This window comes from Bidens hawaiensis, unplaced genomic scaffold (assembly GCF_021521415.1).
Source record: "Bidens hawaiensis isolate Kalapana, Puna unplaced genomic scaffold, B.hawaiensis_p1.1 tig00051645_1, whole genome shotgun sequence".
NCBI lineage: Eukaryota > Viridiplantae > Streptophyta > Magnoliopsida > Asterales > Asteraceae > Bidens > Bidens hawaiensis.
Genome location: NW_027499283.1, coordinates 7,699 through 79,787, shown reverse-complemented (window position 1 = coordinate 79,787; position 72,089 = coordinate 7,699). Strand labels below are relative to the sequence as shown.

General features: G+C 37.2%; 2 protein-coding genes across 2 annotated transcripts; both read left to right on the top strand.

Moving 5' to 3' along the window:
* Positions 1-15,146: 15,146 nt before the first annotated feature.
* Positions 15,147-17,605, top strand: LOC143599248 (GDSL esterase/lipase At1g71691-like). Its single transcript, XM_077077243.1, has 5 exons — positions 15,147-15,851; positions 15,970-16,097; positions 16,482-16,721; positions 16,828-17,077; positions 17,240-17,605. Exons 1-5 carry the CDS (start codon positions 15,521-15,523, stop codon positions 17,458-17,460), a joined length of 1,170 nt encoding a protein of 389 aa, XP_076933358.1. The 5' UTR covers positions 15,147-15,520; the 3' UTR covers positions 17,461-17,605.
* A 25,243-nt stretch (positions 17,606-42,848) lies between these two features.
* On the top strand, positions 42,849-45,753 carry LOC143599247 (uncharacterized). Its single transcript, XM_077077242.1, has 3 exons — positions 42,849-43,164; positions 43,364-45,006; positions 45,097-45,753. Exons 1-3 carry the CDS (start codon positions 42,849-42,851, stop codon positions 45,538-45,540), a joined length of 2,403 nt encoding a protein of 800 aa, XP_076933357.1. The 3' UTR covers positions 45,541-45,753.
* The last annotated feature ends 26,336 nt before the right edge of the window (positions 45,754-72,089 follow it).

Sequence of the window (72,089 nt, the reverse complement as noted above, 5' to 3'; positions counted from 1 at the left end):
CCAAGCAAAACTAAGCCAAACCAAGACGCTCGATTTAAAACCAAACCAAGTTCAAGCATAAACATATCGCTCGTTTTTTTAAATTCAAGCCGCTCGGTTCGGCTCGGTTTCAAACCAAACCAAGTATGAGCATGCCTGCGTTCGATTCGGTTTGGTTCGTGAACAGCCCTAATAGTAACTGAGTTATTAGGCTATGTGTAGTGGAGGTGCTACAAAATGGGACGACTTGCGCCATATGACGCCCAATTAGCAAATAATGAGTTTTTGTTTTAGGAGTGTAATGGTGTTGTGGCCCCCCATGTATGTATGTATGTGGTATGTATATATATATATATACTAGTAGGTGCCCGCGCGATGCGGTGGCGACAATTCACAATAGGGTAATTCTACCACTTTCCCTATACAAGGATGAGCCGAAAATTTGAAAGCACAAGCTTGGATCGGCTTGAAACCGAGCTGAAAAATCGACTTTAGGCTCAAGTTCAACCTAATACGCATTATATAACGAGTTTAACCGAGCACGAAATAAGTTTAACAAAATACATAACAAGTTCAAGTCAAGTTTAAAGTAACACATAACATGTAAAAATTGATTACAATGTAATTTCATTAGCATCCGTACAAATTCAACAATGAGTGATACCCTATTAGTGAAAAAAAAACACTTGTTAGTACAAGATAGGCATGCATGAGAAGTTTAAGATTGCTAGAAGCATGACAAAATCACCAATTCTTGGTTTATTAAGAATGCGAGTTTACTAAATGTATATAAAAATAAAATATATTCTGGTAATATAATCTAAGCCAAACCAAGCCGAGCTCACAAGCCAAATCGAACCAGTTTGGCTCGTTTAGAACCAAGGCAAGCTAAGCAAGCTTTCTAACAAACCGAGCCATATTGTTTAAAATTTATATATATTCAAAACGAATAACATGTCACCTTGTTATTGAAGTTCCAACGACCTCCATGATTAGTCAAGCCTCTTCCATTTCCAAACTTTTAGCTTCAATGAATACAATGAAAATTAAAAAACACTAAAATCAGGTAAACAAATTTGATTCGGGCCGAAGACTGAAATCATATCACACTTTTATTTCAAGTAGGTTTAAATTCAGTATTTCAGTGTATTTAGTATTTTAGGAATACAAATTAATGTTTGCTGTCTATCACGGGCCACATATTGTTGTAGTTTACGGTTCAGAACTGTAGGAGATCAGTTGTTGGTTCGTTTAGGCACAATACAACCTTTAATCAAGTGAAAGAGCTTTGGATTAGTTTTCATGTATGAGGCAGTTTTGGAAACATTTAGTCATAACGCAGATCGATTAATTAAGTTTTCAAAGATAAAACATAATTAGTAAACTACAACTTTTATAATTTATATGTAGTGCGAGGAAGTTCACTTCTTTACATAGTGCGCTATAGCGACCACCCCGCTATAGCCGCTATTGACAACTACGCCCACTTACCCATAAATTAGTAAATGTTGCACCTTTATATAGGAATGAAACTTTGTTTAAATTACTTTTAGCAAGATATAAGAAAGTCTCTTTAATCAGCTTAATGTACCTGCTTTGATGTGATTTTAACCACAATGACAAACCTCTTTAACTCTTTGTCCACCGCAAGCAACACAAACATTACACAAGTTAAAAGTAAAAAAAAAATGACTGTATGTACAAGTTTTAATAATTGTGTGAGCAATAAGCAATGAGATAAAACACATACCACACGTTTAGAACCCTTCTTAGCAGTACCTTCTGCCTTCATGTTACCAAAATTCTCTAGCTGAACCATAGCTCTCGTCAATAGCCTACTTCTACATTTTGTTTCTATAAACTCAAATACTTTTATAAACTAAAATACTTTCATAGGTATCCTATTTTTTATTTCATTTTATTTAAAAATAAAATAAGTTCCTAGTAATAGATTTAAAATATAAATAAATGTAAAACCTTAATTCAAAAGTTGCGTCACGCTGGACGACTTAAAACCAAATGTAACTGTTAAAATTAAGTTTGCAGAATAAAAGTGTTTTCATTAATGCATGCTCCTAAACCGCGCGCCCGCCTCGGCTACCTGAGAATAACATACTAAAAGTGTCAACACAAGGTTGGTGAGTTCACAAGTAAAATAAGATAAATCGTTTAGCGTTTTGCGTAACCTCGTTACGACGTTTAAATGTTGCGTAACCCCGTTACGACGTTTGAGTGTGTTACCACGTTACAGCGTTTGAGTGTGTAACTACGTTACAGCGTTTAAGTGTGTAACCACGTTACAGCGTTTAAGTGTGTAACCACGTTACAGCGTTTAAGTGTTTTGCATTACCAGATAGTGTTATGTCAAATTATATATCGATAGGTAGCTAATCTATACAACAAGTATCGCTAAGTGGTTCGCGACCGAAGCTGACTGTTTATCAAGTGCCCGTCACCAGGTCCTCCAGACCATGGTAAGTGTTAGCCAAAATTTACACCCACTCAACCTCCAGTTGAGCTTAGCGTCGGGTGGGGTTTGTCAAACCCAGTAGTACTACCCAAAAGTGACTCGCTATTCCAAATATTAACCGGTCCGATGTGTGGGACTTCAAATGTTACGTATGCCGCTTAGCCTTTACAAGTGATATATAATTTATAACAAAATCTTTCATATGCGTTTATCTCAGAAAATATGTTTATCGGAGTATGTTATCTCCCCCAAGTGAAAAACGTTTGAAAACAGTTTAAGAGTGGGGTAAGTGAACTCACTGTTTGCGAAGAATATCCGATCTAGATCACCGAGTGATGCGCGTCGTAGAAAACTCTCTAGCGTTCTAAAATAACAAAGAGATTTTCTAAGTATCGGAATGTTTAACGAGTCTCTAGACTCGGCACATAATACCTATGCACGTAACATGTTTCGTGTTTCGTTTGTGAATCGTGTGTGACTTAAACAAGTAAAATTGTGATACGATACATGAGTGAGCAATTACTTTCGTGTCACGTATTAATAACATACTTATTAGCAATTATTCCCGTAGGGGCATTTTGGTCAACAAACAAAGACTAACTAACCATTATTCCCCATAAGGGCAATTTGGTCAATTCATGGCAATCAACTAGCAACTATTCCCCGCAAGGGTATTTTGGTCAAAATACAACAATTATATAAAAACTATCATATTTCATGCATTCCTATACAACTCAGCAGCTAGTTTCGTTATGACAGAATTTCTACTTGAAAGATTGCACTAGTTTACCGATTATAACGTCTCAATTAATTTACCAAAAATTACCACAGGAGCATACATATCTTAGGTTTCCAGAACATCTTTTATCTTATTTTTATTCCATATAGATTGTTCATAATGATCAAAACATTACAGCTAACTTATATCAGTCAGATTCATGCACATCAGAATGTTATTTGCAATTCCCGTTAAACGAAAAATCCAATAAATGCAAGACCACTTGGGTTTGGTTCCTAACTCAGTGAGTCAACCTCCAGAAGTGGAACCAACCCAATTGGTCTCGTAGTTCATGAGATATAACATTTACAACATAACCTAACAGCAGGTCTAACAGCTCAGCTTTGCATCACGTTTTTGTAAAATCATAAAAGTATACTTCCACTTATCCAAAAATTACGAATTTATACTTCATAGAAACTAGACTCAACCTAGTTTACTGCAGTACCCACAATCTCAATCAATTTTCACGTTTACACTTCGTTACAGTCAGTTAAACATCGTATATACGTTCTGTCCAGAATCTGTTCACATCAAAACTCATCATAATAACAATCTATGAACTATCATGCATCCATATAACCCTCTAGACACTATAACTACTATCCATGCATATCAATTACACCATACATACAAGATTAGGGTTTGTGTTTTAATTCAAATCAAGAACAACAATCAATCATGTATCAATATCAATCTAGTTATCAATCTATTATCCAACTAACAAGAATCATAACAATCACATACATACAAGATCGGCCGATTTAGGGTTTTCACACAACCCATCAAACATCAAAATTAAACAACAAAGAGGTAAGAGATGATCAAGTATACCTTCCTAGCACCTAGTTCTTGGATTAATCTCTTGATTTGATGTGTATATGTGTGTGATGGTGGACGGCAGCCGTGGGTCAAGAGAGGGAGAGAGAGCCGATCGGTGGTGTTGTAGGTTTAGAATAATAGGTTAGGGTTTGTTTATTAGTGATATATTTATAAACAAACAAGTTACACTCTAGTCCTTCTACTTTCAAGTGTTGTTTTTCTAGAACATTCTATCCTAACTTGCACATAATCATGACAATAATATAACACATAATCCTAACACATAGTTATCACATCATTAGTGTTTTAGTGTGCTTCGTTTATTCCTCAATCGTTTGCGTTTCGGTGCAAATCCCGAAAGACTACTACACATGTAGTAAGTGTTAAGCGTCATTTAAACCCTAGTTTAAATGTAATGAAGTATGCGTTATAGATTCAACGATCTTAAAGTTTGAATTAACGGAGTTGAGTTAACGAGGTTAACCTGAAATTGACGATTGTCACATCATTCCCATGTTAAAGAATTTTCGTCCCGAAAATTTGAGTCAAGTCGTGATGAGAGCCTGAAAAAGTAAGAAAGATTTTCAGTTTGTCATATCATCCCCTAGTAGAAAGAAATTTCGTCCCGAAATTTAGTTCATACCTCCGGTGATGTTTGACGGTTTGCCGGGTTTCGCGGTTTTCGGTGTTTGGTTAGCCCTTCAAAAAGGTGAGGATACTATTTCATCATGTGATCCTCGCGTTCCCATGTGAACTCCGGGCCACGTCTCGAGTTCCAACGAACCTTAACAATTGGAATTTTGCTGTGTTTGAGCGTTTTGGTTTCCCAATCCAAAACCTCGACTGGTTCCTCAATGAACCGTAACTGTTCATCAACTTGTAGTTCCTCCAAAGGGACTACTTGGGTTTCATCAGATAGGCATTTCTTCAAATTTGATACGTGGAATACATCGTGTACGCCACTGAGTTCTGTTGGTAGGTCCAGTCGGTACGCCACCGGACCAATGCGCTCAGTTATCCGGTACGGACCAACATATCGTGGGTTGAGTTTGTTTCGCTTACCAAAGCGAACCACACCTTTCCAGGGTGAGACTTTGAGTAACACTCGATCGTTTACTTGAAATTCGAGAGGTTTTCGGCGCTTGTCGGCGTAACTCTTTTGGCGATCTCGTGCTGCTGCCATGCGATTTCGGATTTGAACAATCTTTTCCGAGGTTTCGAGTACCAGTTCCGGACCAGTGATTTGGCTATCACCCACCTCTGCCCAGCAGAGTGGTGATCGACACTTCCGTCCGTACAGCGCTTCAAACGGCGCTACCTTAATACTTGCGTGGTAGCTGTTATTATACGAAAACTCTACCAAGGGTAAGTGGGGTTCCCAACTTTTTCCGAAATCTAAAACGCATGCACGCAACATATCCTCCAGGGTCTGAATAGTCCGTTCACTTTGCCCATCCGTCTGAGGATGGTATGCTGTACTCATATCGAGACGGGTGCTCAGTGCGCTTTGCAGCGACTTCCAAAAGTGCGAGGTGAAACGAGAATCTCGGTCGGAAATGATCGAGACAGGCACTCCGTGTCTAGACACCACTTCTTTCATGTATACGCGAGTCAGTCTTTCCATTTTGACCGTTTCCTTAATTGCTAGGAAGTGTGCCGATTTAGTCAACCGGTCAACGATCACCCAGATGGTATCGCATCCCGTCGGTGTCTTAGGCAAACCCGTAATAAAATCCATTGAGATGTGCTCCCATTTCCACATTGGGAGTTCCGGTTGTTGCAGTAGACCAGATGGTTTCTGGTATTCTATCTTGACTCTGGCACAAGTCAAGCATTTGCTCACGTAGGTGGCAATGTCGGCTTTCATGTTCGGCCACCAGTAAAGTGCCTTTAAATCATGATACATTTTGTCTGAGCCAGGGTGGATAGAATATCGGGACTTGTGAGCTTCGTCCATCACTAGAGTTCTCAACTCTCCGTATCGTGGAACCCAAATCCAGTTCTCAAAATATCGGACCCCGTCCGATCTGGTGTCAAGTTGCTTGTACATGCCCCGCATGAGTTCCGATGGGAGATTTTCATCTTTCAAAGCTTCAAGTTGCGCACCGCGAATCTGATCGGGTAAGCTGGCATGAATCGTGAGTTGCAATGCTCTCACCCGTCTGGGTTTATCTGTTTCTTTTCTGCTGAGGGTGTCGGCCACCACATTGGCCTTGCCAGGGTGGTACTTGATGGCAGAATCGTAATCTTTAAGCAACTCGACCCAACGACGCTGTCGCATGTTCAGCTCCTTCTGATCGTAGATATGTTGGAGACTCTTGTGGTCGGTGTAAATGGTAAACTTGGTACCGTACAAGTAATGCCTCCATATCTTAAGAGCAAACACCACAGCTCCGAGTTCCAAATCATGGGTCGTGTAGTTCTTCTCGTGAACCCGTAGTTGTCGAGAGGCGTAGGCTATAACCTTCTCGAGTTGCATCAGCACACAACCGAAACCTTGTATAGATGCGTCACAGTGTACCTCAAAATTTTCCGTTCCCTCGGGGAGGGCTAAAATAGGGGCGCTACAAAGCTTGGTTTTCAACAGTTGAAAAGCGGATTCTTGCGCGTCACCCCAGTTGTACTTAGTGCCCTTGTGGGTCAAAGCGGTGAGGGGTTGAGCAATTTTTGAAAATCCCTCGATGAAACGCCGGTAGTAGCCGGCCAGTCCTAGGAATTGTCGCACCTCAGTCGGAGTCTTAGGTGCTTCCCAGTTTTTGATGGCCTCTACCTTACCGGGATCGACATGGATACCATTCTCGTTGATCACATGTCCTAAAAAGTGAACCTCGCGAAGCCAAAATTCACATTTCGAGAGTTTAGCATACAGTTGTTCCTTCTTCAATAGTTCCAGAATTATCCTTAAGTGCTCTTCGTGGTCAGTCTCGTTCTTGGAATAGACGAGAATATCATCGATGAAAACAATCACGAACTTGTCGAGGTACGCCTTGCATACTCGATTCATGAGATCCATAAATACGGCTGGTGCGTTGGTTAGGCCAAAAGGCATAACCGAAAACTCGTAGTGACCATACCGTGTTCTGAAAGCCGTTTTTGAAATATCTTCTTCGCGCACTCTCAGCTGGTGATAACCGGATCGTAGATCGATCTTCGAGTAGTAACTCGATCCCTGAAGCTGGTCAAACAAATCATCAATTCGGGGTAAAGGATAACGGTTCTTGACCGTCATCTTGTTCAACTCCCGGTAGTCGATGCACATTCGGAAAGTCCCGTCTTTCTTTCGGACAAACAAGACAGGGGCTCCCCATGGCGATGAGCTAGGTCGGATAAAACCTTTATCCAACAAATCTTGCAACTGGGTGGACAACTCCTGAAGTTCCGCCGGTGCGAGCCGATACGGGGCTCGTGCTATGGGTGCTGCACCGGTTGTCAACTCGATCTGAAATTCGACTTGACGAATAGGAGGGAGTCCAGGTAAATCCTCCGGGAAAACTTTCGGGAAGTCTCGCACAACCGGTATGTCTTCAATTCGTTTCTCCTCCGCGGGTTTCTCAACAATCTGCGCCAAAATTGCCGGATGACCCTTTCGTAAATACTTCTGTGCCTTCATAAGGGTAATGACGCTGGTGGTCATGCCGCTTCTCTCGCCTCGGACCGAAATGATCTCGCCAGAAGGGGTGGTAATATGTACTATCTTATCATGGCATATAATCTCCGCTCGGTTCTCGGATAACCAGTCCATGCCGACAACGACATCGAAACTACTAAGCGTAAAAGGAATAAGGTCGATGTCAAAGACATGACCTGACAGTTTCAACTTACATCCCGCAAGTATATGAGTTGTTATTACAGTTTTACCGTTAGCTAATTCAACAGGAAACTTAGCGTCTAACGGGGTTGGAGTAAGGTTTAAAAGTTGGCTAAAGGCCTTTGACACAAAACTCCTATCAGCTCCAGTGTCAAACAAAACAGAAGCAAAACAATCGTTTACAGGGAACTTACCAGACACCACATGCGGATCTCTGCGGGCTTGACCTGATCCAATCACAAACGCTCTTCCTTTGCCATTTCCTCCACCATTACTGCCACTTCCATTGCCCCCATTGTTGTCATTATGTTTCAGCTTGGGGCAATCCTTCCGGAAATGACCTTCCTGTCCACATTCAAAACATCCCTTAGTCGTCATCGGTGGCTTAGGAGCACCCTTCGCCGCAAGGTCTCCTCTACATTCCTTCGCTTGATGACCTATCTTTCCGCATCTTTGACACTTGACACGGTCACATTGACCAACATGATGATAGTTGCACCTGTTGCACTTTGGATATTTCCCAACATATCCGCTCGAAACCTGCCCGCTACCGTTGTTGTTGTTGTTGTGATTCTGAGTGTTGAAACTCCGAGTAAATTCGGGCTTACGGTAGTGGTGTTGCGGTGGGAGGTTTGAGGATGAAGATCTGGTGTTGTCAAACTTTCTCTTCCCGCTGTTCGGGTTGCTGTTGCTGTTACTGTTGCTGACGTGGTCATTACTCGGGTTGTCACGGGCTTTAACAGTCGAACCCCTCGGTGGTAACGCACCCTGGGTCACAGCCTGATCCGTCAGTTTGTGAGCCAAACGGATCGCTTGTTGGATCGTGGCTGGTCTGGAAGACGTCACCATACCCTGAATCTGTGGTGCTAACCCATCAATGTACATCTCTATTCTCTTGCTCGGCGGATCCACCATCCGCGGACACATCACTGCCAACTCGTGCGAACGAGTAGTGTAGCTTTCAATCTCTGAACCCACCATTTTCAACGACCAAAACTCCGACTCTAACTTCGAAATTTCTTCCCTCGGACAGTACTCCTCTCGCATCATGTTTTTGAACTCCTCCCAGTTCATCGCGTTAGCCAGTTCCAATCCAAGGATCTGGACGTTCGAATTCCACCAAGTGAGGGCGGAATCCTCAAGTGTCCCAGCAGCGAATTTGACCCTACTGGCAGGGGGACAATTACACATCTCAAAGGCCGACTCGGCCTTCTCAGCCCAACGCAGGAAACCTATAGCTCCCTCAGTGCCCTTAAACGTACTGGGCTTGCAGTCTAAGTAGTTCTTGAAGGTACATGCTCCATTCGGACCTCCTGTTTGATTTTGAACGTGTGCAGCTAAAGCGGCAGCAACATGGTCATTCAGCAGGGTTTGGAGTTCAGCTGCAGTCATGCTGATGTTACCTCGTCCTCGTCCAGCGTTTCTTCCAGCCATTTCCTAGAATCATAGTATAAAACGTGAATTTTTCTTTCATATACAACACACCATACATGTAATAAAAGATAGGTAAGAAAAAAAAAAAAAACAACATCACATCACAACCACTTATTAGTCTAATTAAAAATTCATGATTAAAACCATTGTATTCGCTACAAAGTATTTCCAATCAATCCTTAAAATTATAGAAAAATAATAGTTCGGATGGAGACAACCCCTCCATCTAAGTGTCATCCTCACTAGATGTCGTCATCTGAGGACACCTCTGAATGTGCCTCCTCCTCAGCTGGTTTCTCCTCCGGTTCTTCTTCAGGTTCCTCCTCGGGCTCCTCTTCGGGATCTTCCTCGGGATCCTCCTCAGGCTCCTCTTCGGGATCTTTTTCAGGTTCTACATCAGGCTCTGCCTCGGGCTCTGCCTCAGGTTCTGCTACGTTCTGGGCAAGTTGCATTTGTAGGATATCGCAACGTTCTAAGGCTATTTCGGTTCGGGTCCTTGCTTCTTGGAGTTGCTCTTGCAAGTCTATCATCTCGGCTTGCATCTTCATCATAACCTTGGTTTGTTGCTCACTAGTCTCTTGCATTTCTTTCATTGCCGCTGCCATGCGGGCAATCTCCTCCTGAGTCTCGGTTCCATCTTTAAACAGTCTGTAAACGTTCTCTCTCGTGTAGCGCATGTAACCCACATCACGCTCCAAACAAGAAACGACAGCTGCGAGAACTCGCTCTACAGGTTCGGTTATGGGTGGTAGGGTGTTGGGATAAGCAGGATGGTTCGGGTGAGGCAACGGGGGAACTTGTTCGCGATAGACCATACGTCTGATCATGTTAGGGTACCAATCCCAGCTAACGTCGTTTTCGTAAAGGCCTCCGGATAGGCGGTACCTCTTCGGTGCGGGAGCTTCGAGTTCCGGGACTACGCGGGGTGGCGAGGCGGTAGGTAACTGAGGTTCCTTCCCGTGAGCATGCGTCATCGAATCGGATGATGATGAGGGTGGCGTCGACATTCCTACAGGTAAGCCGTGTATGCGCGCGCGTATGAGTGAAAATAGGTAAAGAGATAAGATTTCAAGACTACACAACCTATGCAGTGCGTATTATTATAACTAATGGGTCGTCGCGGTTATAGTCTAGTATGCATGCAGCTTCTAGTTCGCTATAACCAATGGCTCTGATACCAATCTGTCACACCCTCAAAATCCACTAACGGAGTTTTACCGTCAGAGGGTGTGAACTGGCAGGATCGGAATCATTAGTTATAACCAAACCAAAGAAAAACGTTTAAATGAAAGTAAGTGCGGAAGCGTAAAACCTTAATTCAAAAGTTGCGTCACGCAGGACGACTTAAAACCAAATGTAACTGTTAAAATTAAGTTTGCAGAATAAAAGTGTTTTCATTAATGTATGCTCCTAAACCGCGCGCCCCGCCTCGGCTACCTGAGAATAACATACTAAAAGTGTCAACACAAGGTTGGTGAGTTCACAAGTAAAATAAGATAAATCGTTTAGCGTTTTGCGTAACCTCGTTACGACGTTTAAATGTTGCGTAACCCCGTTACGACGTTTGAGTGTGTTACCACGTTACAGCGTTTGAGTGTGTAACTACGTTACAGCGTTTAAGTGTGTAACCACGTTACAACGTTTAAGTGTGTAACCACGTTACAGCGTTTAAGTGTTTTGCATTACCAGATAGTGTTATGTCAAATTATATATCGATAGGTAGCTAATCTATACAACAAGTATCGCTAAGTGGTTCGCGACCGAAGCTGACTGTTTATCAAGTGCCCGTCACCAGGTCCTCCAGACCATGGTAAGTGTTAGCCAAAATTTACACCCACTCAACCTCCAGTTGAGCTTAGCGTCGGGTGGGGTTTGTCAAACCCAGTAGTACTACCCAAAAGTGACTCGCTATTCCAAATATTAACCGGTCCGATGTGTGGGACTTCAAATGTTACGTATGCCGCTTAGCCTTTACAAGTGATATATAATTTATAACAAAATCTTTCATATGCGTTTATCTCAGAAAATATGTTTATCGGAGTATGTTATCTCCCCCAAGTGAAAAACGTTTGAAAACAGTTTAAGAGTGGGGTAAGTGAACTCACTGTTTGCGAAGAATATCCGATCTAGATCACCGAGTGATGCGCGTCGTAGAAAACTCTCTAGCGTTCTAAAATAACAAAGAGATTTTCTAAGTATCGGAATGTTTAACGAGTCTCTAGACTCGGCACATAATACCTATGCACGTAACATGTTTCGTGTTTCGTTTGTGAATCGTGTGTGACTTAAACAAGTAAAATTGTGATACGATACATGAGTGAGCAATTACTTTCGTGTCACGTATTAATAACATACTTATTAGCAATTATTCCCGTAGGGGCATTTTGGTCAACAAACAAAGACTAACTAACCATTATTCCCCATAAGGGCAATTTGGTCAATTCATGGCAATCAACTAGCAACTATTCCCCGCAAGGGTATTTTGGTCAAAATACAACAATTATATAAAAACTATCATATTTCATGCATTCCTATACAACTCAGCAGCTAGTTTCGTTATGACAGAATTTCTACTTGAAAGATTGCACTAGTTTACCGATTATAACGTCTCAATTAATTTACCAAAAATTACCACAGGAGCATACATATCTTAGGTTTCCAGAACATCTTTTATCTTATTTTTATTCCATATAGATTGTTCATAATGATCAAAACATTACAGCTAACTTATATCAGTCAGATTCATGCACATCAGAATGTTATTTGCAATTCCCGTTAAACGAAAAATCCAATAAATGCAAGACCACTTGGGTTTGGTTCCTAACTCAGTGAGTCAACCTCCAGAAGTGGAACCAACCCAATTGGTCTCGTAGTTCATGAGATATAACATTTACAACATAACCTAACAGCAGGTCTAACAGCTCAGCTTTGCATCACGTTTTTGTAAAATCATAAAAGTATACTTCCACTTATCCAAAAATTACGAATTTATACTTCATAGAAACTAGACTCAACCTAGTTTACTGCAGTACCCACAATCTCAATCAATTTTCACGTTTACACTTCGTTACAGTCAGTTAAACATCGTATATACGTTCTGTCCAGAATCTGTTCACATCAAAACTCATCATAATAACAATCTATGAACTATCATGCATCCATATAACCCTCTAGACACTATAACTACTATCCATGCATATCAATTACACCATACATACAAGATTAGGGTTTGTGTTTTAATTCAAATCAAGAACAACAATCAATCATGTATCAATATCAATCTAGTTATCAATCTATTATCCAACTAACAAGAATCATAACAATCACATACATACAAGATCGGCCGATTTAGGGTTTTCACACAACCCATCAAACATCAAAATTAAACAACAAAGAGGTAAGAGATGATCAAGTATACCTTCCTAGCACCTAGTTCTTGGATTAATCTCTTGATTTGATGTGTATATGTGTGTGATGGTGGACGGCAGCCGTGGGTCAAGAGAGGGAGAGAGAGCCGATCGGTGGTGTTGTAGGTTTAGAATAATAGGTTAGGGTTTGTTTATTAGTGATATATTTATAAACAAACAAGTTACACTCTAGTCCTTCTACTTTCAAGTGTTGTTTTTCTAGAATATTCTATCCTAACTTGCACATAATCATGACAATAATATAACACATAATCCTAACACATAGTTATCACATCATTAGTGTTTTAGTGTGCTTCGTTTATTCCTCAATCGTTTGCGTTTCGGTGCAAATCCCGAAAGACTACTACACATGTAGTAAGTGTTAAGCGTCATTTAAACCCTAGTTTAAATGTAATGAAGTATGCGTTATAGATTCAACGATCTTAAAGTTTGAATTAACGGAGTTGAGTTAACGAGGTTAACCTGAAATTGACGATTGTCACATTAAGGGCAGGTGAAAGACTATTAACTTCATCCTGATGTCAATGAGAAGCTTCCAAACAGTTGTGAACTTGGGTTTGTATCTGTCCCATTTAAGAGCACGATCACTGCAAAAAAGTCAACCAACTACGGTCTTGATTTCAAACCCAAACAACATAATCAAGACATATGTTACATCAGAGCTGTAAAAGAACACGTTAACGTTGCTTCCGATTGGGTTCAAGGGTTTGAACATGCATTTAGTAAATGAAGATTCTGATGAAGAGTTTTCAGTTGAAGCCTTGCTTTCATTATCCGAACCATCGAACCGGCCCGAACCTCAAACGACCCCGAATTTTTTATACCCGACTCTATGAAATTGAATTATATAAAAGTTGTGCACCACCTGAAAAAAATTCTTGGATCCGCCACTGATTAAAGTGCATTTAGTCTCCAAATTGTTGACCTGATGCCATTGAACTGACTGTTGTTTGAAGTAGACGACAATACACGTATAAACAAGACGCTTCGTGGTAAGGCTCATCTTCTCATTACCATGTTCATTATGGTACTAATAAATATTTAACTCTTCTTATATGTTAGTTGCACCCCGAAATAAACACCTTTGGACATATAAAAGACTTCTGTTGCAACTCCTCTGGTAGTTGGACTGCTTATGTGAGTTCTTAATTTGATCAATTTTAACCGGGTAATAGAATTCCGTGTTAAACAATGCTATACCCATATGTTTAGTTCAAAAAAATTATGGTTCTTCTTACAAAAGGTGTTTCTAGTCAAGTTAACGAGGGTTGATAATTGACAACAAGTTATGCCACTACCCCTCTTTGAAAACTACATTGATAATTTAGTGATCTCATTAACCAAAATTGAGTTACATATGAAATGATAGAGTTACACAAGTGGTTAAATATAAACGGATAACAATGGGTTAAAATAGCGGTAATGATATTATATCAAATCAATTAAGTTTAACGTGTAGTGTAATAGTCTTGGATACGTTTATGTATGTAGCAAGGTTACCGGTGGCTGTTGACGCTAGGTAATTATGTTTACCTAAGTCAGAGATTTGAATTAAATGCCTCATGCAATTGCCCTGGGAATCATAACGTACCAATCCAATTGCATGCGGTCAACATGCAATTTCCCTTTTCATTTACACCTTCACCCTCACTCCCATCCTAATCTCTTTCTTTGGACCTTAATTTGATCAACCGCAAAACAACATCAAAATACATAGTTTATTGGTTTGCTCCTCACAAGTGCATAAGTCGAGATGACCAAAGGGTTTTCGAAGACTCATATTTGACAATGTAAAGACCGACAGAGAACTATATATGGTTGTCTTTTGACAATATGAATTTTTCGTAAACCAAATACGTTGAAAACATATTTCTCACAATTTCTAACACGATTCGAAACATGACAAACAATTTCCGGTTTTTAGGTTTGTCATATATAATTTGTTTAATAAAGTAGTTATTTTCAGGTTTATTTGAATAGGATGACCTTTCAACATGTTTAATAAAACAAGTCGAGCTGCTAATTAAATTTTTTAATCCAATATTTCAACAACATACCAACCCGATTAACACATGTCCAACTTGATTGCTACCTATGTTTGACATGTTTGGATAAATGAGCTAAACGGACCATTTCGGGTTGCACGTTTTTAACCATACATGTACGAGTTGGGGTTAGCTTCAAAATAATAAAAATATGGGCCGTGGAAACACAATTAGCACCCTAATAATAAAACCTACATTGCTAACAACTCAAAACAGTGTTTTACTTAAAGGAAAATTGGGTCTTCTTTTGAGTATTTTCTTAGGTTTTTGTTAACTTATTTCCCTCAAAATGTTGATATATCTATATATCATTGATAATATTAGAATATACCTCCATTTGAATTATAAATACTTTTTTCTTTATAAAATGGGATGCACCAATGTTTTAGCATACTATAATCATCTATGTATTTAAGAGGTCAGAATATAGATTCTAAAAGTTACAAAAACTTGTTGGTAATTAACATCCTGTCGAATGGTACACTAGACAAGTTGTACTTACTAGAACATGAACATGATCAAGAAGCCATACATATACGTAGCTAGGGTGGTAGATAGATAAGTAAAGAAAGGTACACTTCAATTGCCATACTTATTACCGCCATTCAAATTTACAGGTGAACACATTTACTATCCTCCAACCACCGCTCAGTACCCTTCCCCAATTTATTTACTTCTCCTGTCACCTTTTTGTCAATCCCAATTTCACTTCCTCTTTCTCACAACTCACTAAGAAAACCAACAACTAATTTCAATATGATCATCATCAGGTTGTTTTCTTGCTTGTTATGGCTCTTAGTACTCTATGGATTCCTGTTTAGTGCTGTTGTTCATGCACAAGATTATGACAATGATGGTGGTGCTGGTGGTGGTAATGTTTTTGATGCACCCGCGCCTGAGGCGGTCGCAGCAGAGACGAAGGAGATGGTACCGGCGATGTTCGTGTTCGGAGACTCGCTTATCGACAATGGGAATAATAATGACTTGGCTTCTTTAGCCAAAGCTAATTATTTTCCTTATGGGATTGATTTTAATGGAGGTCCAACTGGTAGATTCTCTAATGGTTACACCATGGTTGATGAAATTGGTATAGATCTTTGAATCCCTCTATGTATATATACAATATATGTATGTATGCATGCATGTGTGTGTGAGTGATTCTTCAAGTAAAGATCTATAAGATGTTTGTTTATATTTGAATGCAGCTGAGTTACTGGGACTGCCTTTGTTACCAGCCTACTCCCAAGCATCAAGTTCAGCAGATCAGCTGCTGCATGGTGTTAATTTTGCTTCTGCTGCTGCTGGAATTCTTGATAATACTGGTGGAAACTTTGTAAGTTTTCATATTTCTAGTAGTTTGTGTAGGCGATAAACAAGAAGATGATATGTTAATGTTGCACTGTCTATAGGGTTATGAGGTTCAAGATCTGTATCATTTTATATGTTTACAAACTACCTTTTGTTCATAACTAATGTTAATTTCAAAAACTTTATATATGTCACATTAATATGTGTAGCTTTTATAAATTGTTGTACAAATTTTATTTAGATATATTTATCTCTGGTGTAAATATATTGTAATTCACTAGCTTTCTTGTATTTATTGTCCATTGTAATATTATATAAAGTGATCAGTAATACATGATTCACATGTGTGGTAAATTTTTATAAACCTTAGATGGTACCAGCATGATATTGTTCTTTTTCTCTTGTGTAGGTGGGTCGAATTCCGTTTAATCAACAGATAAATAACTTCAAAAATAGTTTGGATCAAATAAGAGACGCATTGGGTGCAGCCGATCTTGGTCAAGCGCTCTCTCGGTGCATTTTCTTTGTGGGAATGGGTAGCAATGACTACCTAAACAACTATCTCATGCCAAATTACCCGACTCGCAACCAATACGATGGTAACCAATACGCTGATCTCTTGTCCCAAGAATACACTAATCAGCTAAAAGTATGTCAATAATAATTGCCTTCATAAACATTTTTAATATTTGTTGTTTTGTGATTTTGGTGTTGGTGTTATGTAACTAATTGACGCGTGTTGTTGTGTTGAATAGCAACTTTACAATCTTGGAGCCCGTAAGTTTGTTCTAGCTGGGATCGGGCTGATGGGTTGTATACCAAGCATCTTAGCACAAAGTTCAACAGGAAGTTGCTCGGATGAAGTGAACCAACTTGTTCTACCTTTCAATGCAAACATGAAGACCATGATCAATAACCTAAGCACTAGTCTTCCTGATTCAAAATTTGTTTTCATCGATGTTCATAACATGTTCCAAGATATACTCACAAACGCTGGATCTTATGGTACTAATACTATACAATCACATAAGTAAACTAAACTATCACAAACAAACGTACCCAGGAAAATCTCACTCAGAGAAAAGCTCCAACTAAGATCCCGACTCTAAAATCTTTTTTTTTTCTAAAACGAAGAAGTTATTTAAAAATCTTGATTGTGTTTTGTAGGTTTTAGCGTGGTGAACCGGGGGTGTTGCGGAATAGGGAGGAATAGAGGGCAGATAACATGTTTACCCTTTCAAACGCCTTGCCCTAACAGGAACGAGTACGTGTTTTGGGATGCATTCCATCCAACAGCAGCAGTGAATGTGCTAATGGGAAAGAAGGCTTTCAATGGCGGTACTGATGTTGTTTATCCCATGAACATTCAGCAACTAGCAAACATTTGATGTTCAGCAATATGCACACTCATATCTATCTATCTATCCACCTAGCTATGAAGAAATTTGTGTTTCTTTGTTGTTTTTTGTCAGATGGATGACCTTTAAATGTGTTTGTATTTCTTTGTTTTCAGTTGAAGTTTTTAATATTTTATAGAGATATTGTCTTTTTAAACCCCCATAATTATTATATCATTACACAAAATTAAAACAACCGATTATAGTACCCCCTTAACTTTGCTATCCACATTTAACTTGACTTTGTTTGACCCGAGCGTTGACTGCAGCATGTTTTTACGACACATGAAACTGTTTTAGTTTTGCAAGTGACATGATACGATGGTTTGAGATGAAGTGAGAATCACATAGATAAAAGACAATACTCTTTAAAGAAGAGACGTTTGATAGATTTCTGAATCGGGAAATCCTAGTTTTGGAAACTAAAATTGACAGGATGGAAAGGCATCCAAATTGAATGAGTGTTGATTAACATGTTTCACGCGTTTTGATGACTTAGATGTAATGAGTAAATTCCACTAAAACTGAAAAAATCTTGTAAAATCAGTGCTTCACAGTTCACATCATAAAATTTGATTTGAAGAGTCGAGAAACTGTGAATTTTTCGTCCTTATTTTAGAGCCATGTAACTTCATACGTCAAAAGTTATGCATATTAAAAGTTTAGCCATTTTATAATATAACACCTTGTTTTGTATGGTTGCTCAAAATATGAAGGAAATTAGCAAGAGAGTCAATATTCACCAAAAATATTTTAAAGTAGACACTGATTTTTGAGCTAAGCCTTAACGACTTTAAAACTGCTTCAATGACCTTAGAAGTGTTGCGCAACTGTAACCAAGATTGTCACAACTCACTGTTGGAATTATGGGCGGTTCGGGTAAGCCAACTTGGCCGACCAGGTTGTGACCCGTAAGAGTTACACCTTGGGCATCGAACAATAAATCCGCTTAACTTGTTTAACCGGTAATAACGAACTATGGTATTTATTATTTATACTAAATATAAATAATAAATATATATTAGTTTATTAGATAAACTAATTACGGGCTTTTAAACGCGAAACAGATCGAGCCGGGCTCAAGGCCCGTTAATAGTTTTACGTTTATAGTTTTACAAGTATTATATATAATTATGATATTATAATTATATATAAATAACCTAAAACAAATGAAAGGGTGATACGTGAACCCTACTGCCGCCACAATCATTATTTTAGAATTGCAATTATATATTGCAATGATTAAAAAGGCAATCCATAATCTTGGTTTTGGTGTTACGTTGAACACGGGTCGCCGCTATTACTGTTTCAACTCGCTGCCGTCGCTGCCACCGTGCACCGCCGCCACCGCAACCTATCTCGTTTGGTTCGTCACCTAGCATCGTTCGTTGAACCTTGGTGTCTCAACCGGTTAATCATTAACCGAGGTATTATTTATCTCATTGGTAGTTAACAATATATCGTATATTATTACTCGTACTCGTATCGTATGTAACCGGATCCTGTACGGTTCCGTTAAAATGGCGATTACTCGCTTTTATATTCCGCTGCGTATTCATTATTAATATGATTAATAATTATGAAATCTATTTATAAGTAAAACCGGGTTTAAAAGTTAAACCGTTGACTAATCACCACTGGAACCCAACAGTGGTATCAGAGCCTTGGTTACAACATACGAGTCGAATCCGGTCTTTTCACCGGATCTTCATCATAAACTTCAAGCTAGTTGAAGTTTTTGATCTAGATATGTTTTTTGAGCAATCTTGGTTTGGTCAATTTTTATTTATTTTATTTGACCAAAATATTGCTCAATTTTATATTTTATTGAATATGTAAATCTGGCCCGACCTTATTTGTTTGGTTGAATGGTTTTTGGTTTGGGTCATATGATGGTTCAAAAGTTGTATTTTTTTTCGGTTTTATTTTATGGTTTTTAGCCACTTTGATGGTTCAAAATTGTAATAGACAGGGTTTAGTTTTTCATTACTTGTATTAGTGAATATTGTAATGAAGAAGACCCGAAGGAAAACCGAGGACGAGCTGGTGGAGTTCTTGAAGTCAGTGGGAGTTAGCAAAGATGACCGGATGCACCAGGAGTCCATCCTTGTGGTTGTTTGTGTTGTGACCCCTTGACCCGATTGGTCTTGCTAATAGGCTCTAGCAAGACCAATCACTTTTTGACCATTTAAGATTTACATATTCTTGTTTGCTATTGTGGTTGCTTGCTTGATTATAATAGGTTATAATACCACCAACCTAATACCAAATATATTAAAATAAAATTTTAATCAACCAATTGAGTTTTTGCAAAATTAAACTAAATTTGATTTTCCAAAACCTTATAACTTAATAGTTTAACTATTAACTTAAAATTGGTTAGTCATATCGCGACATACTTAGTTTTAATAGGTTATTTAAAACTGAGTGTCCTGAGAGATGAAAGGGTTCATCAAGTTGTCCCGATTAATACAGTAAAACTGGACTTTTACTCTATTCGGTAAATTCTAAAATTAATCCCAATTTTAAAATCAATAGTTAATGTCATACTACTATAAGCCACACTTGAGGCATACTGCGAAATTTCGATTGTTTAGAGCTACAACACCGCACTTGTTTTCTAGCCTATCCCTTCAAGGTGAAAGGGTTTCGTTGACACATCCGACCCTTTCACACGTGTATGTACTAGGGTGACTATTACTTTACTCTTATGTTACGTGCTACATCTGTCTGAAGACTAAGGTGGGCATAGATGAGGCTAAGCGTATCTACTTAGGCAATTTTTGTCTTAATAGGCCTCATAACCGAGAGTTGTGCTCTATTCACAATTGGCAATCGTTGTCAATCTGCCTAACAACTTACTAATGTTGTGTGCTACAGCTGCCATTACTAACTGGAAGCCAGATTCTCAAATCCCTATTTTATTAATGTTAATTGGGTCATTAATAATATGATTACAACGTCAAAAATACTAATTAAATTTACTTTTGCTTTATTAAACAGATGTCATCAAACGAAAATTCACCCTACGCCCTTAAGTCTATCCTTGAGAAGGATAAACTGAACGGTACCAAGTTCATCGAATGGCACCGCAACTAGAGACTTGTTCTCACCATGGAAAAGCGCTTATATGTTCTCGATGGACCTGTTCCAGCCGAGCCTGAAAACAACACAGCCGCTGCTCGAAAAACTCTTGACAAGCATAGGGATGACTCGGCTGAGGTCTCCTGTATTATGCTAGCCACCATGACTTCTGAGCTTGCTAAAGGCTTAGAAGACTTTGGTGCCTATGAGATGCTGGAACAACTCAAGGGCATGTTCCGGAAAAAAGCCCGTCAGGAACGGTTCGATACCATGAAACAACTCATTAGTTGCAAGATGACAGAAGGGTCTCCTGTTAGTGCGCATGTTCTTAAGATGAAGGGGCACATCGATCAGCTTAAGAAACTTGATTATCCCCTGCCCGATGAGATGGCAGCTGATTTCATCCTCAACTCTCTCCCCAGCTCTTACGGCCAGTTCGTAATGAATTTCAACATGAACGGCTGGGTAAAGACAGTGCCGGAGCTGCACAACATGCTCAAAACGGCTGAGATGAATATTCCTTCTAGGACCAATCAAGTTCTGATGATCCGATCTGCTGGTGTAAAGAAGCCTAAACCCAAGAATCAGGGTTTAAGGGAAAAGGCAAGAAGAAAATTACTGTTGCTGCCAAATCTGCCACCAACACTAACAAGAAAGTTGCAAAGGCACCACCGCCGCCTCCTGAGGAGCGCCAGTGCTACAAGTGCAACAAGATGGGGCACTGGATGCGTAACTGCCCCGAGCATCTAGCTGAGATAGCAAAGAAGAAGGCCAATGGTGAAGGCACTTCTCGAGATATTTCCATATACGTTATTGAACTTTTCACTGTCTCTAGCAACACATGGGTATTTAATACCGGATGTGGTTTCCATGTTGTTAATGTCTTGCAGGAGCTTGAGAAGTGGAAGAAACTGAATAAAGGCAGCATGGAACTCATCGTTGGAGATGGGAAGAGAGTACCAGTTCTAGCAACTGGAGTTTTTCACTTTACTTGTCCATCTGGCCTAGTTTTTCCTTTGAATAATTGTTTGTATGCTCCTGGTTTGACCAGAAACATCATTTCATTTTCATTGTTGCTTGAACAAGGTTTTAAGTACGTTTTTAATGGCATGGCTATTTCTGCTTACTTAAATGATATCTTTTATTTTGAGGCTAAACCTCGAAATGGTATTTATGAGATTGATGTTCAAACTGAAAATAACGTATATCATCTTTCTAAATGTATCAAGACTAGCATAAATGATACTTTTCTATAGCATTGCCGACTTGGCCACATAAGCAAGGCAAGAGTTAAAAGACTCCAATCCGAAGGGATTATTGAATCCACAGGACCGGACTCATTTGATGATTGCGAATCTTGCTTAGCTGGCAAACTCGCCAAAGACTCCTTCACTCATAAAAGTGAACGAGCAAGTGATCTGTTAGGACTCATACATACTGATGTATGTGGACCTTTCAGAACCATGACTAGAAACCATGAAAGATACTTCGTTTCTTTTATCAACGATTATAGTCGATACGCTTATGTGTATCTTATGAAACACAAGCACGAAACTTTTGAAAGGTTCAAAGAGTTTCAAAACGAAGTGGAAAAACAACTTGGTAAAACCATTAAAATGCTTCGATCAGATCGAGGTGGAGAGTATCTCAGCTCAGAATTTATCACTCATCTAAAAGAGCATGGAATTGTTTCACAGATCACTCCACCTAGCACACCCCAACATAATGGCGTGAGCGAGAGGAGAAATCGAACTTTTCTAAACATGGTTCGATCGATGATGTGTAGAACTAACTTGCCTCACTCCTTTTGGGGTTACGCCCTTATGACCGCCGCCCGCATTATCAATCTAGCTCCAATTAATAAGATAGACAAAACCCCATATGAGATATGGCACAAGGAAAAGAAGCCCAAATTGTCTTACCTTAGAGTATAGGGAGGTGATGCTTACATCTCAAGTGAGTCTAATGAAAAACTTGATCCCCGCGGCGTAAAAGTTGTTTTCGTCGGATACTATAACCAAAGCAGTTATTACTTCTTTCATCCTGATACAAATAAGATTTCTATCAAGAGGAAAGGCCACTTCCTTGAGAAGAAATTTCTCAATCGAGGAACTGGAGATAACATTGTCGATCTTGAAGAAATTCAAGAACCACAAACAACCGCTGAGGAAGTTGGAGCGTCTGATCAACAAGTTGTTGTTGCTGATACATCAGACGTGAACACGAGCGTTCGCAGAAGTAGTAGGACTCCCGTACCAAATTCTAGATACTTATGGCATCTAGATGGTCCCGAAGTCTTATTAGTAGCCGAGTCTGGCGAAGATCCTACTAATTACAAATCTGCTATCTTGGATCCGGAATCCGAGAAATGGCAAGATGCCATGAACGCGGAGATGCAATCCATGCAGGATAATCAAGTTTGGAACTTGGTTGAGCTACCCCCCGATAGTCGGGCAATAGGGAGCAAATGGATTTTCAAGAGAAAAACCGACATGCATGGAAATGTATAAACCTATAAGGCACGGCTAGTCGCGAAAGGTTTTACTCAAACTCAAGGTGTTGACTATGATGAAACCTTCTCGCCCGTTGCTATGACTAAGTCAATAAGGATATTACTTGCCATTGTTGCTTATTATGACTATGAGATATGGAAAATAGACGTCAAAACTGCTTTCCTTGTTGGACATCTTTCTGAAGATGTCTATATGGTTCAGCCTGAAGGTTTTGTCGATCCAAAATATCCTAATAGGGTTTGCAAATTGAATAAGTCCATTTATGGACTTAAGCAAGCATCTCGAAGGTGGAATCTTCACTTTGATGAGAAAATCAAAGAGTTTGGTTTTGTCAAAAATGAAGATGAGCCTTGTGTTTACAGAAAGGCTAGTGGGAGCACTATATCATTCCTCATATTGTATGTGGATGATATACTGATAATTGGAAACAACATTTCTATGCTTAAGAAAGTTAAGCACTGGTTGGAATCTTGTTTTGCAATGAAAGATCTTGGAGAAGCCGCTTATATTCTGGGAATAAAGATCTATAGAGATAGATCTAAGCGGATTCTAGGGCTAAGTCAAAGTACTTACATAGACAAAGTAATGGCACGCTTCTCAATGGAAAACTCCAAGAAAGGAGCTGTTTCAATGACTAAAGGAACCGTGTTGAGCAAATCACAATCTCCGGCAACAGACATTGAGTCTGAGCATATGCAAGCAATTCCATATGCTTCTGCGGTTGGCTCTATCATGTATGCTATGTTGTGTACCAGACCTGACGTCTCGTATGCCTTGAGCATGACCAGTCGTTTTCAACAGAGTCCTGGCATGGCCCATTGGACTGCTGTAAAGAATACTCTAAGGTACTTGAATAGGACCAAAGATATGTTCTTGGTGTTTGGGGGATTGGAAGAGGAGCTCACTGTAAGGTGTTACACTTATGCTAGCTTCCAGACTGACCAAGATGATTCTCGCTCACAGTCAGGTTTCGCTTTCACTATAAATGGAGGAGCCATTTATTGGAAGAGCTCCAAGCAGAGTGTAGTGGCATATTCTACCACTGAATCCGAATATATAGTTGCATCGGATGCTGCTAAAGAGGCTGCTTGGATGAAGAAGTTCATCACCGATCTCGATGTGGTTCCGAGTATTCGCAAACCAATCGAGGTGTTCTGTGATAACATATGTGCTATTGGTCAGGCCAAAGAGCCCAGATCTCATAACAGAGCCAAGCACATTCTAAGGAAGTTCCACCTCATACGGGAGATACTGGAACGAGGTGACATCATAATAAGCAAAGTAGACACAGATCAAAACCTAGCAGACCCGTTCACTAAGCCGATGACTCAGGACAAGCATGACCAACACAGGGATGCTATCGGTCTTAGATTAGCTAGTAATTTGTTTTGATTTAGTATTTAGATGTATGAACATTTAAACAATTATACTTTTGAGTTCACTTTTGATTTAATGGTTAAATGCAAACGTTGAATATAATAATTGTGTTCATTTTAATACGTTTAATCCATGAATATTGTATTCTAAATTATCCGTAGTCGGTCAGACTCGTGGGAGCGATTCTGAATTAAGACTATTCTGACTTTGGACTCAAAGGGTTGACTTCCAAACTCACAGACCTCATTATGAATGAGGTTGGATGTAACTCGCATCAAATCATCTTCATGGGTCTTAGTCATAAGATGCATTTGATATTGGTATGCTCATTTAGTATCCTTAGACCTGAGATACATATTAGAACTTTCGTTTACTAAAGGTATTCTTTGATCAGTGTCAAACGCTGTCGCGTAACTGCCAGTCATAAAGACATTGGTTGGGAGTACTCTGAAGCTCAGTGGGAGTTGTATGTAATCAAGATGGGATTCTGTACTCTTACATGATATGTAACAGCTAGACATCATGGCGCCTTCGTTGATTCAAACTGGCAAAGTGTGAGGCCTCACCCAAACTTACTGTGTGTTTGATTGGACCACTTTGACTCAAGAACGAAAACGATAATGATTGAACACCATATGAGATTGATATGATCCATGTCTCATTGTTCAATTGGTGTCTTATACGGAAAGGATAGATGACAACGATTACTATATTTTCATTATCTTGCAATAGTGTATTCCAAGATCCTTTGGTTAATGAATTTAAAATGTCATAACCTGTTGGGGGCAGCCATGTGTAGCTAGAGCACCGCTGGTTGTCAGCGTTGAGAAACTTAACCGAATCCGTCCAAGTGGGAGACTGTTGGAATTATGGGTCGGTTCGGGTAAGCCAACGTGACCGACCAGGTTGTGACCCGTAAGAGTTACACCTTGAGCATCAAACAATAAATCCGCTTAACTTGTTTAACCGGTAATAACGAACTATGGTATTTACTATTTATACTAAATGTAAATAATAAATATATATTAGTTTATTAGATAAACTAATTACGGGCTTTTAAACACGAAACAGATCGTGCCGGGCTCAAGGCCCGTTTATAGTTTTACAAGTATTATATATAATTATGATATTATAATTATATATAAATAACCTAAAACAAATGAAAGGGTGATACGTGAACCCTACTGCCGCCACAATCATTATTTTACAATTGCAATATATAATTGCAATTGTAAAATAATGATTGTGGCGGCAGTATTGCAAGGATTAAAAAGGCAATCCATAATCTTGGTTTTGGTGTTACGTTGAACACGGGTCGCCGCTATTACTGTTTCAACTCGCTGCCACCGTGCACCGCCGCCACCGCGACCTATCTCGTTTGGTTCGTCACCTAGCATCGTTCTCGTTGAACCTTGGTGTCTCAACCGGTTAATCATTAACCGAGGTATTATTTATCTCATCGGTAGTTAACAATATATCGTATATTATTACTCGTACTCGTATCGTATGTAACCGGATCCTGTACGGTTCCGTTAAAATGGTGATTACTCGCTTTTATATTCCGTTGCGTATTCATTATTAATATGATTAATAATTATGAAATCTATTTATAAGTAAAACCGGGTTTAAAAGTTAAAACGTTGACTAATCACCACTGGAACCCAACACTCACCACCCTCCTGGTAGGCGCTCTACAATATCTCACCATAACCCACTCGGATATGTCGTCCAACAAATATGCCTACGCCTCGTCACGCACGCACCTCGCGAGTCCCACTTTCACTTTCTTAAAAAGGATTTACGGTACATTCCGCGTCTCACAAACTACAAATTACGCCTTCCTGGTCCACATCACTCACCGCCTACTCTAATGCTAACTGGGGTGGATGCCCAGACATGAGACGATCTTCTTCGGGTATTGCATTTTTTTAGGAATTAAGCTGATCTCATGGTCGTCAAAACATCACCATACCATTTCAAGGTCCAATACTGAAGCTAAATATCGAGGGGTTACAAGTACAGTTGCTTAAACTAGTTGGCTTTGAAACCTACTTTTGGAATTATGTGCCTACTAGTACTCGCCAAGCCACTATCATTTACTGTGATAATCTATCCGCCGTCTACCTAGCTATCCGAGAATCCGGTTCAACACCAAAGAACGAAACACATTGAAAGCAACATTCAATTTGTTCATGACAAAGTACGAGTTGGTGATATTCGAGTACTTCATATCCGACGGATTATGAGTATGCATACATTTTTAGGAAAGGATTATCGCGACCGCTATTCTCCAAATTTAAAACTTGTCTTTACGTTCGTGATCCTACTGCTAAGACTGAGTGGGTGCATTTGTTAACAATGTTGGTAATTAACCGAGTCGGACATGTCGAGTCCGGGCCTAAGTATATTATGGTGTATGGGATTAAGAAGCTATATGGTAATTGACATTAACTAATGAAGTTGGCATTAACTTATGTAGTTGGCCATAAGTTTGGTGGTTGGACATTTATGTTAAGTAGTTGGACATAAATGAATATAGTTGGCTAACTAGTATAAATAGATCTAACAAGTAAGAGTTAAATATCACTCACCACTATCATATTTCAAAGTTTATTGTGTTAAGGTTTTGAGCTAGTTTCCTTGATATAATAATAAATAAAGTTTGGTATATTTTCTTTGTTCGTTTTTTGATTGGCTTGGGACTTGAATTGGTATCAAAGCCGTTCAAGGACCAATCGATAAGCGTTCGTTGTTGCCAAGAAGGAGAGAAACCGAGGTGTTGATACTTTTTTTGAACGAGCTAGGTTTAATCAAAGATTGTTCAAACAAGTTGGGTTTGATTAGTCATGGGTGACTCAACTACACCACCACCGCTAGCCAAGCAGGGCAGTAGCTCGGCTCGTTTGAATGCTCGATGTTAACAACAATAAACTGCACAGTATGGGCAATCCGCATGAAGGTTATTTTTAATGTGCATAGCGTATAGGATGCGATAGATCCTGGTACGACTGATGCAAAGAAAGATAACATGGAGACCGCCCTACTTTTCCAATCCATACCCGAACAACAGATTTTGCAAGTCGGCAGTCTGAACTCGGCAAAAGAGATGTGGGAAGCAATCCGAACCCGACATCTAGGAGCCGAAAGGGTAAGAGAAGCAAGGCTCCAAACATTGATCGCCGAGTTTGATACCTTGAAGATGAAAGATTCAGAAAAGATTGATGATTACGAAACAGAATATCAGAGATCTCTTCAAATTATGCCACGCTCGGAGAGACTTTTGAGCAGCAGAAAATTGTCAAGAAATTTCTCACAAGCTTACCTCGTCAATTTGTTCATATTGTTGCTTCACTTGAACAAATTCTAGATCTAAAGACATTTGGGTTTGAAGACGTAGTGGGTCGGCTCAAGGCTTATGAAAAGAAAGAACCAAAGACGAAGAACCACAATCCGTAGATCAAGGTAATCTATTGTTCCATTATTCCGATAACCGGAATTGTGAATCAAGTAGAGGAAGGGGACGAGGAACCGGTGGAAATCGGGGTAGGGGTCAAGGTCGAGGTCGAGGTCGAGGTCGAGATAATGGCCAAAACTGGGGAACCCGAGACAACTCCGAACAACAAACGGATGAAAAAGTTAAGGGTAAAGATCGGTCAAAGTTACAATGTTACTGATGTGACCAGATGGGTCATTTCGCTTCCTCTTGTCCTGAACAAAGGAAGGAGGCAAATCTAACCGAGGCCAACGAGACCCTTATGATATTACAATAAGTAGATGAGTCGGTCTACTTAAGCGAGGAGAAAGTTTTACCAAGTCGGTACCAATCTGAAGGATCAGAAGAAGGCAATTGGTACCTTGATAATGGTGCTAGCAATCACATGACGGGAGAGTGGTCATTTTTTTCTAAGCTTGATTAAAGAGTGGTAGGCCGAGTCCGTTTTGGTGACAATTCCCAAGTCAAAATCAAGGGGAAAGGCACTATAATGTTACATTGCAACAACGGGGAGGTAAAACAAATTACTAATGTTTATTTTATACCAAGTCTTCGGTGTAATATTTTAAGCTTGGGTCAAGCAACGGATAATGGGTGTGGGGTTCTTTTGGAAAAGAATGATCTTTGGATGTATGATCGTAGCGGTAGGCTAATCATGAAAGTACCAAAGACGAGCTGACTTTACAAGGTCAAGATGCGTGTTGCAAAGAGTATGTGTTTACACCTAAACGAAGATCCGATATCTCAAACATGGCATGGACGAGCAACGACCCGAGCGGTAAAATACAAGACTCCGAATGAAGCATTCAAAGAGCTGAAACCGAATATAAGTCATTTAAAGGTATTTGTTTGTATTGTGTTTGCAAAATTCCGACCTAATACCTAAAGAAACTCAATGATCGGAGTAAGAAATTGGTGTATCTTGGAAACGAGCATGGTTCCAAGGCTTTTCGTTTATTTGACCCGACTACAAAGAAAATTATGGTTAGTCGAGATGTTAAATGTGATGAAGGAAAGGGGTGGAGTTGGTTCGAGAATTCAAACGAAACAGTTAATGAGCGTGTTTGGAAAGTTTTTTATCGATTGGGGGGAGAAATATGTGCAATCCGATAACGAAAATGAGTACAGGTTTGGTTCCGGACTAAGGAGGTCCACACAGGTGTCGGTTCCACCAAGATACTTTGATGAGTATGTACTCGATGAAGATTTAATGATTTTAATTGAAGACGAACCTACAAAATATCAAGAAGCAAAAGAAACTAGAGAGTGGGTTCAAACAATGAAAGCCGAGTTGGAATCAATCGAGAAAAACAACACGTGGAAGCTTACGGTTTGTCCTAACGGGGTGAAGCCGCTTAGGGTAAATTGGGTTTTCAAAGTTAAGAAAATCCTGATGGGTCGGTAGACAAGTACAAGGCACAGTTAGTTGCAAAGCGGTATGTACAACGACACGGGATTGATTACGATGTGGTGTTCGCACCCGTGGCCCGACTTGAGACAATTCGACTTATTCTAGCTCTAGCCGCGAGTGAAGTATGGGAGATACATCACATGGATGTAAAATTCACCTTCTTACATGGTGATTTACTAGAAGAAGCGTTTGTTGAACAACCGAATGAGGTCGTAAAGGAAGGAGAGTCATAAAGTGTATAAACTCTCGAAGGCTCTTTACAGGTTAAATAAGCTCCAAGAGCTTGGAACTCAAAATTTAAAAGGAGTTCTAATTGAGATGAGTATCAAAAGATGTATCGAGGAACAAGTCGTATACGTGAAGAAATCAACCAAGTCCATATTAATTATTGTGGTATATGTCGATGATCTCTTGGTAGCCGGTTCCAAAATTGAAGAAGTAAAGGCGTTCAAAGAGAAGCGCTTTACTTGGAGTTGAAGACATCCTGAAATACGACTCGGAAATTAGGGGAGTGAATGTTGGTATTAACCGAGTCGGACATGTCGAGTCTAGACCTAAGTATCTCATTATGGTGTATGGGATTAAGAGGCTATATGGTAGTTGACATTAACTTATATAGTTGACATTAACTTATATAGTTGACCATAACTAATGTAGTTGATCATAAGTTAGGTGGTTGGACGTAGTTGGACATAAATTAATATAGTTGGCAAGTTGGCTAAATAGTATAAATAGATCTAGCAAGTAAAGGTTAAATATCACTCACCACTATCATATTTCAAAGTTTATTGTATTAAGTTTTGAGCTAATTTCCTTGATATATTTTCTTTGTTCGTTTATTTGATTGGCTTGGAACTTGAAACACATTATATTATTGTGAATAACATTTTATTTATTATATTTATTTCCTTCCCTAAATTGCCTCAAAGTTTGTTATTGTTAGGCATGTAACCGTATTATTTCAAGCTATGTGTAAGATATTTTTTTATTTACAATAATTTTTTTTATTATTTAAGACGAGCAACTTAAATAGTAAACTAAAATAGCTTAATAGTTAAATTTTCAAATTATAGACTTCCGCGCCGATGATTAACTTAACCCTAATTGATGCGAGTTCGAGTCTTACGAGTCTTACAACTTAAAGCAGAGATTATGCGGATTTCAAGAGTAGATTTTAAGGGTGAAGAAACACTAAGTGACCCCGACAGATTAAGGATAATCTTAGGGTTAAGTAGATGTTTCCCACGAGGGTTAGGTCCGACAAAGATGGTTATTCTTCTCAACCTGCAAAACAGACACCGTAAGCTCGTCACTGAGAAGGGGGGGGGGGGGTTCCTCCTTGTGACTACCCTCCGGCGTGAGAATCAGACTAGGTTGCTCTGAATATAAGTGTATATAGAGAGAAATAGCTAGAGAGAAGATGATGATACCGTTTCAAGGTGTTGGAGTATTTATAGCCGAAGGTAGGTTTCCAAGCAGGTACGGCCAGCTGTATATAATATTCCTTTTCCACCAACTATGGGCTACATTCGTGCCACGATGGGAGTTGGTGGGTAGGCAACGGCTGATAGTGACATTTTGTACTGGAGCGTGCTCTTCCTCGTACTATTGTCAGTGAGCTGTCACCCTGTGATTGGTTCATGGGTTGCTTTTGTCAGATCTTGTCTATTTGTCCATACCTTGGTAGGTATAGTACAAAAGATCTTCTAGAAGCGTACGGACTGGCTCTTTTGGGCGGGAATATTCCCGCTCTGCTCATTCCTTCTTCAGGTGACATTGCTGAAGTATAAGAGTTAGTGCCTTATGCGTGTAGCCTTACTGTTAGTGCGGGTAGCCTTCCTTCTTGGCTTGTACCCACAGCTGCGGGGACAGGCAGGGTACTGTACCAAGGGAGGCTTTCCTGCGGGGACAGCTGGCTTACTGCGTGTAAGGTCTTCATCTCTCTGAGCATGGTGGGTCCTGCGGATCCAGTTGGTCTTTGCGCGGACGTACCTCTTCAAGGTGAGTCTTGCGGGTCCAACTGGGCTTTGCGGGGACCTACCTCTTCAAGTGCCCCCAGTCCATTGTTCTTCTCATGAATTGTTAATAAGTGAGGGGAACTTTTGGACTTTAAGCAAGGGGTTTTAAAGAGGGGTTTTCGTTTTTTAAGGTTTTCCGTGGGGATTCTTCCCGCAGTTTTCCTAATGTCACTTGCATAAAATTCCCGACTTTTCTGCCTGATCTTTGGGTATGATGCGGGTAGGTGTATAACCTCTTCGCAAGTCGGGAGCGTTGAGTTTCACTTGTGTAGATTCTCCACGAGGTTTTGGTAGTTTTAGACATAGTGATCAGTTATGTTAAACAACCAATTCCACCTTGAAGCTTCAAACAATCTAGTTCTCAACGTTCCCGCCATGCGGGGTGTTATTTCTCTTTCCGCAAGCATGGCCCATAAGATCGATCTTCTTGGTTTCAATTCCCTGCAAGTGCTAAGTATGTGAAGGGTTTCGCCTTGACACTGTACCCGCACTTGTCTTATGGTTTCTTGCTTTCCAAGGTAAGGGGGTATATTCCCTCTTATTTTTGAATCTTTTTGAATCTTTTTGAAATTCGGAGAGTTGGTGAAAGGATAAGGATAGTCCAAACGGTTGAAGGGACGTTGGCGTCTTCTGACGGTTTCAGGATGTGCAGGAAGTTATGACGACGTGACAGCATGTGGTCAATCAGGACGCTTTTTCAGGCGCGTGGTCGCGAGTTTCATGACACGCGCCATTCCGACACCTGTTGCCAGCTTGCTTTATTCACGTGTCGCCATGTCATTGCGCCTGCGCTTTCTCTCTCATCCGCATTAAATTCATCGCATTCATTGCGATGAGTATATAAGGGGGAGAGGGTGTATTTCGTCCACTATCTTCACTTCACTCTCCTTTTCCTTTTAAGCGATTTCCGGCGAATACTCATCTTTTCCGGCGAGCATTCTCCTGAAACCGCTTTCTTTTCTCAACATTAAAAATTGTCTTCTTCTCATGACCCAGAGGTTAACGTCGAGGAGTCCGATGTTTACCCCGAGAACCCGACGTCCACGTCCGATAAGGACGATAAGAGTACTTGTAACGATTCCGGCAAATTCAGGTATACCCTAGCCGGAATATACTATTTACGTGTTATTCAATACTGAATATAGGAATTATAATGTGCTTATACGAGTATATAAGATTCACAGTACGAATTATACTCGAATATACAGCTAGTCGTATCGAAATTACGATTAATCGATGAACGGTTATTGAAACCCGAACGAATCGGGGATTACATTATAGACGAAATATATAATGTTTAGTGATGTTACGAAGTATTAAAGCTTCGGGATAAGTGGATTAAGGCACAGAAAAAGGATTTCGATTTAAAAGTACGTCGGTACGTTAAACGAAACCTTTAATACCAAGCCGAGCAAGAGACGATCGATCAAGCCGAAAAAGATGCGTAATAACTAATAATATGACGTTTTAAGCTAATAAATGTCATAGTTTAAGTTTTTAAATCGGTTTTATATAAATTTTATTTTTAAGCCGAAAAACAACCGTTTTGGCCTCGTTTAAGCCGAATTAAACATTTAACCGAGAAACGAACTGAACCAGATTATCCAAAACATTATCCGGATATCCGATATCCAAATGAGTGGCCAAGAATGAAGAGGTGGGTCCCACCCCACCCCCTCACTACCTCCGGTCGCAACACACACCCCCCAAACACACTTCATTTTCTTTTTTTCACAACACAATCCCACAAACCATGAATTCTCTCAAGCTCTTGAACCAAAACCCGAGTTTTCAAGCAAGAACACAAGGTAAAAACCGAGTTGTAATCGTGTTTATCTTCCTTTCTTAGGTTTTCTTTCAAGAAAATGAGGTTTCAAATGAAAAATGGGTGAAAACCCGAGATGAAACCGATTCTTGCATGATCAAGTGATGTATACGGGTTATACAAAGGATCTTGGTCTAAGAAATGAGTTAAACGAGTCAAAAACGAATTTTTACGGTTAAAATCTTTGTTTTTATATCATAACCGTAACCATGAAAGAAATGGCTTGATCGTGAGTATAACTTGCTTGGTATTGTGGTATGTTGTTTGTAGGCTCTGTATTTAGTGGTAGATAAGGCGGAAAGATGAGTTTGTAGCTTGTAGTGGCGGAAAACGAAAGGTATATTCGGTTTTTGTCGGTGTATGTGTTTTTGGACAGATTGTTGGTCGTTTAGAGTTAGGTCACGAAATTTTACAGAGGTGTTAAACACATGGAAATATGAGTTCTGTGAATATTTGGTAATTTATGGATGAAGGATGAATATTTGGTGAATTTAATGCTCGGTTTTGGCCAAAAATGGTGAAAAATAGTTAAATATCATGAAAAATTCTGGAAAATTGTGGATAAGCTTTTCATATCATGTATAAGTCACACACAAAATTTGAGGTCCGTTGGAGAAGTCTAAGTAGCCTTTTAGGTTAAACGAGTTCTAGGGATTTCTAGCTCGGTTTTAGTAAAAATGGCATTTAAAAGAAGATTTTGGTTTTGGAAAAATTACAGGGGACTATGTGGATGGCAGGGGACATCCAGGAGAAATTTGGGATTTTTCTAAGATCGTTTGGTATTTACGACATATTTAGTGTTTAAATGGTGGTTAAAAATAGATAAGTAAATTTTAAATATAAGAATTAATTCTGGAAATATTTTTATAAAATTCCCCACTGTTAAAAAGTGATTTGTGCAAAATTTCAAGATCCGAGAGTAAACGGATAATTATTTGTGCTAATTATCAAACTTTTAAAGTAAACCGCGTAAACCGGTGAAGTTCGCTTAAGCGAGCTGACTGGTGCACAAAAACCCTAAAAATGAACTATTTTCATATAAATGAGCTAAACAAGTAAAAATAAATCATCCGAAAATAATTCGGATGATTTGAGTAATTTTAATCTATTTTAATAGTTTCCCGTACGCCAAAGACGGAAACGGGTCCCGCGGCCAATCGGGACGTCTAAACCGAGCTGTAATTTCACATCTTTAATTAAATTATCCGTCAACCACTATTTTCGGGTCGTGTGTGACCAAACTCATTTTTGAAACATAAAAACGGATAACAGTGCTAGGCACGCAAAACGAGAAAAACGACTAATAGTAGTTGTGACCTTGGAACTCTAAACGACATCACAATCTGAGTCCGGAGAAGTGTTTCTGGGTTAACCTTGCCCCCAGAACGGGTACAGTGCTGGGTTGACAGTGTCCCCAGGTGTACCGATTGATAAGATTAAAGATTATATAAACAATAATTGTATAATAATGATCGTAGGGATCATATTACAGATTGGACGAGTTAACTGATATTGATTGTTGATACCTACTTGCATGTGCTAAGGTGAGTTTTCACGAGCCCCTTTTACTGAACTGTTTTAAATATTTTCCCGGGGCGGAAAGCATGTTTTTATCAAAATGATTAAGTACGTGCTGAACGCATGGAAATGAATGTATTTATATAATGTTTAATGTACGGGAATCGTACGGTAATGTATTGAAATGGTAATTGCTTGAGTTGTTAATATTGTAAGGTCCCGCAACAGTTTCTGGGGTAACAGAGTTCCCAGAGGTTATTGGAAGTATGTTTCTGGGGTAACAGAGTTCCCAGAGGTTATTAAATGTGTTTCTGGGGTAACAGAGTTCCCAGAGGTTATTGGCAGTATGTTTCTGGGGTAACAGAGTTCCCAGATGTTATTGGAAGTATGTTTCTGGGGTAACAGAGTTCCCAGAGGTTATTAAATGTATTTATGGGTTGACAGTGTCCCCAGATAATATTATGTTATGATATGGATTTATCATGGTTTACTAAAATTGTGAAACTCACAAACTATTCGTAGTTGACCCGTTTTCTCACATGCTTTTCATGTACAACTAAGATAAAGTGATTGATTACGTGCTAAGTGCTTGATGTGTGTAAGTTTTGCGTGCTGGACGTTAGGATACATTATAACAGATAGAATTATGAATCGTATTGTATGAAGTGTGTATCACCTAGACGATAATGAAAGACGAGACAATGTAATTTTGAAGTATATTAATACATTCGATTTTCTTTATAAACAATGTGGTTGATATCAGAGGCGTCTGTAGCATTCCGCTTACGTTTCCGCTGCGGTTACGGGGTGTTACAGTACTGCTGGCGAGTGTCAGTGTACTCTTTCTGTCGATGTATATCATTACATCGTCAAGAAGGTAATGCTGGAGCCCTATGAGCCAAAGTTCCCGGAGGCCGACCAGACGGTATACGACGCCCCTAAGGGCAAGATAGGGGTTTACGCTTCGTTCTTCCCATTAACTTTTTATATCATCTAAGATTCCCATTAACGAAGTTCGTATACCGTGTTTTAGAGAAACACGGTGTTCATTTGACAGAGGTGCACCCAATGGCAATTGCTAAAGTTCGCCATTTCGAATGGGTGTGCCGTATTTTGGATATCGAGCCTCGAGTCGACCGCCTGATGACCTTCTATACCTGGAGGTGCGTCCAGGGTTGGTATACCCTTATCACTCGGATCAAGGGTTTGAAGATCTGCACTACCGAGCGTAGTCTCCGCTCTTGGAAGCGTGAGTTTTTCTACATTTCCGCTCGCGTCGTTCCCATTGCGATGACGTTCAAGAATGGGAGGGCACTCCCTAATCTTCCGGCTTCCAATTACCAGGAGACGGAGTGGTTCACCAAGATTTCCCAGATTCGGACTCCTGTTTATCGCTTCGCGAAGTCTGGGATGGTCATGCTTGGGATGAGCCGCGTGTGGAAGGATGTCGGGTCTGGGACGCCGCAAATACCCATCGTTCTTGAATACGGTTTGAACTATATTCCTTATGGTGTGCTCCGTCTTTTGTGTTGGTTTAGGATTTCCTTCTAACATTGTTATCATTTTTATTTCAGAGGGGAACGACTTACAGTCGCTCTTGCACCCGCGGGAGACTGGTGGTCCCGTGCGGTTGGGTACTCGTGATCTTGATGAGAACGAGTTGCCCATTTTGGAGAAGACCGCGGATAGATTCGTAGAGGTCTACCCGCCAGGCCACGAGATTTTAAGCGCCACTCGGCTAGGTAAGGAGTTCTTTAATCCTCGTCCTCTTCATGCTCACACTTCTGCTGGAATTCCTCTGATCTTGTCATCTTCTGATGAGGGATCCGCAGATGGGCCTTTTATCGTAAGGAAAAAGAAGGCGGCTGGCGTGAAGGGCAAAATGAAGGTTGCTCCCTTCGTTGACTTGGGGGATCAGTCTGATTTCGAGACTGAGAGTGGACTGGGGGATCAGTAATTAATAACGCGAAATCACTAAACGTAACTTTTTTTATTTAACATTATAAATTTTAGGATGTTACAAACATCTTGAGATCATCCACTCATCTTCTCTTTCATCCCTTTCATAAAATCACTCGGTTCCCTATAGGCCATTTCATCCACTTGGAATTTCGCCTTGAAAACTACGATTTCTCCACGTGGACCGCCTTTCCCTCCAAACATTTATGTGTTCTTCATTGTGGATGGACTTAGGGGCTGTTTGTTTAGCTCTTAATGAAACCATTCAGATGTGTATATCTGAATCGGTAAGACATCGATGTGTTTGGTTCGTTATAATGTAATCTCTTAATCGCTCAGTGGCCTCTGAACCATTCATCGTTAAAATAGAGCTGAACCATTCAAAGGACAGATATACCCTCCTCTTCACCTCTTCACCATATCATACCCTCTTCAGCTCTTCACCATCTCCTCTCCTTTTCTTCACCACCGATCTTCATCACCGCCTCGGAGCCTCCGTCGACCACCACTGCTGCCGGAGCTGTCTATCACCGTCGGACCTGAACGCCACGTTTATTTCTGTTCCATTGATTCCATCCTCGTCGTTAACCAGGTACAATATATATTTCTGATTCAATCGATTTTGATTTCTATTTCATCCTCTATCGATACATTTTTAACCGAGTTCTGATTTTGATTTAATCTATTTTGATTTAATTCATTTTTTACCATTGCTTGATTCAATCGATTTAGTTTAATCGATTTATGATTTCTAGTTTCAATCTGATCCGAATAGATTTTTGGATTCCATCGATTCCTTATTTTTGTGTCGTTTTATTAAATCTGGTTTTTGGAATATTGAATATAAGTTATATGGTTTCTTCACTAGATGAGAATTTTGGAATAGTGGTTTAATCTCAGATGTTTGCCATTAGGACCTTGTGATTTGTGGATTAGTTTTTCTTACTTTAATTGAAGGAGTAGTAGCTTAATCACATCTGTTTGTATACCTGTACAGGGTCAGTTAGTGAGAAATAGGATACCATTGAAAGTAAGGGTTTTTTACTTGTAATGTGATGTGGTTAGTTCTAGTTAGATTTTAATGTTGACAAAGTTTAGATCAATACCTACACTTTATAATCATATCTCTCAAAATCAGATTGATAACGGGTCAACTTTGAGGACATGAAATTGGGATTTGCAAAATTTTATGAATCGTAACCTTTGTGTTTTCTTGGTTGTAGAATATAGGGGATTGAAGCTCAAGATGATATAAAAAGTTAGTTTCCATATGCCCCACTTGATAGGAAGTAATATGAGTATCCACTAAAGTTGCCTGCAAATCAATAATGCATTTGAACCTAATATGGTATTCATTAATTCTTTCTTTACTCTTATGTAGATGTTTGATTATGTGATTTGAAGGTGATCACTTGATATTTGATGCAAGCTACATTTATGAATTTGAGTGCATTGATAACCACAATGGGCAACAATTAACCAGTTTGACTTCTATAAATGTCTTTTATTTATCATGCGGGTTGGGTTTGGATATCCAATCCAAACTAATTAAAAGTCAAACTGTCAAAATTATGCTCATACTTTAATTATGCGCATTTTTTACTTTTTAAAATCTATTAAAATGGTTACAATGTGTTCATCTTTGACTTTTAAAAGTCATTGTCAAAATGCTCTAAACATGGTCTTAACTCTTAACTGTTATAAATATGTTACATGTCTTAATTGTTAAAGTTCTGTGATGGACTTACGGGTCTTAATCGTCACAAATATATGATGCATAAATCTATTAGGGGCATTTTGGTAAAATGTTGTCATAGTTTGCATAATAAAAAGAGTTTGATTACCATTTTCAAAATTGTCACAGTTTGCATTTTGGTCAAAATGCCATCACTAATGCGTATGGTTTCATTACATGTCAAGTTCTACTACAACGACTCGAAATGCGGCTGGCTTTTAACTACCCGATAGCCTCCCTCCAATGAAGAAGCTCCTAGATGAGAGATCAAAGTTGTCTAATTTGCGAATCTAGCTTGCGGTTGATATAAATTTGTATTTTATTTAGAAAAGTGATCTTGCTCAAACATTTTTTGATATATGTTTTGGTTGATTAATACAAATGTTTGTGGTTTTGTGTAACCTTTATGTTTGATTTGTTTTAAAAAGAGCGTTTTGCAATTGTTTGGACGTTCACAAAGGTCATTTTTGTAGTAGTAGCTATTAATTTTAGAAACTATAGAAACATATTCGGCGCACACCAGTCTTGGTATTTTGAGATTAATTTTTATGATATTTTGAGATTATTTTTAGTCCTTAAATCTTCATAATGTTATGAACCAAAGAGACTATACACAGATTGTTTAAACTCAACAATGGAGTGAACAAGTCGTCAAGTATAGCTAAAGCCTTGTTTGATGTTTAGGGGTTTTGCCTACTTTTGTGTGTATTATTAAGTTAACTACTTTTAACATGTATTTTGATTGGTTATAATGATAGTTTGTTTTATGATGTATTTTTGTTGGTTATAATGAAAGTTTGGTCATTCTATACAATTATTAAGAGCTCTGACTAAACAGTAATATTCATTAACTATAGAATTGTTTAGAAGGGTAAAATAGTCATTCTGCACAGTCATTCAGATATCCAACCAAACAACACTTACTGGTTCAGCACTTATTAGCTCAGAGTCTCTTAATCATTCAAACCTCTTACTGGTTCAGCACTCGCTAAACAGCCCCTTACTAAAAACATGAGCTGAACAATTAACATGGCATTTGATTTGCTTTTAAGAACAAAGTATATGTTTGCAAGAAAACAATAATAATAAGCTAGTAAATGTGACATGTGCGTTGCGGTGCTAAAACACCAGTAAATGCATGAGTCGTATTCGTTTTAGACAATTTAACGTGCAAACCTATTTATAAATTTAACTAAAAGTATACACTTTATTATAATTTTAATGGTGTTAAAAGGTAAAAGAAAATTGAAGGACTTTGTGTTATTTTTCAAAGTTTAGTGGAAAAATAGAGAAAAAGAGGATGTGATGATCGAACTTTAAAGAAGTAAGAAAATAATTTAAATGAATAGTTGAGTTTTGGGCCTTAACATTTTGTTTAGGAATCAATACTTAGATGACATATTGTATCTAGGAATCAATAAAATCTTACAAAAAATTGAATAGTGTGTTTGTTAGTAGTCTAACAGCTCCTTTTTTAATATATACTAGTCTTATGCCCTATGTGTAGCTGCTATCAACACGACTCAGTCAACAATGAAAAAAAATCAATAATGACTGTATTGCCTTTGTGCGGAATTAGATTAATACAAAAAAGTCTTTAGTGTAGCTTTAAATCGTTGATTAGCCATTATATCTATAAGCGCCCGCCATTACAAGCTTTATTAATCTAACATACAGAATATTTGGTGGAGAGAGACAAATTATCACTTCGGTGTCATCTTATATTTTATGTTTAGTTAGCTTTTATTAATCATCATCTTGTTTGTTTATTTATTTATTTATTTTTAATGAATCAATTGCAGTTAAAAAATATAATAAATAGTGTTGGTGAAATATGTAGTTTATGTTGGATTAAACTAAATGTGAGATTTTAATTTACAGTGTTGGTGAAATACCAAAAAGCTAAAATAAAATCCGTTTGCAAATCAACACCACACCCATAGAATACCGCGCCATGGTTCCTTAAGCGGGGTGTGGGTAGGCCTGTAAGCGAACCGGATGTCCAGCGGACGTTCGGGCGTCCGTTCGGCAAGAAGTTCGTTTATGTTCGTTCGTTTAATAAACGAACCGGACATGGACACAAAAATTTCGTTCGGTAAACTTAACGGACGAACACGGGACAAGGGCCAAGTCCGTTCGATAGTGTTCGTGAACGTCCGGTAACGTTCGTCCGATTACGTCCGGTAATGTCCGTCAGGTATCGTTAGTGTTTATATCTATCCAGTATTATAATTTAACTGCGGAATTTCTAGTGTTATTAATAACACTTTTATATTACTACACATGTTTGATGTCTCTTATATTATACTGATCCACTTTATGTTAATATATTAAGTTTTAAGTATATTTGGATGTTATCTGGTGTAATTCCTAATTTGTATGTGAAGTTGTTTAGATATATGCTTGGTGTTAATATGTAACCGTTTATATTTGTCCATTAGTATTCGTTGTCCATTAATGTTCACATGTTTGTTTGTCCATTAATGTCCGTTTGCCAATTATTGTCCATTAACGTCCGTTTAAAATATTAACGTACGGACATGGACGGACACGGACAAACTCAATTTCTTAATGGACGGACACGGACATGAATTTTCGTTCGGTAGAGTGTTCATGAACCGTCCGTTTGTCCGTCAAAAGCTTAACGAACGGACACGGACATGCTCTCGTCCGGTTCGGTACGGTCCGTGTACACCCCTAGGTGTGGGGTTGGGGGTGTTTTTCCGTGAGGAAGAAAACAAGTGTTGCGTATTTGAGGTTGAAAGACTAATCATTGATTGGCTAGCCTGTTTAATAAAGTATATTATATAACTTTTATTGCAATCCTATAAATACTATTACACATGTTAGTGACTGTGATGGGTGAAATGACTTCCATCTATGCGACCCTTACGTGGCAACACTTTATTTTAACACTCGCTAAACCGTTAAGAATAGCCTAATTAGATTAGCTAATATGTGTGACATCCATCTTCTCCCTTGATGAGTTGATGAATGGCTTGAGAGAAGGAAACTTCTTTTGAAAGCAGAACCAACAACCAATCGTATTCTCCACGATATCCACTTTGTTTGTTTGCTTCTACACAATAAGACTTGTTGCATATTCTAACCACACCCTTGCAAGTCATAACCAACACTTTTTTTTTCCTTTTAATGACGGTTATTTGGATAACTAACGAGCCATTAACCCAACCGATCATCTTCATTTCACCCTCAGCCAAAGGTAAGAAAAGCCCATAAACCATCATAAAAACCTCATTTTTTTCCGTCATAGAACTTGAACTCAAAACATTCCTCAACGGGCAACATTATTAACCCAAACACATATTAATCTATTTGATTTTATTTTTTTTTATCTTGGTAACAACATATACACAAAATAACAAAGTGAATAAAAAGTAATGTCATCATCGTTCTTATAAGTAACAATAAATGAATATTAGTCAATAGATTTAAAATTTAACACTGCTAAGCATCCAAATTTTTAATTCAAATCTGCATTTTAAAATGCACTAATACGCTACGTAAACATCAACTTTTCAACCTAAATACTTTAACAAGATATCTACTTTACAATTAAATAATGAAAGCCATCACCTACCATAAAAAACATATTAACATATCACAATTCACATCATCAAAACCTAAACATTTTTCAAAATATTTGTAAACTTTTTCAATCGTATTTTCTAAACAAATTCAAAGTAAAAATCAAATTTGCGTCTTAAATTATGAAATAAAAAATGCGATTTATTTTCTCTCTTATGTAAACCTTCATTGAAGTTTATAGTTGTTTTCTTTTTTTATAATCAATAAACTTTTCATGCAGTTATAAAGTTAATCAAATCCATATCACGATTAATCGGTTTGCAATTTGTCCCTTTATTCAAACACGCCATACTATGATCCTCATATCTTTAGTTTTGCTATCATTTCAATGTTGTGGAGTTATAAAGATTGAAACTAAAACGTTTTATAAGGTCTGAGCTAGATCTTTATTTCCTGCTAACACGGACACCGGTACATGTTTGACCCGTGATCATCCCTAATTATTGTTTAAGAAAATGTCAAAGAAAATTACTAGTTAATAAACTTTTCATATATATATATATATATTATAATGTTTTTTATCTATATTTTCTAAAACACTTTAGTTTATTTAATAATTTAACATCAAGTTGTAAACAAAAGATGATTCATTTTTATACCAACTATCATAACAAACTCTCTAACTGTTTGCTTTTATTCTAAAAAACAAAATAAAATAAAAAAAGAAGACACGTACCATGATAACTTAAGTAAGATGAAAAGCAAACAAGTTTTAAAAGCAAACAAGTTTTAAGTCCCATTTCTTATTGATAACCAAAACGTGTTCTCCAATCTCAGTTTCAATTACCTTGGCTTATAATATATACAGCACTTTCAACCTTAATCCATACAAAAGCAATGGATAATAAAAAATCTCCAGAAAGTGTCCCAATAGAAATAGAAATAGATGATCTTGTAACCCAAACTCCCGCCATTTTTGAACCACAAAGTAGCATAGAAACAGCAGCCAGCAATACTTATACAGGAACAAGTCCACGAGCACCCGAAAAGCGACTAACCCTCTTCGCCCTGCGGCTTGCGGTTCTGGAGAAAGCAGCCACTGGGCTTGGGACACTCGGCTTCATCTGGGCTACAGTCGTCTTACTAGGTGGCTTCGCGATCACCATTGACCAGACAGATTTCTGGTTCATCACCATTATTCTCTTAATAGAAGGTATATATATATATATATATATATAGGATTGATTTCTTTTCATAACCATTTTGAATTATATATATATACCTTATTATGCCATTACTAGAAACATCACTCCGTACTATGTTTTCTAGTAGTGCGCATATATATATATATTTTATATGAAAAAAGGGTTTTATTGAGTACATTTATTTATTTATTTATTTGTTTGTTTAAGGTACCCGGATCTTTAGCAGGAGTCACGAGCTCGAGTGGCAGCACCAGTCCACGTGTTCACTAACCGACGCCGGGATCAACAGTTTTCGCGCTGTCAAGTCTCGGTCCCACCTGGCCTGCACCCGAGTCAACTCAGGTGTTAGATCAGTCAACGCTCACAAAAGTTCACATTGGACAAAGACTAAGACATTGAGTCGGACATGGACTAGTTCAGAAGTGCCACTTCTTCCATATGGTCAATGGGTCTTTCTGTCAAGAAACATCAGCAGGCTTCTGTACTGGCTGCAGTTAGCGTCCGCCACGGCCTGCGTCGTGTTATCGCTTATAAAGCTTGTGAAGCACAACTATGGTGAGATACAGAAAGGGGACACGGACAAGAGAAACCGAAAGTCGGCGTTGACCATATTTTACGGTTTGGCTTTGGCGGAAGCAATGCTGTTCCTTTTAGAGAAAGCTTACTGGGAATGGAAGGTGATGTACAAGAAGCTCTTAGACCGCGTTAACGACGAGTGTGAGCTCGGGCCGCTCGGGTTGGTATCCATAAGGCGCTTTTTCTATGACGCGTACTCGAAATGCATTAATGGAAGCATATTCGACGGGTTAAAGATGGATTTGGTCACGTTTGCGATGGAGCTTTTGGGTTCCGACTCATCTGACGAGCAGCTAATTGGGGTGAGAATATTGGAAAAGTTCACCAAAAACCCGAGATTCTGTGAAGACACGTTGCAAAAAGTTGGGATCACAATAACTGCAATCGAACGGTTGGTTGAGATGTGCAACTGGAAAGACCCGCAACAGGAGGAGATTAGAAAATCGGCTGGGGAAATACTAGCCAAACTGGCGGGAAGAAAACAGAACTCACTTCGAGTGGCTGGGATCCCGGGTGCTATGGAATCTATATCTAGTCTGTTACACATCCACAGTGTGACAAGCTGTGGTGAAATATCTAAACAGGAAGTGGTTCGGGACCACGGGTACTGGGCGTTTAATGATCTGGGCTTGCAAATACTGAAGAAGCTTGCGCGTGATCATGATAATTGTGGGAAGATTGGGAACACCAAGGGGTTGTTAGCGAAGATTATAGATTTCACGCGTGCAAGTCAGACAATGTTGCAGGATGACCGGGTGACCGAGTCTCAGATTCTGGTTGTGAAGAGGTCGTTACAGGTTATTAAGATGCTAGTTAGCACCACGGGCAGTACAGGCAGGAAGCTTCGGGCAGAGATATCCGAGGTGGTTTTTACTGTTAGTTACATACGCGATATTTTAAGGTATGGGGAGAAACACGCGGTGTTACAGAAGCTTGGGATTGAGATACTAACCGGTTTGGCTCTGGAAGCGGATGCTACTGAGAGGATCGGGGGGACAGGTGGAGTGTTAAAGGAGTTACTGAACATATTTTTTAAACGAGGGATGCAGAATCATGTTAGGATTGCGGCTGGGGAGGCGCTTGCGATGCTGGTGTTTGAAAGCGCGAATAACTGCCATCGGCTGTTGAAACTTAATGTTGTTGAGAAGCTTGTGGATGCTTTGGATGATCCATTGCTGAGAATACACACGGCTAAGATCTTAAGGAATTTGTGTATTTATAGTCGGCCCGAGTGCTTTCAGGAGCTAAGAGGCGTGATCACTGCCGCACCTACAGTAAGTTTTCTTGGCGGACTCATGAAATTTTTTTCGTTGATTTTTGGGAATATATTGCTATGGTCATAATCACTGGCTTACTTTTGACAGGTACTAATGGAGATCATGACAGAAGAAAACAAGTTGCAGGAAGTGATGGTTGGACTAGCAGCACATGTGTTTAAATACATGTCATCTGAAGAAGCTAATGCCATGTTCAGGCGAGCCGGAATCCAAGAAGCAGATCTAGCAATGGCACTATTGCAAATCCTAAAAAGATATCCGCAACCACAGACCATGATTCCAAGAATAAGAAGATATGTCGTCGAGCTGGCGATTTGGATGATGAGAGATTCGCGCAAGAATATTCAGATATTCAAGAGTCTTGCGTTCGAACGCGAACTCGAAGGGATTACAGAGACCACGTCAGAGGTGGAAAGTTTTAGCATTTTCTCAGGGGCAATTGGATTGAGCAGGTACAAGGTGTCCATTCATTCATTAGTTGAGACAGCAATGAACTTGCTGACAGATGATTTCAAGACTGATATTTATTGAATTATGTTTGTAACTAATATATCAATTCTTTTTTAAAAAAACTAGTAATTAAACTGGTGTTATGATGAGCGCTTTAGATCATGGAAATACTTGTAATGTCAGGGTCTGATTGTGTTTTTGTCAAGACTGATGCAAATAAGACCAACAATAATGCAAAATAAAGTGTAATACAAATAAGGGGTTTTCTTCGGGTGAGTTTTTTTTAGATTTTGGAGTTTTCGGGTCAAATTTTTCGGGTATCAAAGTTTTTAAATTTAGACCCGAAACTCAACCTAAATCTCTCACAATTTATTCGGGTCAGATTTTCGGGTCATGTTAGTCGGGTTCGAGTATCCAGAAAATAAAAAATATATATTTAAAACTACAATGCTAAAATTAAAGCTAACATTCTTCACTCGTAACGTAAATACTAACATAACTCGATAAAACAATATAACAAAAATAAGTAAAATTTAACAAATTCCAACCATAAAAAAAATAAAAATAAAATAAAATAAAAACCATACTCGTTGTCAATATGTCATGATTAGAGAGTTCGATTATGGTTGATTTTAACCATAAATTGAAAACATTAGTAAACAATAAATAGTTAATTGTCAATTTGGGTCAAATTCTGATAACCTTAGCGGTTATGCCTTAGCCTGTTATGCCTAAAAATATATTTGGTTTTAAAACTCAACGTTTAATCAGGTTAACCTGGAAACCAGAAATCGAACCCAAGAACTAACCCAGATTACTTTGGTTTGGATTAGGGTTAATCTTTTCTCGGGTTCGGGTTTTTCAGGTTGGGTTAGTTTAGGTCCGGGTATCGTTTTCTCGAATCGAATTTCAGTAAAAAGTGACCGCCATAATACAAAAGGGCACTTCGTGTCCAAACATTGATACTCGATTCTTATGATTGCTATACTATATAAAGATACGTATACTTGCCTATATGTGTCTAGTTTAGTTAACCATTTTAAAAGACTAATTGTATAAGGTGAATTATGTGATATTCTTAGACCTACACATGAAATATGCATATGTAAATGCATGGGCGGACCTAAAGTAGTTTGTTTTTTTTTTAACATATTGAATTAATTATTTTTTATATTTTTATTTTTTATTATATTTACATAGTTTAAATACAACATTTTGGTTTACTTTGTATTTTTATTACTTAATTTAACATATTCTTATTTTTTAAACCTTACAACTAAGTCAATTTATTAACGATCATATATGCAGTTTATTTACTAATTATAATATTGAAATTAGTATATTAGTAAATATTCATACAAAATTATAAGAATATTTACTTAGTATTCATTATGATTTAAAAGACTAAGTTATAAAAATAGGGATATTGGTTTTAATACTTTCAAGTTTTACTAGTTGGATGATACCACACTCGACTTTGACCTTATTTGTTTCTGGCATTTCCAAACTTAACGGACCCTAACAACATTAGTTTTCTTGCTGACGTGGCATTTTTTAACACACGTGACATACTTATGTGGAAATTAAATACCTCTTAAAAGACACTAATTCCATATATATACCACCATCTATGGTCGGCCACCACCTACCTCCACTACCACCTCCACCAACCACCACCGACCTCCACCACCACCTGCAAAACCTAAGTTCAATCCTTAGTTTTGTATACCACTTAATTTGAATCCCTAATTTCACCACCAGCTTCATCACAAACCCCAGCCTCCACCACCGTCAGCCTCCGCCACTACAGGTATTTTACCCGACTGCAGGTACACAAATTCCAGATAGGCGCTACCCCACGGTCGACCTCCGGCCTCCTCTTCCTTCTTTATTCACTTGTATAGACCAGCAACTAACGGAGCCGTTATAGGTGTCAGGACAGAGGACGATGTATTGTTCGAGTTGAGTTTTCTTCTGGTAGTTTTCTTTGATGATTCTGGTCGATTTGAAGGGTTTGGTGGTGGGTTGGATGTTGTCGGTGGTGGTGGATTGCAGCGGCGGGCGATTTTTCAATCACCATGGTGGTTGTTGAGGTTTGAGTTACAGAAAGATAATGTCTATAAATAATGGAAAATTAGTTAAATGATGGAACTGGACGATGATATGGTGGATTTGAGGGTTAGGGTTTTGAATTTCGAAATTGAGGATTTGAAATCATGAACATAACCTGGATGTGAAAATGTTTTAAAAAGCTATAGATCTTATCATTTTATGGCCACTTTAGGAGGTGGTTGGTGGTGGTTCTGGGTGGATGGTGAGTAATGGGGGAAAAAGAAAGGTGGGGTGTGGGTGGGACCCACTTATGTTATTCCTATTATTGTTATTTTTATTATACATATTAGACAAATTGGATTTTAATAATCCCAACTTAATGCATTTACTCGATAATAATCCCAACTTTGAAAATAGTTGTCACTAGGTCCCAACTTTCATACTATTTGTTTTTATTGGACTTCCGTAAAAAAAACCTTAACAAAGTTAAGTTTTTGTTTTCCAAATTTCAAATTGATATTTGGGGGCTTTTGATTGGAATGAGAATATGAGTCAATTGATGTAAAAATTACCTCAAAACGGTGATCCAAACAACTAAAGGATGCTTCAATTCCGGTGTTTAAATTTTAATTAACAAAAATCAAGTTGTTTAAAGCGCCGATTTGAGGTAAGTTTTACATCAATCGACTCGTATCCTCATTCCAATCAGAAGCCCTAAAACATCAATTTGAAATTTTGGAAACAAACTTAATGTCATTAATTTTTTTTAACGAATGTCCAATAAAAACAAATAGTGTGAAAGTTGGGACTAGTGACAACTATTTTTAAAGTTGGAATTATATCAGCCAACTGAATTAAGTTGGGATTGTTAAAATCCAAGTTTCCTAAATATTATTATTATTATTAAAAGGTGGTGAGATGAAATTAGGATTTTTTAATGAGTATTTTTCACGTAGACATGCCAACTCACCCAAAAAATGTCCACATAAGCATTTTCATTAACGACCTTAGTCGTCTGCTAACAATGGAGTGACAAAAACAAATAGGGTGAAAGTTGGGAGTGGTGGATGATAAATCAAAAGTCGAAAGTGATATCAACCAACGAGTGAAAGTTGAGAGTATTAAAAACCAATATCCCATAAAAATACAAACTAATTTATAACTTAGTTTTAAGTAGAGTTTAAAAAATTATAATATTTAAAACTAAGTCATAGAAATACAAAGGAAGTTATAAAAATACAAAGTAAATCAAAAAGTTGCATTAAACTTATATAATCATAAGTTTGATTTGTTAAATATACAAATTAATTTCTGCATGTTTTTTTAAATCAAAATATACGATAAAAATTAATTAGTATGGATTTTTTGAAGTTGGGATGAAAGCTGCTAGGACGAGTATTTTGGCTACAAAATTGTTAGGGACGAGTATTTGGTTGTGAAATTATTAGGGACGAGCATTTTGGCTGTGAAGAGATGAGTAGTTTGGGTGAGAACATTTATGGGATTTGTGTGTTTATGGACAAAAGAAGAGTCTCTCTTCGAAAAAACAACATTAGTAGGATTTGTTATTCCATTCTTTATTGGATAGTAAAGGTGTTTTTGTCATTGAGAGTGGATACTATGATTCAAAACGTGACACATATTTAGATTTTCTTTCAAAAAATTTAGGATAGGAGTAGATGGGCGCCGTTACCGTTAAAAATATTAGTGAATTTTTCCATAAAATCCACCGTCATACTCTTTTCAATGCGCTTAACATTAGTTTGACTGTGTATTTGTTTTTTCTTTTATTCAAAATCGGTTATTTTCCAACGGCATAGATTTCATCTGTGGACTTTATCCACCAATTCACAATATATAATCAACTAACTTTATCTCTCATATCACATGGTTGTTTTACATTATTCGTTTCTAATATTTATATATTTTTTGGATTTTAATTTTATTTATTTTATGAAAATTAATAATATACTTAGGATTTGATGATAAAAGTGTTTCACAAAGAATAATGAGATTTTATAACCCGATTTGAAAGCTATTTGGGTTTGGTGAGACCTATGACCCGCTTATTTTTTGAGTATAGAATTATTTCTTAATTATAAATAATAAATAATATTTTTTTTCAAAAAAATCGAATATTAATTTTTAGTATATCCCTATTTTATAAGATTTTCATATAAAATATTTGTTGAGATTAATTTTTAGTTAATGAGATTTTATACCCTGTTTAAAACTATCTAGGTTTGGTAAGACCCAATCCCGTGAATTCGGGTCAAATGAATAAGAATCCTTTATTTACAAATAAAACAATCTAATGGCTCGAGAAAATGTAGGGAGCAATCAGAGAGTTTTTAAAGTTTTCGTTTATGTATATTTAAGATTATATTGTTATATATATATATATATATATATATATATATATATATATATATATATATATAAATATATACACACTAGTTTAATCCCCGCGTGTTACGCGGGTCGCTTTTAGTTTTTTTTTCTACATAAAATAAAACATGTCATTATTATATAAAATGGTAACAATAGAAACTAATTAAAAGTTAAATCAAAATAACGATACTGAGAATGTAACAAACAATAATCACCGAATAAGAAAATGAGAGATTACAAAAATGTTCTTGTGATTGATTTACCTCTAGGTTTTCAAGCTGGGCCTCCTCTCTTTGACGAACTTTGTGCTTAACAATTAGTTCCATATGCAACCTAATAGAAAAACATGCAGTCACATATTATGTCCATGTGTAAATATGTAAATGGGCTACGTTTATTCCCATATAGAAAATTAGAAATCGTTAAGTGAAAAACAAATTTTGTGCTTATTGACTACTTCATCACGACTTAACTTTAAAATTATTAGGTTGTAGTTGTAGTACCTTTCTTCTTTCGAACAACTTCATTTGCATCTTCCTGCAATACTTGCTGATATGCGGGTAATAGCCTTCCGTGTGCATCAACAAACAAATAGCATGATGTTTTTCTTTTTTTTTTTTTGGTATGTGTCTGTTTGGTCCGAACCAGATTGACCCCACCTAAACTGCGACTTTTCTAAAAGGTTTAAAAGAACAATTTGTTATAAGTTCCTAAACCCACACCGAAAGAATAAAATGACCTAGTTTGACTCAAAATAATTTTTACTCATAACCGGACTTAACCCAAACCCATTTGGAACTGACAAATTTCTAGTTATAACCTAACGACGACGACGACGACGACGAATAAAAACATGTTTCTAAAAAAACAAAGCTATTAACAAAGATTTAACTGACCTGGGCTTTGTTAAGAAACATGTCCGATCTGGTTCAGAACCCGCTTTCTATACTCTCACCAGAACAACAATTGTTTAAACACAATCATTTCATCCTCATCGTCACCTTCTCCTTCCATATGTGATTCCACCGACAACTCGCATTTATTGAGCTTCGCCTGAAAAATGGGCCTAGGTGTAAGAAACGAGGGCTTTTTATAACTATGGAGCAATCTTCCCCATAGTATAACTGTAGCACCACCTGGCACAGCATTCGTGTTCTCATCATCTCTTAAAAGGTGTATACCATCACTAGACCAGAAAAGAACTTACACAACCAAATGAATAAAAAAATAACAGATTTTGTTTAACTATTACCATGAGTATAGTTTGCCATAGATTGATTGTTAGGTTAGCCGAATTGGATGTTGTTTGATAAGCAACATATATTTCAAAAGCATACAGCATAAGCAACTCCATTTACCTTTGTGTATTGAACAAATAGAAGCTTCAAATCATCTGTTAAGCATTAGGTAATGTTTTAAACAAAATATATTTCAATAAGAACTTCACAAGAATAGTAACTACTCTTACATGCATTGTGTGTCTTCCCACTGATGGTAATACCATTAGCAAAGACAGTGCGTGCATTAGCAGTCATACATTAGCTGAAACAACTTGTTTTTCATGCATTAAATTGTTTAGTTTGATTTATACACTTCCTGAGTGACATATGTAGTGTCATCTCATGCATGATCACATACATGATGTACTATATCAGATATGGTATATTATCAACTAACAACTTGTACATCGTCATATGTTTCATTGACTAATAACAGATAAAGCCAAATTAGTACCAAATGCATAGGAAGTCACATGATTGTACTCGTTGTGCATGAGGTTGTCTCCATTTTCATACCAAGAAATCTCATCTCTTCTCTGGTACTCCCATTTTATGTCATTAAACCAAACAAAATATCAAGAATATTTTTCTGAAAACCCCAATTAAGCAGCTCAAAATCAGAGTTATGCGTAAATCAAGAACCATTTCAATTCAAATGTCATCAATAACTCAACGTAGCTTATAGGTAAAACGTAATCGTCATAATAAACTGTAACCCCCACCCCCAACCCCAAACAAAAAGAACCTTAATTAACACCTCAAATTGGCTTAGTAAAGCAACAAATTAGATAACCCTAGCACAATAACTCACGGCTCACCAAGCCGAGCATACCTTTAATTGCAGCATAAACTAACATCTAAAATTTAACAGTTACGTTTATCACTGCGAGAAATAAAGCTTCATGAACATAAAAAAAGAGGCAGGAAAGTACATTCAACTATAAAACACCCTAATAACTCGCCAAAAACAAAGACAACCTCAATTAACACATCAACCTGGCCAGGTATCGTACCTAATTACAAAACCCTAGCAAGATCGTGACTCGCAATACAGAGACTAACTTCAATTGCAACATAACACTTACACTTGAATACGTTAGCCATGTATTATTTAAGGTTTGCAAGGATATCGATGATGAGTGGAGAGTTCGCGAACCCTAGCTTCGTCGATTAAGATTTAACGAAGTCAGAAAAAGTGGAGGCAGGGAATCGATAGGAGACGGTGGCGTGGAGGAAGGGAGGGATGGAGGGAGAAGTGAAACTTAAGAATAGAATGGAGTTAGGGTTAATATTGGTTTATGACCCGAATCCATTACCCAAACCCATGGAAAAAACCCATGACCCATGAATTTTAAAGGAGTAAATGAATGAGAAGCAAGTATTCACGAATGGAGCAGTCTGGTGGCACGAGAGAGGGGGGAGCGAGAGGCTTCCAAATGTAGACAATTATATATATAGATTGATATATGTTAAAAGGCGCAGTTTAACTTGACAATTTGATCAGGTTAGTTGGTTTTTAGTTATGTATCAACTTTTTTATAGTGGTATTATATGTTTGGTGTTGTTTTTGTACATGTGCCTATTCACGGAGGGAGCAAAGAGTATCTTTTAAAGAGGAAAGGGCTTTGCTGAAAATAGGAAGGGATTGAATGTGGCAGCTGTGCAAAGTTGAAGGGTTGAAGAATATATGTTGTATAAATAAGGATGAAAGTATTTGTATCATAATTGGAGTTCATATTTTCTTCAATAAAGAGGAGATTATCTTCTCTATGGTAAATCTCCTTATGAACTTGTGTTTGAAAAAAAATCCTCCTATTAAACATTTAAGAAGTTTTGGCTGTCTTGGTTTTTATACAAATTTAAATCCTTCTAATAAATTTGATTCTAGATCTATAAAATATGTTTTTATTGGATATTCAAGTGAGAAAAAAAGATATAAAATGTGGAACTTACAATCTAAATCTTATTTTTTTTTTCAAGTAATGTTGTTTTTTATGAAAATGTTTTTCCATTTAAAACAAGTCAAGAAGTACAAAGCGTTGATCATCAATACTTTGACTTATGAAGATTTCTATATTTTTTTCTTGTTAAATGAAACCAAGGTTGTCAACTCCCCCGATTATGACAAGGAGGTTTCGTATAATAAAAGTAATTCTAAGGTTGATAAGTTTCCTAGTGATGCTCCGTTAGTTGATCATCAAGACAGTGGTGACTTGCCTAGCACGTCTAAGAACAACCTAGATTATGCTGGTTCTAAGAGCGATGCTAATAAAGATGCTGGTCAAATTGATCATGCTGATGTGAGTGATACTTGTAGAGACTACAACTTAGGATCTACTCATGATAGTCATGTAAGTTCTGAGGTTAAAGAGGGAAATGATCCAAAACATGTTCAACTTAGGAGATCAACTAGAAAAGCTTATGTTCCTAGGAAGTTGATGATTTTATTATAAGTGGTAAAGTAAAAAATTGCTTATATAGTGTAGTAAATTGTTCTAACCTTTCTTCTAAGCACATGTCCTTTGCTTCTACTCTCAATAAGAATATAGAACCTAAGACTTATAAGGAAGCATCCACTAACCCTAACTGGGTCCTTGCCATGAGTGAAGAAATGGAAGCTCTTTTGAGTAATGAGACATGGATTATAACAGAGCTTCCTCCTGGAAGAAAACCAGTTGGGTGTAAGTGGATTTATAAGATAAAATATAAGTCTGATGATACCATAGAGGGATAGAAAGCTAGATTAGTTGCAAAAGGATTTAATCAAAAAGAAGGCTTAGATTTTAATGAAACATTTTCACCTGTGGTGAAAATGGTTACTGTTAGAACATTACTTGCTTTAGCTGTACAGAACAAGTGGAGTTTGTATCAGTTAGATGTCAATAATGCTTTTTTATATGGTTATTAACTGAGGAAGTGTATATGACACCTTCTAAAGAGTTGTTACGAGCTTGTGACTTTTTGGAGCCTGGTATTGATAATATGGTGGTGGCGATCCGAAATACCATTTTCTTTGATCGGAGTGACAATCCATCCAGCTTGATGAATCAGAACTAGTTTCCTGTTTGAACCTACATTGATCTTCAAGTTCTTTGGAAGGATGATACGATGGAATTTCTGACGGTTGATATTGTGGAATGTTTTCAGTAGTGTCATCAGATATTTCGCTTGGCATTTGCTGGCTTCCCGGGAGATATACTAGTTGACTCCCATAGGGTAGAGTCGGATTGATCGGTTGGTTTTGACCAAAGAAATTGGTGTAATAACTATTGCTGCTCGCCATGTCGGATGGTTAGCGAATAGGTGTTGGCTTAGATCGTATAGCTACTTGGCGTCTATGACCAAGATAGTTTATATAAGAAATCTACACTAGTTAGATTTAGGGATAGGAAGATAACCAATCCTATCTTATCCCTACAAAGTAATAATAATAATAACTTTAAGGTTAAAGCTTAGGCATAAATGTTTTAATACCTAATTTACTGAAATCGATGGCTCTGATAACAACATGTCACACCCCGACTTAGGGCCTAGAAGTGTGACCACAAGTTGTTACCGGTTTTATAAATATATCAGAGTTGCGGGTTATTTTTAGTGGAAGACTTTGGTATAATAAAATATTAATTTACATTGAAAATTTACTTGGAAATTAAATACCCAAGTATTCGTTTACAAAACACTTGTTTATATTTCAACGGTTTCATTATCAAACCGAGCCATCTTGTAACGCGAGCATCTATCTCCATGATGACTCCAATCCTTTCTATATCTTACTAATACTTAGTTACCTGCAATGGGTGGTAAAAATACGTTAGCTATGTGCTGGTGAACACGTATGACTCTAAAAATATTTAAAGTACAGTTACAATACAAATATAGTTTTCTGTATAAGCTCAGCATAAAGTATTTCATTCCTGGGATTTGTACCACTATCCTACACACACAAAAGTGTTCCCCGAGCCACGTAGCCCCTAATGGAGAACTAATTATGGCAGTTAGCCCGCGGCCACGTAGCCTTTGACTGTTTAGGCTAGAAAGTTATGTATGGATCCAGACACATGTGTAATCGGTCTGAGTTGCTTTTATTTTTTATCTTGTATTATAATGTTTTAGACATCACGTAATCTCATGTAAACGTTGACTGACTCTTTAATACAAACAACCCGTTTATCTTATAGAGTATAAATATATTTTGACTATTTGTAAAGGTTTAATGTATTCACCTGTGCCGTCGGTGAGCTTTTGAAAACCTTCTTAACTGTGAATGAGAATGATATTAACATATACATAAATAGGTTCTTATAAATATTTTAATGGTGTTTCTTGATTAAACTATTGCCCTTAAGTTTAATTTAACCTTGATAAAGTTTTCAACTTTGTCTCTGAATGAAAACATTTGTTTTAATGTGACGTTTGATATAGCATTCTTTGGCTTAATAGGTCTAACACGTTGGTGAGTTTCTCTAGGTAAGTAAATGGGTCCCGCGGTTGATTGGGATTATATGAATTACTTTCCTTTGGCAAGAAACTCACTACTAGTGATATCCCCCTTACAGTTACTACAGGCCCGTCAAAATATAATTTTGTTAACATTACTTTGTCAAGAAGTAACATTTATGAAAACTCTTTGTGAATGTTATAAAACCCTTTCATGGTTAAAGGCCATAGCCTCTCCTTAATGTCTAATCTATAACTTAAATAACTTAAACATAATCCCTACCTTAAAACGTGCACTCGGAATATAATAATAATAATAATAATAATAATAATAATAATAATAATTAATATTATTATTATTATTGTTATTATTATTTTTATTATTATTATCATAAGAAAAAGAGTGACAAGTCGTTGGCAGGGTTTCAGGACTTCGTTTCTTGCACGTTCTTCAAGAAAACGAGTCGTCGGTTGGCCGCGTATGTGGGGCACGGGTTTCTAGGTTAAATGTGTGAAGATTAAGGTGTTTTTGGGATGAGGAGGCTTAATCATGTAGCTGCCCTATTTATAGGGAAAATATGACATCTTTGCGCGGCGCTAACATCTCCTGATGTGATCTTCGCGCCGTGCTAAGATCACTTCTGCCACGTGTCGACACGTGGCTTGTATCATCGTGCCAAGTGTTGACACGTGGTTGGACACGTGTCTCCGATTACTTAGCAAGGTTTCGCGTAGCGTTAAGATATCCTTTTGTTCATTAGTGTAGCTCTAACATGTAACATCCTACTTTTGATAAGAATTAATAAAATAGATTGCGTTTATTTTATAGTGTGTCGTTTGTTGGTTTAGATAAACAAACTAATAAGAGGGTGGGCTTGGACTTTAGAAGATGGAATAAAAGATGGAATGGGCCTTAGGTCCATGGGCTTAAGGGAGTATAAATACCCCTTAAACCTTAATCCTTTCCATTTTATCCATCTCTACACCATAGCCTACACCTTGAAAAACACACACAAACACCATCCTTTATCCCGAGCCAAGATCCGAAGTTGAGAACCCGAGCTTGATAGTGCTAGAACGTCGTGACGAACCAAAACAACATCGAGACTAGACCGTGTTCGTAAACCGACTTGTTTATGGTACGTTTATATCGAGAACTTGTTCGTTTAGGTCCGTTTTATATCTATAAATCTTAGATCTATGTTTAAATGGTAAAAACGAACCCGATGCATCAAACCTTACTAGAATTCGTTAACATTTGATGGTTTAATTGTTCGATTAACGAGCCGTATGTATATATGGGTAAATCGTACCCTATAAAACGTGATATTCAGATGATTAATGGATTGGGGTTTGTTGGCGCTGGGATTCCGAGTTCATTGATACCTAAATCGTGTTGTTTCGTTAAGAATCGAAGGTTTATTGCAGATCTGATACATGTTGACTAATCTGTGTTCTTATTGATTTTGACTTTGACCCTTGAGTAAAAGATTCAGATAAGACTGATGTGGATTCGTTATGATTGAACGAATCGTTGGTAATTCGTTATGTTAAAATAACGAATCAGGTGATTCGTTACTCCCCCAATTCGTTATGATTAAAATAATGAATCAGGTGATTCGTTACTCGCCAATTCGCTAAGATGAGATAATGAATCAGGCCATGTTCCGATGACGAACCAGACCACGCTAAGATAACGAATTAGGTGATTCGTTACTCACCATTCGCTATGTTAAGATAACGAACCAGAATAACGAATCAGATCATGTAAGATAACGAATCAGTTAAAGAATTAGGCTTAATTCGTTATAGAGAATGTGTTACCAAATTAATTAATGATTCAAAATCCTAATAGAAAATGTGTTAAGACAGTTAATCAGGTGATTCGTTACTGGCAGCTTAACCCCAGCCAGGGGCTCTGCCCCTTGGACCCCGCTGCCAGGTGCGCTGCCCCCGGACCCCCCGTTCGTTGAGGGTAATAATTAAACTAGAAACACGATATGGGAAGTGATAGTTAAATTGATACATGTAATTGTTATACAGTTAGTCGTGCACAGCTCAAGAAAGGGATAACCATAAACGGTGAACGTAATCGAGTTCAGGTGAGTTTCTAGCCCCATTTCCTTGTTATGTTTTCGGGGCTGTGTGCATACTCGATGTGATAGTTAATACACTTACCTTAAATGGTAAGTGTATGCCATGTATGATTTATGTGTTAGATATTATGTTATGAATGTGAATGAAAGCTTGTCGGCACGTGAACGAGCTTCGGATTTTGCACGTATTGACAAGGGAGGTATGTATATGAAAGATGAATGTGTATGATATATATGTATGTACAACATATGAATATGTATGAATGATTAAAGAAAGTATATGTACGTTATGGGTATGTAAAGACAATATGTGCGAAGATGAAGAAGTAAGGGATCAGACCCTAATAATAGCTGAGATAGAGAAGAAAGGGATCAGACCCTAATTATATCTGAGATAGAGAAGCCAACAGGGATCAGACCCTAATAATATTTGAGATAGGCGAGAAAGGGATCAGGCTTTAATAATATCTGAGATAGACAAAGGAAAGAGGGACCTGACCCTTATAATATCTGAGATAGACAAAGGTAAGATGGATCAGACCCTAATAATATCTGAGATAGAATGGACAGTACTTATATAGTATGAAAGTATTAAATTATGAACGTATGTATGAAATTATGAAAGTAAATTAGTAAGTAATTATTATGTATCTTCAGACGCATGATTGAAGGTAAGTATATGTATTGTATTATGTATGATTAACTAGAACTCACTCAGCGTAACTGACTTTTAGTATGTACGCAGGTGAGTAGGATGAGACAGCTGGCGTGAGCGGGACACATGGCAGAAGAATAAGAGTCTGGCATTTGAAGACTTATTATATTTTTATAATTAATGTTATGTTTTTTAAAGACAAGTTATGGATGTTTGTAATAAATGGTTGACTTTTATATTATTCCGCGAAAGTTTTAATTAACTCTGATATTTAGAACTATGTTTATGAGTAAATCCAACGTTAAAGTGAGGCACCGGGAACGTGGCCTTACATAACATCTTTCTGTTGAGATCTTAGCGTAGCTCTAACATCTTCAAGTTTAGATCTTAGCGTAGCGCTAACATCTCCTGATGAGATCTTAGCGCCGCGCTAAGATTCTGAAGATCAAAAGTTTCATTTTTAGTCCCTGCACTTTATTGGTTTGGCATTTTTGGTTAATTCTATGATGAATTTTTATGTGGTATTACAGTTCTAGTTGGTTATAGTATATTTTTATTTATTTGGGGCTGCATGATTAGAAATTATGTTGGCCCTATTTGATTATTCAAAGCAATTACTTGTTACTATTTTACTGATAATTCAATTACTTCAATTACACAAGCACACATAAGTCCAAGGCTTATTCTTAAAATTAAAGATTTTAAACATTTTTCAGCAATCGATCTTCTTTTGGTTTTCCGATATTTCTTCTTCTTAAAGATGCTTCTACATGGCGAGTATGTAGTAATTGGAATGGGGCGTGCTTTTTCTGAACTCTTGACACCAAGGTTATTGAAACCTAAGGATAAGCAATTCATATTTATCCCAATCAGACGCGGGACCTGGTTGCTTACTGGAGAGTTCGGAAAAGGCATGAAACCTATTAGGGCAAAACATACCACCCCAACGCCATATGAATCACAACTTTACAACTTTCAATGTGGCCATGTCCTCTTTGTGAACAGGAATGTGGTTGCACTCCTAAGGATGTCATACAAGTCATGGTGGTTCATGCGACGTGTGACTCCGACTTTTAATATTTTACCATGTATTTTAACTGACAGTCTCCAAGTTGTGGTGACACACGAATACCTACCTTTTGGTTCGATTTAATTACGCATTTTGATTTTGTGTTGTAATACGAGAATAGTCGAGTTTCAATATGATTATTTTAGTTATATATTCATCTATTATTATAATTTAAAATTGAAAATTCGAAAAGTCATGGTGATACATATAGTCGACTTTCAATTCGATTATTTTATTTATATATTCATTTGCTATTATGGCTTAGAATTAAAAATTTGAAAGGTCAAGGTCATGAATAGTTGATTTTCAGTTTGCTTTCTATATTTGTACCTATTCATTTATTGTTATAGTTTGAATTGGGAATACAAAGAGTCATGGTGGTACATGAGCGCACGATTTTCAATTCGATTTTATTACTTATTTTAAGTTTGATATATTTTTGATTTGGTTATTCAAAAATTTGTGAGATTATTATGGAAATGAGCATTCAAATTTCAATTTCAAATTTTAATTCATGTGATTTTATTTATGTACTTATTTTTCTTTTAGATTTATATGGATTAATTATGATGTTTTTTTTGTTATTAATACGGATTTCATATTTATGTCCCATGTCACGTAAATCATCCAAGTATCACCACATATCGTCTTGTTACCCTCGACGTCGCCCTCGAAACTCAACCCGCAAAATGACAAACTAATATTACCACGTTGTTGACCGCCGTGATCCCGAAGATGATCACTACGTGAAAATTGACCTTCGGTCACACGAAAAAAGTGTGGCCGTAGGCCTTTAGCCACACACATTTTGTTCAGGTCATATGTGGCCAAAGGTCGCGACACCGTCGGTATGATATGGCCATACACAGTTTTTAGTGGCCTTATGTGGTAATAAGTATGGCTAAAGAGTACATGCATTAGTTGCTGGCCATCAAGAAGCCTCTCCAATAAGTGTGGCTAAACGGTAGAAAATGACCACATGACTATTTCCTATGAGTGACCATTGCACGTATATAGCCACATGAATTATTATTTCAGCCACATGAATTTTACAATAATGTGGCCAATAGGGTTGTGTTATGCTTGCATTGTGACCTATACCGTGTGGATATAGCAAAGAAATGGCCACTTAAATTTAATAATAGAGTGGCTAATTATATGATATAGACACTGGATATTACATTAAAAGTGGCTAAATATGTTTACTTGCCACTCAAACACTCATTTGTAGATTATAGTGTGGCTATTGTCTTACCGTTTGTCACACATAATGCTTTTCGTAATTTAAAGTGTGGCTATTGTCAAACTTTTCATCACACATAGTGAGGTACTGTGTGGCTAATCATATCATATAGACACCAGAGGTTATTGTCAATGTGGCTAAAAATGTGAACTTTCCAGTCAAACACTCTTTTGTAGTTTGTGGTGTGGCCATTGTCTTACCGTTTGTCACACATAATGTTTTTCCTAATTTAAAGTGTGGCTATTGTCAAACTTTTCGTCACACATAGTGATGTATTGTGTGGCCAATCATATCATATAGACACTGGAGGTTATTGTCAATGTGGCTAAAAATATGAACTTGCCACTCAAACACTCTTTTGTAGTTTGTGGTGTGACCATTGTCTTACCGTGTGTCACACATAATGCTTTTGTAATATAAAGTGTGGCTATTATCATACTTTTGGTCACACATAGATAAATGTGGCTATTTCATAAGTTTAACAAACCCAATAACATAAATTCAAAACAAGTTTACATTAACAAATCTTCACTAATAAGTTATGAATTCAAAATATTTGAAACTAATACTAATTACTACCGACCTCAAACTTTCTCATAAACTCATCAAATTGTTTTTGTCTCCTTTCTTCATTTTCCTGAAGTTCTTTTTCCATTTATTCCATTCGTTTCACTCGTTCTTCCAACTCGTTTCTTGACTTCCTTTCATCTTTTTTCATTTCGGCTCTAACTTTTTGAACCTAAAATTGTTAAAGTATTAGCATCATAACTAGTAAAGGGTTAATGTGAGGCGAAACCTCAAAGCACGACGACTATCACGCACAGTCACATTAGACATAATGTATACACAAACAAAATAGACATAATGTATACACAAACAAAAACTTTAATAGACGACTCGTTGGTGATAATAATCAATGTCAACTGTACTAAAAAGTCCTAACATGTATTCACACATCGTATCATGGCAAATCAACCAAACATTCATCATACAACTTAAATTATGATCACTTAGTTCACGAGAAAGATTATAACATGTACAAACTGATTTTATTCACTAAACAAAGATTAAGTGTAAATTCTACAAAATTTACCACAGTTGAATATATGAATTAGGTTTATCAAAAAAAATTTATTATATTTTTCTCATACATACAAAAATCACAATAATTCAATCATTACAGATACAGATATGTACCAACAGTTCAGCAGATTTCACAACAAACACTTGTTTAATGGTTCTATCAACTCATTAATCTAAATTGTGTAAGACCAACTGGGTTGTCTTCAAAACTCATAATACTAACTTTCAGAACTGGAAACAGCCCGTTTGGTTTTGTCATTAGGGAGTTATGGTGTCGGAAAGACAGGCCAAAATATAACTCCCCGAATCAGCTTTGACCAGTGTTTTTGTAAAATCATAAAAACTATTCAAAACGTGTCCAAAAATTATAAACTTTACCTTTCTGGAAACTAGACTCATAGTGCTATATCTCAGAATCAAAAATCGTTAAGTAATCATCGTTTAACATCATGTTGCATATCAATAAATAAACGAAAACGAATCTGTCAGCAAACTGTTGTCTTCAAACAAGTGAAATACATACCTTTTTAGCGATGAAAGACGATGTAATAAGCTTCAATTACAAGAAATAACACTTAAAATTGAAAATCCCCAAACTTTGTTCTTAGGGTTCTTCATACTCAACACGAATCTGGCAAAAATCGAGATAGAATTGATGGAAACCGACACCACACGTGAATTCCTCTCGCAAAAATAGTTAGATTAGAGCCCGGAATCAAAGGATTTGGTTAAGAATTGAGTGAGTTAGAGAATTAACGATTGAGGACTATGGTGGGTGTAAAGAGATGAAGAAGAAGTATAATAAGAAGAAATGAAGAGAAAGAAAAAAAGGTAGGTTAAATATGTGGTCAAATTAAATTTAAGAATGGGAGGGTAATTCAAAATTTTTTGAAGAAAAGAGGGGGTTGAGTTTTATTTGAAATTTTGAGGAAAGTGAAATTAATATGAACTAAATATGAATTTAATTTATTTTTAATAATTAAAATAAAGAGTTGTTAGTGTAAATATATATATATATATATATATATATATATATATATATATATATATATATAACAACTAATTAAACCTTAAATAATATAAGAAATTGTATAATAAATATAAAAACATATAAAATAAATAAAAGTGATATTTATAGTTGCTCTAAAAGAGTTGTATAAGAGTGTAGTAATCAGTGTTAACGCCCAATAAACCATACTTTCATTCGTGGGTCATACTAGTTCTTGATCGGTGTTAGTGTTTCATTATAGCATCTATCATGTCACAGTTGCTCTACAAGAGTTGTATAGGAGTGTCATTAGTCATGGTTAGGTGTTAACGCCTGAAACACACCATACTTTCGTCAATAGGCCTTATTTGGCCTTGATTTGGGTCAATGGCCCAACATGTTATACATTCATCAATGGGCCTTGATTGGTATTAGTGGTCATTATAGCATCTATCATGTCCCCGTTGCTACAAAAGGGTTGTATATGAGTGTAGTGAGCCATAGGCATGTGTCAACGCCCGATAACATGTCATACTTTTATTAATGGGCCATACTGGCCTTGATTGTTGTTAATGGCCAATATCGTCTCTTTCATGTCATAGTTGTGTTAACAGGTTGTATAGGAGTGTAGTGAGTCATAGTTGGCCGTCATACTTTGCATTAATGGGTCATATTGGGCTTTGATTGTCGTTAGTGACCCATTGTAGTCTCTATCATATCATAGTTGCTCTAAAAGGGTTGAATATGAGTTTAGTGAGTCATAGTTTGGTTACGCCCAATAATATGTCATACTTTCATCAATGGGCCTTATTGGACCTTGATTGTTGTTAATGACCAGTATGGTCTCTATCATGTCATAGTTACGTTAAAAGGTTGTATAGGAGTGTAGTGAGTCATAGTTGGTATCATCAAATGGCGTTGATTGGTATTAGTGGCCCATTATATCACCTATCATGTCATAGTCGCTACAAGGAGGTTGTATATGAGTGTAGTGAGCAATAGTCATGTGTCAACGCCTTATAACATGTTATACTTTTGTTAATGGAACATATTGGGCCTTGATTGTTGTTAATGGCCCAATATATCTATATCATGTCATAGTTAATTTAACAGGTTGTAAGGAGTGTAGTGACTCATAGTTGGTGTTAACGCCCAGTAGCATGTCATACTTTGCATTAATGGGCCGTCTTGGGCCTTGATTGTTGTTAGTGACCCATTGTAGTCTCTATCATATCATAGTTGCTCTAAAAGGGTTTAATATGAGTTTAGTGAGTCCTAGTTTGGTTAACGCCCAATAATATGTCATACTTTCATCAATGGGCCTTATTGCTTAACTGGTGTTTGTGGCCCATTATAGCCTTTATCACATCATAATTGCTCTAAGAAGGTTGTATAGGAATGTCATTAGTCATAGTTAGATGTTAATAGCCGATAACATGTGATACTTTCATCAATAGGTCTTATTGGGCCTTGTTGGTGTTAGTGGCCCATTATAGCCTTTCTCATGTCATAGTCGCTCTAATGGGCCATATTAGGGCTTGAAATCTCTTAGTGGCCTATTATGGCATGTGATATGTAACATTAGATATTTAAGGGTTATATTATGCTATAGGGAGTCATATTAGACCATAATAGATAAACACAAGTCATACATGTCCTAATGGGCCATATTGAGCCTTGAAATCTCTAATGGCCCATTATGCAAATAATTTTAAATTGTGTCTTAAGAGGTACAACTCGCCTAACCCGTCGATATACATTAAACATAGGGGTGGCAAATGGGTTGGGTGGGGTCGAAACGGGTTATGGGTCGGAACGGGTTAGGGTCGAAACGTGTCAGTGTTGGAACGGGGTCAACTAAAAAAAGGTTGTTATTGTTCGGGTCGGAACGGGTCAGGGTCAAAAGGTTCGGGTCATAACGAGTCCGGGTCAAAATGGGTCAAGGTCGGAACGGGTCAAAACGGGTTTTGGGTCTTTTATTTTGAACAAGGACAACGGAGGAAATGTTTTAGTTTTATCATTAAAGTTCATGTTCCAGTCCAGTTCGTTTCACCACTTAAATTTTAACAGCAAACAACATGCTAAACAGCTCGTTTCAGTGATATTTCAGTTCGTTTCAGCACTTAACAGTTCGTTTTAACAGCAAACAGCATGTTAAACAGCTCGTTTCAGCAAGTTTTCAGTTCATTTAAGCACGTAACAGCTCGTTTTTACAGCAAACATCATGCTAAACAGCTCGTTTCAGTGATTTTTCAGTCCGTTTCAGCACTTAACAGCTCATTTCAGCACCTAACATCAAAATCAATCAGAATATTATGCATTAAATATCATAATAGTCATCAATAATTTCTAGCATATTTACATTACAGAGAAAACATTATGTTTTTCTTCAAAGCCAAAACTTATCATTAGTAAACAAAAGCACCTACGTTCTTGTAATTTACCATAATACTTCAAACACTTAAAAAATGAACTTCAAAACCCAATACAACATCTGGAAAAACACACGTTTAGTGTGTTTCTGTAACAAAAGAGACTACTTTTATTCTGTGTTTATGTTAGAAATCTAACAACATACCAAGTTTAGTGTGTTTATGCAACAATTGAAAACACACCAAGTTTAGATTTTAGAGTGTTTCTGTAACAATCGAAAACACACCAAGTTTAGTGTGTTTCTATAACAAAGGAGACAACTTTTATCATGTGTTTTTGTTTCAAAGCTAACAACACACCAAGTTTAGTGTGTTTCTGTAACAAAGGAGACTACTTTTATTGTGTGTATCTCCATTTATAATACTACATTTAGAATTCGTTAAGAAAAGTTAACTTATCACGTGCGTTGTTTTTGTTCCTTTTTTAGTTTTATTTTTCAAACTATGCATATTAGAATAATAATACCTTTCTTTTCAATACATTATACACCGGTCATTTATAAAAACAAACTATTTGATCAACTGTTGTTTGTTTCTCCTTTCTCTAATAACTACCCTTTAACCGTCATGAGTAACCGCCACCATCCCAAACCTATAAATACACCGTCTCATCCCTCCATAACAATGGTAAACGGTGGTGATCACAACCAGATGGAGATGGTCATGTAATTATCTTTGGTACCGACTCGCTGCCGGCCTGTTGCTAAAACAATCGTTGGCAACACCCACAGTAATGAGAAATCTGACATATGCCCGCGTTGGGTGTTGAACCAACACTGAAACGTTACAAGACACTAGACCGTAACGGGTCCCCACCGCCAGAAGGTGATTTTACCATCTAGACGTCTTTTATAAAAGGATTGTGTTTGTGAAATTAACACCACTTTGATGGATTATTTGTTAAAATGAAATTTTTTATTAAAGATCATTGCATGGATGTGCTTTTGTTATTGGTTATATGATGATCGTTTATGTAATCAACGTGTTGGAATACTTTATCGCTGCAAACTATAATATGTTATTCTTTTAGTGATATTCAATATTAGTAATTTCTTGATAAATAATAATTTTTCTCGTGATATTGATTTACCTAATTGTATATATTTGTACTACCTTTTAATATTTATTTACACACATGTGGTGTTTGTTATTTGCATCTTTGGTTTGTTTCATTTAGTTATATAAGTTGCAGAAAATATAATTTCAAACTTCTTTTTAGTAAAATTAAATGTTCATTTTTTGATAACGAAATAATCCTGATAAAAACTAATAGTATACCCTTAAAATATTTCTAACATTTTTAGAGTGGACGCGATATGAACTTTATATAATTCCTTTTTTTTGTGTGTGTGTATTAACTTTTGTGATTTGCCATCACATAATTTGTTTGTTCATAGAAAATGTGACTAAGAGTTATAACATTTTGATAATATATTTTATTTAATTCAAGTTACGCATATATGACATATTGGTTGAACCTTTTAAAATAATTTCAAAGCCAATATTTTGATAATATAGTTATTTGTGTTTGTGTTTAGTTACATAAATTCTATAACTACTATGCAACATTTAAAAGAAACTAAAGTCTTGCAAGGTCTAAGACAATGACCGAGAAAAGAAACTAAGACACTCATTATACAATTTAGAATAGGTCATGAAATATTTTAGAAGAACTCATTAACAAAATTATTCTTACATAAATTTAGATGTAATACCTAACTATCACCAAATAAAAATGATGATATTTGTAACCAAACACAAATAACACCGCCGCAACGCGCGGGTAATGTTGCTAGTTATCTTCAATTATAAACTAGTCACACAAACGTAGTTGGAAGAATACTTGGATAAAACTCAACACATAGATTTTGCAAAAAAAAAAAAAAAAAAAAAACAAAAACAAAACAAAACAAAACAAAAACTACAATTAAGAAACCATCAAGAATAATATTTTGTGTTATGAAGATCGATGAAAACTAAGGAAAAGGTCGTAATTAGCGAGATTGGAGAGATGATATAATGATTAAAATTAAAACAAGAGTTGTTATAAATAGACATTTGAATTATCTGCATGTGTTAAAAACTACATTGACTAATTTACCCTTTCTCCTATATAATTAGGCCTTTAAAATAAAACACACTTACAATTAACATAACTTTCCATGTCAACCACTAGATCACTCCATCCAACGCTTCATATCACTTCCTACATTTTTTAGACATATTGATCTTTTCAGTATAACCACACCCTATATATATATACATATATATATATATTCCTATTTGAATATAACCAAAGCAATTTTATGTATCAAATCATTTCGATGATTATTTGTGAAGTTTATAACTGAGTTTAGCTATTTGTGATTTCCAAGCCATTTTCGTCGTCATTCATGGTTGCATTGCTGAATTTGTTTACTATTATCTCAATCTTGAGTTTTATGACCGATTTCCCATAGACGTAACCGTTTAGTGGAAATTGGGATTTCAAACATGTATAGGTACATGTTGAATTTATATTACTTTTACATGAATTGTTTTGATTATTTGTTTGGTTCTTTTTCCGTCCAATGTTTAACCGAATTATTTTCTTGATGTCTCATCAATATGAAACCAATGTTTTACTTTGATTTCGAAGTTTTAAGTATATACTTGGTTAATCTTGTTGTTATTCAAAATTAATGTTTTTATGGGGAATTTTCATTCATTAAACGAAGTTTCATATTGATGTTTTAAGTTGTTTTGACTTTAAGAACTCAAACTATATTTATATTTCGATATTAAAGTTTGGGATGTTTACACATTTCCCCTACTTAGAGCATTCTCAACCCGTTCTCTAACCCTATCTCTATAATTACACTAAAAAACACTATATTTCTCTCTTCTGTTTAATTAAATAATATTTTTTTATACATTTATCATTACAGTTTTCTCTCTCATCTACTCACAACCAATCCAATGAATATTAAAAAATAAATAGGGGAAACAATGTATCCCTCAATTTACAAAAAATCACTATATTTCTCCCTCCACCCTATAATTTACACTCATAATCACTCACAACCTCACCCTATAATTTGCAAACTTCCCTCACATAATTATAGGGAATGGGATGAGAATGCACTTAAGCACCACTAATTACATATTTCCCCGACAAAAAAATCAATTACATATTTCCCTTTTTCATATTAAATTTCCCATAATTAAAATGTTTAAAATGACATTTTGAACTAATAAATAATATTGTATTAAGTTTTCTACAAAAACAAACTTATATTAAATTATTATTAACTTATTTCAATCAAGACACCAAGAGTCTTCTTACCAATACATCAATCTACGTATTTTCGTTAAGTTTCCGGCCATTTCATCACCACCGGAAACCGCCACCACCACCGCTCATTCCCTTTCTCCAATGAGTTATAATACTTTTACCACTTTAATTCCCATCAATTTACAATACAATAAAAACACATTACAACTGATGAAATCCTAATTCCACCTATCTCCTCCATGCACTTTCCTTTGAACCACCGTTGCCCTCCACTTATCTCCACCTGCAATGTCGACTTAGATCTGAAAAACGAGCTAACCGTGACTGTGGTGGTGGTCGCAACGCCAGAGATGAGATCGAGCAAACTGTTGAAACAATATGGTGGTGGTCGCCTGATATGGCGGTGGACTGTGTGTAGCAGTGGTGGTGGGCTGTGTGTGGTTGTCTTGCCGGAATTTGAGGTCTTACCAGAGTTGCCATAGGTGACGGCAGAGTTGCCAAAGTGCAGATGGAGAAGAAAGATGTGTTTAAGAATATAAGGAAACATTTTATGTGTAATTTTTATTTTTTTATTGTTTCTTTTAGGGAAAATACCATAAAAAACCAACATACCTTTTGTTTTTGCTTGTTAAAGTCCCTGAACAATATTTTGCACGTTAAAGTCCCTCAACATGTTAAATTTGAACAAAAATTTGACATTACTCATAAAAATTAAAAACAATATGAAACTGATTTTTTTTGCTTATCGGTTATTTTTTCTTATGTAATATATATGGGAAGGTGTATATGTGGCTTTTAAACATCTAACTCATATGCAAAATCCATCAAAGCCACGTTGTTTTGATTAAATATGACTAAAAAAATTAAAAATAATCAAATTCTTTTAAGGTTCCAATTAAAACAATGTGAAAACCGGAATTGACAAGAACTCTGAACAGTGGCATCGAGCATAGCTGTAACATCCTACTTTCGGTTATTATAATAAAATTAAATTTCGTTATTTCATAGTGGGTCGTTATCGGTTTAGATAAATAGAATACGAGTTGGGCCAGTGCTGGGTAAATGAATATGGGTTATGGACTTGGGTTAGGAAAGAAAGAAGGAAAGACCATGGGCTTAAGCCCATGATCCATAAATATATAAACCCTTAATATCCATTTAATCTTCATTCACACATATTCCATACACCACCCAAAACACACACCTAAGATTTCTCTCTTGTTCTTCCTTATCTCTAGCCGAAATCAAGAAGGAAACCGAGCACCGATCCTAGGTAACGATAGTTTAATATTGTATTGTATGAGCTTAACCCGTTAGATAAAGTTGCGAAGCAACGAGCCGACACCGTTAAACCGTTTAAATCACGAGATCTTGTTGGAATCGGGTATAAACCCAACCTATGATGAGCTTAGTGATCACCCTAGCTCAGATCTGGATCGAACGGGGCGAAAAACGGTGAAAAACGAGTTAAAAATCGTTTTTCCGGTGAGTTCGCGTTTTTCCGGCGGCTTTCCGGCAATGACGGCGCCGGAAAAGTAATACGAGGTTAAGGGTATGTCAGGGAATGTTCTGACATTCCCTGACCTAACCCTAGTTCGCTAACGAGAATTTAGCGAATTAAGGGTGATTCGTTAAGTAGATTCGCTGAGGAAAGATAACGAACTAGCCTTAGTTCGTGTCCTGATTCGTTAAGGAAAAGATAACGAATTAAATCCCCCCATTTCGTTATAGCCATTCGTTAAAGGAGATAACGAATTAGAAGGTTCAATTCGTTACTTGAACTGATTCGCTATGTGGACTGGTTCGTACAAGGACGGATTTGTCAGAAGTCCAGTTCGTTAGAGGGTTCAGTTCGTTACAAATGACCAGTTCGCTAAGATAAGTCAATTCGTTAAAGACTGAATAACGAACTAGAAAGTTTAATAAAATGACAGAACAGTCCCTGGACTTAGAAAAAGAATGAATTAATTACAATTCATCCCTTGAACTTTTGAGTTAGCAAATTAATTAATGATTCAAAATCATAATGGAAAATGTGTTACGACAGTTAATGGAGTCACACTGGAAAGGACTGTTTGATAACCAGTGTCATGTGTAAAGTAATTGTTGATGTCTAAGGTTTTGTCTGATTGATCAGTTTTTAGTTAATCGTTAATAATTAATCTGTTAGGTTGCTTGAGATAACTGTTGGTTGCTTACTTGAATTCTTGGGTGTGATTTTCTATGTTAACTGCTTAATACTCGTCTACTTGTTCGTTGTTTAGTTACTCTACATTTACTAAAATTGCTTGTGTGATCAGCACTAAAAACCAGTCACTTCATAAGTATAAATATGTTACACGAATACATTGACCACATACTCCTTGTGATACGATACCCTACTTGCTCTAACTATTTAGAATAATTAGGTTTTTGATTGACTCAAATGACGGTCATCAAACTGCAAGGTTCAAATTGGTTCTCATGAATAGATCTCAAATCAGGCTATCATCAGCTGAAGGTGAAGGACACTATGAGTTCCTCGTGATGTCATTCGGTCTAACAAATGCTACTATAGCAGTTATGGATATGATGAATTCGGTGTGTTGGCCGATGTTGGATAAGTCAGTTATCGTCTTCATCGATGACATATTGATTTATTCAAAGAGCGAGTCTGATCGTGCAGAGCATGTGAGAGAGGTATTGGAGACGCTGAAGAAAGAAAAGTTATACATTAAGTTTTCGAAATGCGCGTTTTGGTTGATAGAAGTGAAATCCTAGGTCACGTGATCAATCCTGATGGGATTACCGTGGACCAAGATAAGATTGAAGCTATAACGAATTGGAAGGCTCCGGAGAATCCGACTGATATACGAAGCTTCCTAGGGTTAGCTGGCTACTATAGGAGATTCATCGAAGGTTTCTCCAAGATAGCCGCACCGTTGACCGGTATGACCCGAAAGTCGATAGTGTTCAGTTGGGGTAAGTTTCAAGAAGAGGCTTTTCAGGAATTAAAGAAAAGACTCACGCATGCTCCAATCCTTGCCCTACCCGATGGTGACGAGGATCTGGTTGTTTGCACTGATGCTTCGCATCGTGGGTTAGGTTGCGTGTTGATGCAACGAGGAAAGGTGATAGCTTACGCATCTAGACAGTTGAAAGTCGATGAGAGTACTTACCCGACGCATGATTTAGAGCTAGCAGCAGTAGTGCATGCTCTCAAGATATGGAGACATTATCTGTATGGTACTAAGTGTACCATTTACACAGATCATAAGAGTTTGAAGTACTTCTTCGAGTAGAAAGAATTGAACATGAGACAGAGAAGATGGTTGGAGTTGATAAAGGATTACGACTGTGATATTAAGTACTACCCTGGTAAAGCTAACGTGGTCGCTGATGCGCTAAGCCGTAAGAATGAGGAAGTCATTGCAACAGTGAAGTCATACCAGTTGATTATGAACTCAAGTCTATTTGAAGAAATTATAAAGGTGCAGTCAGAAGTGCTTGTAGATGAAGGTCTAGTAAAGAAAGAAAGAATCTTCGGTCAACAGAGCGAGTTGATGGAAAACACGCATGGTGTTAAGACTAGGTTTGACCGTATGTGGATCCCACACCATGGAGGTCTTAGAGGTCGAATCCTAGATGAAG

What these genes read in the sequence shown, in the direction of transcription:
- LOC143599248 (XM_077077243.1), top strand. Translation starts at nt 15,521, where the DNA reads ATGATCATCATCAGGTTGTTTTCTTGCTTGTTATGGCTCTTAGTACTC. An exon ending in CACCATGGTTGATGAAATTG is followed by an intron (nt 15,852 to 15,969) that starts GTATAGATCTTT and finishes ATTTGAATGCAG; the next exon opens with CTGAGTTACTGGGACTGCCT. An exon ending in AATACACTAATCAGCTAAAA is followed by an intron (nt 16,722 to 16,827) that starts GTATGTCAATAA and finishes TGTGTTGAATAG; the next exon opens with CAACTTTACAATCTTGGAGC.
- LOC143599247 (XM_077077242.1), top strand. Translation starts at nt 42,849, where the DNA reads ATGGATAATAAAAAATCTCCAGAAAGTGTCCCAATAGAAATAGAAATA. An exon ending in CATTATTCTCTTAATAGAAG is followed by an intron (nt 43,165 to 43,363) that starts GTATATATATAT and finishes TGTTTGTTTAAG; the next exon opens with GTACCCGGATCTTTAGCAGG. An exon ending in TGATCACTGCCGCACCTACA is followed by an intron (nt 45,007 to 45,096) that starts GTAAGTTTTCTT and finishes TACTTTTGACAG; the next exon opens with GTACTAATGGAGATCATGAC.